This window comes from Nicotiana tabacum, chromosome 19, assembly GCF_000715075.1.
Source record: "Nicotiana tabacum cultivar K326 chromosome 19, ASM71507v2, whole genome shotgun sequence".
NCBI classification, from domain to species: Eukaryota; Viridiplantae; Streptophyta; class Magnoliopsida; order Solanales; family Solanaceae; genus Nicotiana; species Nicotiana tabacum.
The window spans coordinates 75392569-75464657 of record NC_134098.1 but is presented as its reverse complement, the minus strand read 5'-3'; the positions used below and the strand labels follow the sequence as shown (position 1 = coordinate 75464657).

Below are 72089 nucleotides of genomic sequence, written 5' to 3'. Positions count from 1 at the left end.
TATCGAAACCTGAAACTTGATTCTCCTACCCTGACCGGTATTAGTGCTTCGGTACCGTAGACTAACGAAAACGTGACGACTCCGATACTAGACTTTGAGGTCGTATGGTATGCCACAGGACTTCGGACAAAATTTTCTTCCATTTTCCTTTGGCATCGGTCAAACTTTTCTTAAGGTTTTGGAGTATTGTCGTGTTTATAGATTCTGCCTGCCCACTAGGGTGATAGGGTGTTGACAAGATCCTTTTGATCATATTGTCCAAGATCCTTTTGATTATATTGTCCTCGAAATATTTGCTTACCTTGCTGCCGATGAATTGTTTTCTGTTGTCATATACGATCTCGACCGATATGTGGTCCCAAATAAAATCAATAACTTATTTTTCTCTGACTTTCTTAAATGCCTGAGCTTCAACCCATTTAGAAAAATAGCCAGTCATGAATAATATAAATTGTGCCTTACCGGGTGTCCATGACAGGGGACCGATGATGTCCATTTCCCATTTCATAAATGGCCAAGGTGACAAGGTCGAATGTAGTAGCTCCCCGGACTGATGGATCATTGGTGTGTGTCTCTGACAACCGTCGCATTTTCACACAAACTCCTTCTCATATTTCTCCATGTCGATCTAGTAATAGCCGGCACTGATTATCTTCCGAACCAACGATTCAGCCCTCGAATGGTTCCCGCAGGTACCTTCACGAACTTCCCTCACAACATAATCGATGCCTCCCAATCCCAGACATATGGAGAATGGAACATTGAACATTCTACTGAACACAGTGTTATCTTCGTGCCGGCTGAACCTGGCCACTTTCGTACGCAAATCTCTCGGTTCTTTACCATCCGAGGGTAGCTTCCCGGTCTTCAGGTAATCTATATACTTGTTTCTATAGTACCATGTTAAGCTTGTCGAGTTTATTTGAGTGTGACCTTCTTCCACTACCGATTTCATGAGTTGTACGTCCGTTCCCGAGCTGAATTCATCGTCGTTGTAGACATGTAATTTTGACCCTCCCTGAAAGTTTACACCTTTTAATGCTTAGTATTGGTTTTAGGTGTAGTAACGCTATTTTGATTATTTTTGACCTTTTTTCTTTATTTTATATTAAAATTGAAAATTACAAAAATATTTTATTCTATTTGAGTTACTTTGTATTTTATCTATATATTTTTATCTATTTTTACTTTTGATAAAACTGAAAAAAAAAAGAACACAAAAGAAAAAGGTCACATTAGCTTTCTTGTCTTTTTCTACAACAAACTTGGGCCCACACGTATTTCTTGCAACTTCCTCTCCAAGCAAAAAGAATAGATAAAGACAAGAGAGTCAAAATAATTGGGAGTGGAGATAGAGGGAACGAACAGAAAAACGAAGATAGGAACAGACATAGCAACAGAACGGAGACGAGAAAAATCCCTAAGCGCCGAAGCCTCTCATCCTCTCTAGAGCTAGCCACCTTCTTCCGTTCTCAAGCCAAAATAGCCATGTGAAGCCACCAATTTCTTCCCTCAAACAACACCATGTAAATTCAGTTTTTCTAGCATTTTAATTGTTTCTCCTTCATCCAAGACCAGCCATAGCACCACCAACGTGCTACTGCTCTACCGGTGCCGGGTTACTTCCACCACATCACAGCTCCGTCAAACTTCGCCCAGAAACCACAAAATATCCTCTGTTTTCTTTATATGCTTCCATTTTAATTTATTTTCTCCTGCAAAACAAAAGCTAAAAAATAAATTAGAAGTTCAGAGGCGAGGTTCGTCGAGGTTTCATCAGCGGGGTCTCAGGTTCGGGGTGTCTATTTCTCGGTCCAATTTGAAGTTCATAGTTTGATTTTGCTGTAATCAAAGGAAATCGGTTCATTATTAATCAAATTTCAAAGAGCATTTTGGCTTCCACTTGAGGTCCACTCTCTTCTGTGTTCTTTACTTAACTGAAATTATCTTATGTGGGTGATCTATATGTTTGTTTGCCTAACATGCTTTAATCATTATTACGTGAATGACTTATGATTTTATTTAGAGATCTATTTGAGTTGATTAATTTTGATTGAATATATAATTGTACATGTTGAATCCCTGTTTTACAAATCTATATTGACCCATGAAAGAGAAAGATAAATTGATTTAGCAAGTGAATGAGTTTAGACAAAAGGCTTCAACAAATGGGTTGCTAGACGAGAATTTTAAGGAGGGGTTGGATTAATTCTGTTTGATTGATAGTTCTTGTTTGGACTGATAACAAGTTGAATGTGACAAAGCTCGATGACATAGGCCGTGAGGGGTTAATCTCTTAAAATCAGATGTGTGTCTTGCTTCTAAATTGAACGTTGGACTTAATGAACTTTGTATTTGGTTCTGCTTTATTAATTTAATCGTTAGGAGCATGTTTAGGCCGACCACACTTGGGTAGGCAAACCTTAGGTTTTTGTTTTATTTTTTATTCGAGGTGAGAGGTCGTTCCCTTTAGTTTATATTCAGGGGAATGCCCCGTGAATTTTGTATATATTTTATTCGGGGTATGCCCCGTAGTGAATGTAATTGGAGGCCATGACGGACATCATAAAGTGAGCATAGTATATACTTTTAGTATTTTCACTCTTATTTTATTTTTTTATTTTTTTTAGGTGGGGACAACCTCGAGCCTCTTGTGTGTTTATTTTTCTTTCATGTGTTTTTGCCTCAATTAGAATATTCTTAAAAGTCAATTTGATCAAGTATGCAACCGTACTAGTTACGGGACTCGAAAAATACCTAACACCTTCTCCCCGAGTCAAATGAACCCCCTTATCTAGAATCTCTGGTGCAAACTGGTTTAGAGTCAAATATGTTTTTAAGAGAAAATTGCTTTTAAATGGTGACTTGGCACACCGAGATTATATGCCAAGTGGCGACTCTGAGAAAATTCCTTTTAAACCAGTGTTTTGTCACTTTCTAATTGAAAACCCTTTCGAGCTTTACAAATCACTCTTATTTATTAAAGAGGGTTAGTGAGGTAAAAAAAGGGGTGTGACAGATTTGGCGACTCTGCTGGGGAGTTGCAGGTTCGAGCTGATACTGTAATCTTGTTGGTCTTTTAGAATACTCAATTGAGGCATTTTTGTGTTTTTGTTTCTTTTGTATTTTTACACTTTGTTGCTTAGTTGCTAATTGTTTATGTGTTTACCATTTTCCTTATTTGTTACTGTTTTATAACTGTCATCATTTGCATAATCATGAGTCTTCTTTCTGTAATAAGTCCCGTAGTACGCGTCGCATACACGAACTCTTTGTTGAGTCACCCTTATTTTAGGAGGGGGAGCCGTCCGACGTATGGAGTGGGTGGAAAGCTTGAGCAGCCGCCATCGACCATGCGCTTCCCCGAATTACCTTGTTAGTGAACTCCAACGTAGGTCAGCCTTTAGTGTCCCTTTGTAGGAAGCCTATCCAAATTATGTCTAATGGGCTCGCCAACCCAAAAGGACGTTCAATCATCCTATGTGCTAAATGTTGCATCTTTGAGGGTAAAAATATTATTTAGCAGACTGATATTTGGGAAAGAAGGGTGAAAAATGAAGTAAGAGAGAATGTTGATAGTTTCTTTTATCACTTTTGGTTTTCTTGTCCAATTTTCTAAAAGATTAAATCCAAAAAGATTTTACACTTTCTTATCATTTTTCAAAAAGACAAAAAAAAAATAGTTTTCTCTAAATTAGTTGATTTTTTCCAAAGTCCTCTCCCATTCCTAATCCGGCCGAACTACGCGGGTCTGATTCTCACCAGATGTGAGATACGTAGGAAACCTTTATCGGGTCCGGCCCCAATTTTTAAAAATCCAAAAATATTTTTCTTTAATTCTTTCTTTAGAAGTCTTTCATTCGAAAATTTCAAAAATTGAAAGTTTTCTTTCGGAATTAAAATAAAAACTAAAAATTCAAAAAAACAAATCCTTTCTTCTTTGGAAGTCTTTCTTGCAAATATTTCAAAACCAAAAAAAATATTTTCTTTCATTTTTAGATGACTTTCTTCGCAAATTTTCAAAAAAATAAAAAATAAAAATCCAAAAATATTTTCTTATTTTAGATATTCTGATAGTCTGATTTTGCATAAGAAGAAAAGAAAAAGAAAAAAAAAAGAAAAAGGAAGTTGGTTTATTTAGTCTATTTCCGATCTTCCAGAACTACGCTTTGTCTGATTATCACCGGATGCGAGATACGTAGGAAACCTACATCGGGTTCAATTGAGTTAAAAAAAAGAAGAGGTTTTTCAAAATAAAGGTTGACTTGTGACAAGTTTGGAGTTGAACAAACACCATTCCGATTTTATTCAACCAAAAGCAATATTGGCCAGAAATCACAATTCAAGTGCTTTCAAGACCTCACCCATCTTCTTTCAATCCATCTTCACATCAAAAGATAACATAGACCATGTACCACTTGATACAAACCGTCACTTCCCTTCATGCCCTAGCCCTTTTTGAACACTTCAAGGTCTTGATTAATTAAGAGGATTCATCGAGCTGATTCAAAGTGGAAGATACCAATGTCTCTTGATCTCAAATGCCAATAATAATACCCTATGACCTTGTCCAAGGGATTAAAGAGTAGTTCATATCTCAATCCTATATCGTGCTAAAGGAACTTGTTTGTGGTTTTAATTTGGTCATTCTTTCAGATAGACCGGCTCAACCAGGGGTTTTGGATCGTGTTTTACTTGTCTTGTTCAACCTCCATGTCCTTTTCACCTCTCTCTTAAATGCAATATTTTACCCTTCCCCATTGTTCTTGCATTCTCCTTCTCATTCACTATAGTTCATCATTTTCTAGCCTACTAAATGTCACATGCGTCATGACCAGTGGCAAGGTTTGGATATTAGCAAAAGCTTTCTGGCAATGAGTCATAAGATAATGAAGTTTCAAGGAAAAAGATTATAATGAACTTCACATTCAGAAAGAGGCAGGTTTTTGAGCTAATGATAAGCACCTCAAGGACTCAGTGGAAGAGAGAAAATTTGCAGTGAAATCTGAAGTAGTTTTAGTTCTATCCTTCGGATGTACGATAATACTTCAGGATATTCCAGGTTAAATCATTTTGAAATATGTCTTGAGTTGGCATTTTTAGAGTTGAAATGACGAAAGGCTATTTTTCTCCTATCCAAACACTAATACCACTTGTCAGTCCTTTGAGCCTTAATATATTTCTCTTTCAGTGGTAACCCTCTTTTGGAATCAAGTGCCTGTCAAGGTTTAGAATCATCCCCGTTTGAATGTTAATATCCAAGAAAAAAATAAGAAAAGGTAGAATGAAAAAGAAAAGAAAAACAAAGAAGGAAAAAGAAAAAGAGAGAGATCTCCATACCATGTAGTTCTTTGAACTATGTTCGACCTGATTCTTGTTACCACAAGATACGTAGGTAGCCTTACGGTTCGGTCGCTCCAAATAAAATATTTCATAATCCCACGAAGTCAAGAGTAGGGAAGGTTTTTAGAAATTCCATTTCAAAAAGAAAAGAAAAAAAAAGAAAAAAGAAAAAAACAACTCAAAACTCAAATTCTCTTGTTTCAGAAACTGGGGTGAAGTTTTTAGAGTGGATTCCAAAAGTTATAAATAAAGTAACCCCGTCATTACAATTTTGAGCCACAAAAACTTTCATTACGGTCCAAATAAAAGTCCTTATGAGATCGATTCCTGAAAATGCCAAGTCAAGCATGTTGGGAGCTTATCAATATTTTTGTGAAAATCAATAACGATTGAAGGGGTAGTCAATTAGCCAAGCTAAGAATTGGAAGCGGCAATGAATGGGAGCAAAAAGGAAAATGAAAGAGACTTGTCGGTGAAAACCTTTCGAGGCACTACAAGTCGAAATGTTGGGATATATGTGCAACAAAATGTCTTTGAAGAAAACATGAAACGTCCGCGGAACATTTGGAGGAGCAAAGTAGTCAAACTCTTCAATGTTAGGTAGGGATTTGAAGAGTCAACAAGTTTGAAAAGATGGACAAATCAAGTTATTGGTATAAATGCATGTCACATTCCTTTGCCTTATTCTTCATTTTAGATAAGCTCTCCTTCTTCTCAGTGGAATCTCATCACACACTACTCTCTTTGATTTTTACTTGTGCATTTGTTCTTCTTCTTTTGCTCAAGACAAGCAAGAAAGAATTTTTAAATTTACCACAAAGAGGTCCCAAATTAGGAAGGCAGATGATCAATTTTGAAAATCAATGTGAAAGAGACGATCAATTCGGCAATCCTAGTAAAGGGAAATGACTTGTTTGATAATTCAACTGAAAAAAATGAATTAATTTTGGAAATTTGAGTGAAGTGATAGGAATGAACTTGGTCGAATCCCATGGGCAAATCACTTTGGATCTTCTTTGAAACCAATGCAAATCAACCCTGGCAAGCCAAGTCAAATAACAATGCTTAAAAGTCAGCTTACAAGTTTGTCACGAGTCAACCAATTTTTTTAATTAAAAAAGAAAAAAAAGAGAAAAAAAATCATGTGTTTGTTTTAATTGACGCATAGGCTGTTTGAGAATCTCATTACCCCTGGGTATTTTCTTAGTTGAGAAGATCATTACCTCATAGGAATTTTTTCTAGTTGAAAAGAACCATACCTCCTAGGCATTCTCCCTAGTTAAGAAGAATCTTTAGCTTTCTTTAAGTTCAAGGGTCCCGTCTGGAGCTTTCTTTAAGTTTAGGGGTCTCGCCTAGAGAATAGGGTCAGTTTTTAGTTTTTCTTAAATTATTAATCTTTAGCTTTCTTTAAGTTCAGGGATATCGCCTGAAGAATAGGGTCAAATTTTAGTTTTCTTAAGTTGTTAATCTTTAGTTTTCCTTAAAGTTTAGGGGTCCCGCTCGGAGAATAAGGTCAATTTTTAGTTTTCTTAAGTTTTTAATCTTTAGTTTTCCTTAGTTTAGGGGTCCCGCCTCGAGAATAGGGTCACTTTTTAGTTTCCTTAAGTTGTTAATCTTTAGCATTCCTTTAGTTCAGGGATCCCGCCTGGAGAATAGGGTCATTTTTTAGTTTCCTTAAGTTGTTAGTCTTTAGTTTTACTTGAGTTCAGGGGTCCCGCCTGTAGAATAAGGTCAATTTTAGTTTTCTTAAGTTGTTAATCTTTAGTATTCCTTTAGTTCAGGGGTCCCGCCTGGAGAATGGGGCAAGTTTTAGTTTTCTTAAGTTGTTAATCTATAGCTCAGGGGTCCCTCCTGGAGAATAGGGTCAGTTTTAATTTCCTTAAGCTATTAATCTTTAGTTTTCCTGAGTTCAGGAGTCCCGCCTGGAGAATAAGGTTAGTTTTTAGTTTTCTTAAATTGTTAATCTTTAGTTTTTCTTGAGTTCAGGAGTCCCTCCTGGAGAATAGGGTCTGTTTTAGTTTGCTTAAGTTGTTAATCTTTAGTTTACCTTGAGTTTAGCAGTCCCGTCTGGAGAATAGGGTCAGTCTTTGGTTTCCTTAAGTTGTTAATCTTTAGTTTTTCTTGGGTTCAGGGGTTCCGCCTGGAGAATAGGGTCAGTTTTTATTTTAGTCAAGCTCAGTTTACAGTTTTCCTCAAGATCAAGCTCAATATCATATCTAGGAGACGCACTTCCTAGTTCTGGTTCATCCTAGCTTCACCCCTATATAACGACCCTCGTTTTACTTGATAGAACCCCGTTCCCCTAAATACAACTTTACGTATTTGCTTTTAATGATTTATGACTTGCGGGGATGGTTGGTTCGGGATTTAGAAAGGTTTGGGTTGAAATCGGAACACTTGGTTCCTTAAGGTTGGCTTGAAAGGCCAAGTTTGACTTTGGTCAATATTTTTAGTAAACGACCTCAGAATCAGGATCTAACGGTTCCAATAGGTTCGTATGATAATTTTGGACTTGGGCGTATGCTTGGATCGGGTTTTGGATGACCCAAGAGTATTTCGGCGTCTAATAGTGAAAGCTGGTTCTTGAAGGTTTTAGAAGTTCTTTAAAATTTGGTTTGGAGTGGGTTTTTGTGTTATCTAGGTCCGAATTGAATTCTAGTATCGGGAGTAGTTCCGTAGTGTCATTTAAGACTTGCATGCAAAATTTGGTGTCATTTAGAGTAGTCTAAGCATGATTCGGTGCATTCGGAGGATTTGAAAAACTTGAAGTTCAAAGTTTGATTCAATTTGGTTTTGGGGTATGATTCTTGGTTTCGTTGTTGTTTTTTGCATTTCGAGAGTTCAAGCAAGTTCGTATTATGATTACAGACCTGTTAGTGCCTTTGGACGGGGTCCCGAGTGGCTCGGGTGAGTTTCGGACTCCTCGGAGCAGAGTGTGAGAAACCAGAAATGTCGAGTTCTAGTTTCCTTCTTCGCGATCGTGAAGGGACCATTGCGTTTGCGTAGAAGAAGTTAGGGCTAGGGGGAAAAATTTGCTACGCGTTCATGATAGCTAGTCCGCATTCGCGAAGGTCTAGGCCAGTGACCTTCGCTTTCGCGTGAGGTGACTCGCGTTCGCGTAGAGTAACTGGGCTGGGCTGGGGCCGCTTTGTTCTTCGCGTTTGTGAAGCAACCCTCGCATTCGCGTAGGGTAGGCCAAGCTAGCCTCCGCGTTCGCGAAACATTGACCACGTTTACGATGAAGGGTCTTCAGGGACTTAGGCATTTTGGGGTCATTTATTACACTCTTGGGCGATTTGAGGGCTCTTAAGGAGGAGATTTCGACCTAGCTTTGTGAGCTTCGAGTCGTTTGGCATCAAATTTGGAGGTTTGAGCGCGTTCTTGAATTGGGAAGTAGGCTTTGAGGCGAGGTAAGTCTCCTTTCTAACCTTGTAAGAGGGAATTAATCCCATAGGTGAATTAAATAAATGTTTGTACCTGATTATGGGGGCTACGTACGTACGGGGTAACGAGAGTCAGTACGTAGCTACTATTATGCTATTGTCCGGGTAGTTTAGGACCCGTATCATGCTATACTTGGTATGTTTGTTGATAGCATCAAGGACAAGGATAGAGTTTTGGAAGCTCCAAGGCCATTTACAAGATCTCAAGCTAAAGAGTTGCACTCTAAGGTTGCTGGACTTCAATGGCAAATAAAGAAACTTTTAATTGTAGAGGAAGAGCTCAAGCCCAAAGTAGATGAATTATCCAAGTTTTACAATTATTTGGTGATCCAAATTGAAGTCCAAGAGGAAGAAGATTGGGCCACCAAATCAGCCCTTGAAGTCCACCAAATGGGCTCAAAATGAGCTTAAAAGAGGTCCAAAAGGGGGTGTTTCAAAGGGAGCCCAATTGGAGTCCAAATCAATGGCCCAAACTAGTAGTTTTAAGGTCCAAATCTGCCCCAAAGGGATTTGGCCGCCCCCCACCTAATTGTAATGACTTTTCTTACTCCTTAGCAATCACCCTACCTAATTGTAATGACTTTTTATGCCTTAGCAACCACCCTACCTAATTTTAAGGACTTTTTGTGCCTTAATACTCCTATAAATAAGGAGTTCTTCTCATTCATTGAGACACTTTATTGTTGATTAAGTATATCATACTTTGAGAGTTCTTTTGAACCTTTGTTACTTGTGCTTTGAGATTTATCTTTCAACCTTTACTAGTTCATAGTTCAAGGTAGTAAGATTACTTCTCTATTGTGATATCTTTGATTCCTTTGTGGTATTCTTAGAAGGCGATTAGTACTAATTATTAATTATTGTCTCAAGTTACTTGTAAAGCGGTCAAGATCCGAATCTATTATTTTGATTTGCTTTTAAGTAAAGGCGTTTGATTTCTTCAATAAATCAAGACGTTGTTGCTTTGATCTTGTCAAGGCTATAGAACTTGCGTTCTTGGAAGTTCTTGAAATTCTTTCCTTGAATTTTCCCATATCCTTTATTTTCTGCCCTTTAGTTCTAGTTGCTCAATTCCTTATTGTTATTGCTTCCGCATTCACTTTTCAAATTCTTACTCTAGTTTGGATTCCCGACCTTGTCGTTATCAAGTGGTATCAGAGCGGTTCTATCAAGATTTCATTCTTGATAATTCTGGGGATTTCTTGAATACTAAGAGCGGAAAAAAAAATAAGTTAAAAAAAAAACAAAAAAAAAAAACGAAAATCAATTCTCCAGGAATTTTCTTTTGTATCTAATTTGTTTCCAAAAACTATCAAAGGAAACAAGAAGAGGGGATCCCAGATTTCAAAGATAAGACAAAAATTTAATTTTTCTTACTCTTTCTAATCTAAATATATAATCATTTCCTTTTTGTTCGTGTCTTGTTTCAACCGAGCCTAATAGTTCTAGGATTTGGTTTTTCTTTCATTTGTTCCCCAAAAATCTATATTTTACTACTAAGAACTTTATATGAGTTGGGTTTAACTATAAATCTACAAAGTATTTCGTTCAAAGGTTATTTCAAGAGAGATAAAAAGGCAAAGTGTGTGTGAGAATAATTGAGGAAAAATTCAATTTTCTGATACAGTTTAATTATTTAAGATATCACATACAGGTAGTGATGATGAACGGAGAGTTCTTCAAGAAGCCGAAATCAAAGCAAAAAATAATTTTACCTTGCAAGCTATGCATCAACAATTCGAAAGGTGGAATTTGCAACTCCAAGAGATGAGGGACACCATTGCTGAGCAAAATGATATAATAGCTAAACTTAGAAGGAAAAATAATGTTAGGCCCTAAGATAGGAGAAATGTACCCCTTGCTCCCATTGTAAATCAAGAAAACCCAATAGATGATTTTAATGACATCGATTTTGATAGGATGGGAAGAGATAGGAGGGAACAAAGAGGTAGAGTAGAAGATGATAATATAAGCAGTATAAAGATGAAGATGCCATCTTTCAAGGGAACAAGGGAGCCAGACTTGTACCTTGATTGGGAGAGAAAGGTTGAAACCATATTTGATTGTCACAACTACTCTGAGGGTAAGAAGGTTAAACTTGCTATTGTTGAGTTTTCTGACTATGCTGCTATTTAGTGGAAAAAGCTTACTAGGGACAGATTGCAAGAAGGACAAGCACCAATTGCTACTTGGGCTGAGATGAAGAGGGTGATGAGAAAGAGATTCATACCATCACACTTTCAAAGAGAGCTACAACAACGCCTTCAAACATTGAAGCAAGGGTCTATGTCTGTGGATGAGTACTTTAAGGCTATGGATATGGCTATGATCCAAGCTAATTGTATGGAGGAAGAGGAGGCTACAATGGCTAGGTTTTTAAATGGTTTAAATAAGGAAATAGCTGATGTAGTAGAATTACAACAATATGTAACAATAGATGAGTTAGTTGATTTGTCTGTAAAGGTAGAAAATCAAAATAAAAGAAATCAAGCTAGCTCATGGAAAGGTCGGTCAAAAACCATCTCCAAGAAGCCATGGTCGAATCAAGAGATGAAGAGTTTTTCTAGACCTCAAGAAGACAAGGATAAAGGTAAATTTGAGAACAAAGAGGGAGGTAAAACCTTTAAACCTACACCTTTTACACCTTCTAGTTTATTCAGTGTCATAAATGTAAAGGAAGAGGACATATGATGCATGAATGTCCAAGTAGAAGAAACATCATTCTTAGAGAAGATGGAGGATATGAGAGTGAAAAAAGTGAGGGAGAAGAAGAGGGATATGTGAGTAATGATGATGATATAGAACTACCTAATGATGGCATGATTGGGGTAGTTAGGAGGATTATGACTATCAATTTGGGAAGCAATAGTGAAGAACAAAGGGAGAATATATTCCATACTAGGTGTGGGATAAAGGGCAAAACTTGTTCTATGATCATTGATAGTGGTAGTTGTGCTAATGTAGTGAGTTCATACTTTGTGGAAAAATTGGGATTTGCATGCATGAAACACCCTACTCCCTATAGACTCCAATGGTTAAATGATAGTGGTTAACTAAAGGTAAACAAACAATGCATGATTTCATTCAATGTTGATAGATATGAGGGTGATATTCTTTGTGACATAGTCTCTATGCAAGCTTGTCATATCTTACTGGTTCGTCCTTGTCAGTATGATAGGAATGTTTTTCATGATAGAAGGAAGAATAGATATTCTCTTGAGCTAAATGGCAGGAAATTTACTCTTGCACTTTTATCTCCTTCTCAAGTGTTTGAAGATCAAAAGAGATTAAGGGAAACAATGGGAAAACCAAGAGGAGGGATAAAAAGTGAGCTTGAGGAAAAAGAAAAGAAAGGAGGCCAAGAGTTGGAAAAAAAGAGAGATGGTCGAGAGAAAGAGAGAGAGGGCAACAATTTGAGAGAAGAGATCAAAAGGGGCTTGAATGAAAAAATAGAAAGTCTTGGTGAGAGGAAAGAGGCTAAGGAAATAAAAAAAAAGAGTTTTTATATAAAAGCCAAAGATTGTTTAAATGCAAGAAAAGAGGGGTTGCCCATAATATTACTTATTTACAAAGAAGTTTTGATTAATTCTAAGTTACTAACTTCTTCTTTGCCAAGTAGTATTTCTTCTTTTTTACAGGATTTTGAAGATGTCTTTCCTGAAGATATTCCTAATGGATTGCCACCTTTACGTGGCATTGAGCGTCAAATTGATTTCGTGTCTGGATCACAAATCCCAAATAGGCCTGCTTATAGGAGTAATCCAGAAGAGACAAAAGAGCTTCAAAGGCAAGTTGAGGAGCTGCTTGAGAAAGGCTTTGTGAGAGAGAGCATGAGCCCTTGCTCTGTTCCCGTCCTATTGGTACCCAAAAAGGATGAAACTTGGAGGATGTGCGTGGATTGTAGAGCAATCAACAAGATAACGGTAAAGTATCGCCATCCTATTCCTCGTCTTGATAACATGTTGGATCAATTACATGGATCCAAAATCTTTTCTAAAATTGATCTAAAAAGTGGTTACCATCAGATTCGAATGAATCCTGGAGATGAATGGAAAACTGCTTTTAAGACCAAATATGGGCTTTATGAGTGGTTAGTTATGCCTTTTGGCTTAACTAATGCACCTAGCACTTTCATGAGATTAATGAATCATATCTTTAAGGATTTTCATGAAAAATTTGTTGTGGTGCACTTCGATGATATCTTGATCTTTTCTAACACTTTAGAAGAGCATGTAGAACACCTAAAACAAGTTTTTGAAGTTCTTAGAAAGCAACTCTTATTTGCTAATCTTAAAAAGTGTACTTTTTGTGTGGATCATGTGATTTTCTTGGGTTTTGTGGTTAGTTCTAAAGGATTTGAGGTTAATGAAGAGAAAATTAAAGCAATAAAAGAATGGCCAAAACCTAAGAGTGTAACTGAAGTTAGGAGTTTTCATGGACTTGCTAGTTTTTATAGGAGGTTTGTGAGAGACTTTAGCATCATTGCTTCTTCTTTAACTGAAGTTATTAAAAATGATAAGATTTTTACATGGGGAAAAGAACAAGATGATGCTTTTAACTTGTTGAAAGAAAATTTATGTTCTGCTCCATTGTTACAATTGCCTGATTTTTCTAAATCTTTTGAAATTGAATGTGATGCTTCTGGCAAAGGAATAGGTGCTGTTTTGATGCAAGATTCTAAACCTATTACCTACTTTAGTGAGAAGTTGAGTGGAGCCACATTGAACTATTCCACTTATGACAAAGAGCTATATGCTTTGGTAAGGGCTTTAGCCACATGGCAACATTACTTGTGGCCAAGAGAGTTTGTCATTAAAGCTGACCATGAATCCTTGAAATACTTGAAGAGTCAAGGTAAGCTTAGTAGAGGGCATGCTAAGTGGGTTGAATTCATTGAAACTTTTCCTTATGTAATTTCTTACAAACAAGGGAAAGAGAATGTTGTTGCGGATGCACTTTCAAGAAGGTATGTCTTAGTTTATACCCTGACTTCTAAATTGATGGGTTTTGATCAAATCAAGGGACTTTATGCTAATGATGTTGATTTTGGCAAGATTTTTGCAGATTGTAAGTTGGGTCCTTTTGAGAGGTTTAACCTCCAAGATGGGTTTCTCTTTAAGGAAAATAAGTTGTGTATCCCTAATTGCTCTTTACATGAAGTATTTGTAAGGGAAGCACATTGTGGAGGGCTTATGGGTCACTTTGGAGTCCCAAAGACGCTAGACATACTTGCTGAAAATTTCTTTTGGCCTGGAATGAGAAAAGATGTTGAAAGAATGTGTGCACAATGTTTGGAATGTAAACAAGCTAAATCTATAGTGTTACCACATGGTCTTTACACGCCACTACCTGTTCCTACTTCACCTTGGATTGATATTTCTATGGATTTTGTGTTAGATTTGCCTAGAACAAGGTATGGTAAGGATAGTATATATGTTGTGGTAGATAGGCTCTCCAAAATAGCTCGTTTTATTCCTTGTTTAAAGACTAATGATGCTTCACATGTTGTTGATCTTTTTATAAAAAAAGTTGTCAAATTGCATGGTATACCTAGAACTATTGTTAGTGATAGGGATGCTAAGTTTTTGAGCCACTTTTGGCGTGTATTTTGGGGGAAGTTAGGCACTAAATTATTTTTTTCTACTTGTCACCCACAAACTGATGGACAAACTGAAGTAGTTAATAGAACCTTAGGAAACATGTTGAGGGTTGTTTTGAAAGGTAAATTAACTTCTTAGGAGGCTCACTTACCTATGATTGAATTTGCTTACAATAGAACAATCCATTCTTCTACAGGTATGTCTCCTTTTGAGGTTGTTTATGGTTTTAATCCTTTCATTCCCCTTGATTTATTACCATTACCTACTAATGATATTGTTAATCTTGATGGTAGGATAAAGGCTGAGATAATGAAAAAAATTCATGAACAAACAAGGCTTGCAATTGAGAAGAAAAATGAGCAAACTGCCTTGAGAAAGAATAAGGGTCGAAAACAAGTAATTTTTAAACCTGGAGATTTAGTTTGGGTTCACTTTAGAAAGGAGAGATTTCCCTTCAAAAGGAAGTCAAAGTTGCACCCTAGAGGAGATGGCCCATTTCAAGTCCTTGAAAGGATTGGAGACAATGCTTACAAGCTGGACCTACCTGGTGAGTTACAAGTAAGTGCTACATTCAATGTTGTTGACTTGTCTTTGTTTGATGTAGGATCGAATTCGGGGATGAATGCTTTTCAAGAAGAGGGGAATGATAGCATCAAGGACAAGGATAGAGTTTTGGAAGCTCCAAGGCCATTTACAAGATCTCAAGCTAAAGAGTTGCACTCTAAGGTTGCTGGACTTCAATGGAAAATAAAGAAGCTTTTAATTGTAGAGGAAGAACTCAATCCCAAAGTAGATGAATTATCCAAGTTTTACAATTATTTGGTGATCCAAATTGAAGTCCAAGAGGAGGAATATTGGGCCACCAAATCAGCCCTTGAAGTCCACCAAAGGGGCTCAAAATGAGCTTAAAAGAGGTCCAAAAGGGGGTGTTTCAAAGGGAGCCCAATTAGAGTCCAAATCAATGGCCCAAACTAGTAGTTTTAAGGTCCAAATCTGCCCCAAAGGGATTTGGCCGCCCCCCACCTAATTGTAATGACTTTTCTTACTCCTTATCAATCACCCTACCTAATTGTAATGACTTTTTATGCCTTAGTAATCACCCTACCTAATTTTAAGGACTTTTTGTGCCTTAGTACTCCTATAAATAAGGAATTCTTCTCATTCATTGAGACACTTCATTATTGATTAAGTATATCATACTTTGAGAGTTCTTTTGAACCTTTGTTACTTGTTCTTTGAAATTTATCTTTCAACCTTTACTAGTTCATAGTTCAGGGTAGTAAGATTACTTCTCTATTGTGATATCTTTGATTTCTTTGTGGTATTCTTAGATGGAGATTAATACTAGTTATTAATTATTGTCTCAAGTTACTCGTAAAGCGGTCAAGATCCGAATCTATTATTTTGATTTGCTTTTAAGTAAAGGCGTTTGATTTCTTCAATAAATTAAGACGTTGTTGCTTTGATCTTGTCAAGGCTATAGAACTTGCGTTCTTGGAAGATCTTGGAATTCTTTCCTTGAATTTTTCCATATCCTTTATTTTCTACCCTTTAATTCTAGTTTCTCAATTCCTTATTGTTATTGCTTCCGCATTTACTTTTCAAATTCTTACTCTAGTTTGGATTCTCGACCTTGTCGTTATCATTTGTTCCCTTACTTGTTAATATAATCACTTAAGTCATGATAGAAATTGATTAAAGAATTGTATAAGGTTAAATTCACTTACTTGAAAGTTTGTATGAGATACTAGACTGTAAATGAGAAACTTGTGTTTTCTTGAAAATAATTGTTATTTGTGGATCGGGCCGAGCGCCTCGGTAGTAAATAGATACATCTATGGTTCACGCCGTTCGACCCTCCGGAAGTACACAATTTAATATTATGTTGGATCGGGCTATATGACCTCGGCATAATTGTGCATGTTGATTATTTGGAACTCTCCGTGATTTATACTGCTTAAATGCCTTGAAATGTAAGTGGTTAAATGATATGACCGAAATTGAAATTTTAAATTTATGTAAGAAGTACTTATCTCTTCCCGTTATTAAACTGTCATAATTATTCATGATATCTATACTTAGCATAACACTTTAATTACATTATTATTGGCCTTAGTAAGTGTCAAGTCGACCCCTCGTCACTACTTCTTCGAGGTTAGGTGGGATACTTACTGGGTACATATTGTTTATGTACTCATTCTATGCTTTTGCACTTAATTGTACGGGAACTGAGGCTGGTGCATCTAGTTACCTGCCCGGCGCACATGCCTGATCTTGGACCGAGACTTTACGGTGAGCTGCCCCCTTCTGAGCCATTCAGTAGCATGCCAGAGTTTCTCTTTTATTTTTATCTGTCTATTCTGTTTCACACAGTAGGATAGTCATCTTTTGTATATTCTACTAGTTGCCTACAAACCTGTGACACTAGATCTTGGCACGTATTAGTAGACTTTGATTTTTGGGTTGTAATTCAATCGTTATAACTGCTTTTAGATGTTTCCGTTTGTTTGCCTTAAAAATCCGTTATTTATCAAATGCTTTAAATGTAAGTAAAGCTAAATGTTAGAATTGCTTAATAAACAAAAATGGGAAATCACTAAGTTGTTCATTATTGGCTTGTCCAGCAACGGTGCTGGACGCCATCACGGCCTGACATGGAGTTGGGTCGTGACACCCTAGGAGACGCACTTCCTAGTTTGAGTCATTCAAGTTTCACCTCTAGGAGACGCACTTCCTAGTTTGGATCATTCTAGTTTTACCCCTTGGAGACACACTTCCTAGTCTAAGTTTCTTAGTTTTACTCACAGGAGATGCACATCCTAGTCGAGTCTTTATTTGTTTTGATTGCAGGCACCCACCCGGAGAACAAGGGTATTCATTTCAAAGTTAATTTTAGTTTTAGTAGCAGGCGCCCACCTGGAGAATGAGGGAATTCATTTCAAGTTTCAAGTCAGTAACGGGCACCTACCTGGAGAACGAGGGTTAGTATTTCAGGATTTGTTTCAAGTCGGTATCAGGCGCCTACCTGGAGAATGGGAAAATTTATTTCAAGTTTCAAGTCAGTAGCAGGCGCCCACCTGGAGAATGAGGGAATTTATTTCAAGTTTCAAGTCAGTAGTAGGCGCCCACCTGGAGAATGAGGGTATTCATTTCAGAATTATTTCAATTATCAAGCCAGTAGCAAGCGCCCATCTGGAGAACGCGGGTATTCATTTCAGAGTTATTTCAAGTTTCAAGTCAGTAGCAGGCGCCCACCTGGAGAATGAAGGAATTTATTTCAAGTTTCAAGTTAGTAGTAGGCGCCCACCTTGAGAATGAGGCTATTCATTTCAGAGTTATTTCAAGTATCAAGTCAGTAGCAGGTACCCACCTGGAGAACGAAGGTATTTATTTCAGAGTTATTTCAAGTTTTAAGTCAGTAGTAGGCACCCACCTGGAGAATGAGGAAATTCATTTCAGAGTTAAATTCAAATTCAACTCAACAGTAGGAGCCCGCATGAAGAATAAGGTCAATTCAAGTTAGAAGTAGTAGAAGCTCGCCTCAAGAATGCGACTCAACAGTTCGAGATGCACAACAAGACTATAGAAGATTCAAGATAGAAGAATAGATAGGATTTTGTAGCATTCATTGTAATTTTTATTTTACTTTTATTTTGATGTAATGGCAAGGACCGCAGACCGGAACCTCGAACGGTACCTCACTTGACTCTCTCTCACCATCTCGTCATACTCCATCACTCCATTCACTTTTGAACTATACGTGACTTGATTTCCTTATTACCCGGGATATGTAGGCTGTCCAAGCCAGGACTCGGTCACATTATCCTTTCTTTTAGTTCTATTTTCTTTTAAATAAGGGTCGGGTTAAAAAATTTGTCTCGTCGGTCTTTGTCTGAAAACTCTTCGTGTTTTCAGTCAAAGAGGGGCAGCTGTAGACATGTAATTTTGACTCTCCCTAAAATTTTACACCTTTTAATGCTTAGTGTTGGTTTTAGGTGTAGTAATACTATTTTGATTATTTTTTGACCTTTTTCTTTATTTTATATTAAAATTTAAAATTACAAAAATATTTTATTCTATTTGAGTTACTTTGTATTTTATCTATCTATTTTTATCTATTTTTACTTTTGATAAGATTTTAAAAAAAAGAACACAAAAGAAAAAGGTCACAATAGCCTTCTTGTCTTTTTCAACAACAAACTTGGGCCCACACGTATTTCTTGCAACTTCCTCTCCAAGCAAAAAGAATAGATAAAGACAAGAGAGTTAAAATAATTGGGAGTGGAGATAGAGGGAACGAACAGAAAAACGAAGATAGGAACGAACATAGCAACAGAACAGAGACGAAAAAAATTCCTAAATGCCTCAACCTCTCATCCTCACTAGAGCTAGCCACCTTCTTCTGTTCTAAAACCAAAATAGCCATGTGAAGCCACCAATTTCTTCCATCAAACAACACCATGTAAATTCAGTTTTTCTGGCATTTTAATTGTTTCTCCTTCATCCAAGACCGGCCATAGCACCACCACCGTGCTACTGCTCTGCCGGTGCCGGGTTACTTCCACCACATCACAGCTCCGTCAACTTCCGCCCGGAGACCACAAAATATCCTCTGTTTTCTTTATATGCTTTCATTTTAATTTATTTTCTATTTCAAAACAAAAGTTAAAAAATAAATTAGAGGTTCAGAGGCGAGGTTCGTCGAGGTTTCATCAGCGGGGTCTCAGGTTCGAGGTGTCTATTTCGCGGTCAAGTTTGAAGTTCAGAGTTTGATTTTTCTGTAATCAAAGGAAATCGGTTCATTATTAATCAAATTTCAAAGAGCATTTTGGCTTCCACTTGAGGTCCACTCTCTTCTTTGTTCTTTACTTAACTGAAATTGTCTTATGTGGGTGATCTATATGTTTGTTTGCCTAACATGCTTTAATCATTATTATGTGAATGACTTGCAAGTTTATTTAGAGATCTATTTGAGTTGATTAATTTTGATTGAATATATAATTGTACATGTTGAATCCCTGTTTTACAAATCTATGTTGACATGTGAAAGAGAAAGATAAATTGATTTAGCAAGTGAATGAGTTTAGACAAAAGGCTTCAATAAATGGGTTGCTGGACGAGAATTTTAAGTAGGGGTTGGATTAATTTTGTTTGCTTGATAGTTCTTGTTTGGACTGATAACAAGTTGAATGTGACAAAGCTCGATGACATAGGCCGTGAGGGGGTAATCTCTTAAAATCAGATGTGTGTCTTGCTTCTAAATTGAACGTTAGACTTAATGAACTTTGCATTTGGTTCTGCTTTATTAATTTAATCGTTAGGAGTATTTTTAGGCCGACCACACTTGGGTAGGCAAACCTTAGGTTTTTATTTTATTTTTTATTCGAGGTGAGAGGTCGTTCCCTTTAGTTTATATTCAGGGGAATGCCCCGTGAATTTTATATATATATTTTATTCGGGGTATGCCCCGTAGTGAATGTAATTGGAGGCCGTGACAGACATCGTGAAGTGAGCATAGTATAGACTTTTAGTATTTTCAGTCTTATTTTATTTTATTTTTTTAGGTGGGGACAACCTCGAGCCTCTTGTGTGTTTATTTTTCTTTCGTGTGTTTTTGCCTCAATTAGAATATTCTTAAAAGCAATTTGATTAAGTATGAAACCGTACTAGTTACGGGACTCGGGGAATGCCTAACACTTTCTCCCCGAGTCAAATGAACCCCTTATCTAGAATCTCTGGTGCAAACTGGTTTAGAGTCAAATATGTTTTTAAGGAAAAATTACTTTTAAATGGTGACTTGGCACACCGAGATTATATGCCAAGTGGCGACTCTGAGAAAATTCCTTTTAAATCAGTGTTTTGTAAGTTTCTAATTGAAAACCCTTTCGAGCTTTACAAATTACTCTTCTTTTTTAAAGAGGTTTAGTGAGGTAAAAAAAGGGTGTGACAGTCATCAACCGACGAACCCAAGTTAGCCAGAGTATTGGCTTCGCTATTTTGATCCCGGGGCACGTGCTGTAGGGTCCATTCCTTGAATCGATGTAGCATTACCTGTAGTTTATCCAAGTATCTTCGCATTCGTTCCTCTTTTACTTTGAATGTCCCGTTGACTTGATTCACCACGAGGAGGGAATCGCATTTAGCTTCGATCACTTCGGCCCCCAGGCTTTTAGCCAATTCGAGACCTGCAATCATGGCCTCTTACTCGACCTCATTGTTAGTCAATTTCACAGTTCTAATAGATTGTCTAACTCCGTTACCCGTGGGCGTCTTCAATACGATGCCGAGTCCGGACCCCTTTGCGTTCGAGACACCGTCCGTAAAGAGGGTCCAGATTCCCGAAGAGGTCCTCGAGGTTAACAACAATTCCTTTTCAACTTCGGGTATTAAGGCCGGTGTGAAGTTGGCCACGAAGTCTGCCAAAATTTGAGATTAGATGGCGGTTCGGGGTCGATATTCAATATCGTACCCAATAATTTCCACGGCCCATTTGGCCAATCGTCCTGAGAGCTCGGGTTTTTGCATTATGTTCCTCAATGGGTAAGTAGTCACGACACATATGGGATGGCATTGAAAATAGGGCCTTAACTTCCTGGAGGCGCTTAGCAAAGCGAGCGCCAATTTCTCTAGGTGAGGATACCTCATTTCGGCCTCGCCTAGAGTCCTGCTGACATAATAAATAGGAAATTATATACCTTCTTCTTCCTGGACTAGGACTCCCAGGTACAACTACTCATCTTCCTTTGGAGTGTGAAGCAAAGGTGGATTCGAAAGGTACTATTTGAGTTCTTCCAAAGCTTGTTGGCACTCCGAGGTCCACGAGAAGTTATTCTTCCTCTTCAATAACGAGAAGAACCGATGGCTCTTATCGGAGGAACTTAAAATAAACTGACCCAAGGTGGCTATGCACCCAGTTAGCCTTTAGACGACCTTGATATTGTCCACCATGGTGATGTCTTCTATGGCCTGGATCTTATCGGGATTAATCTCGATCCCGTGGTTGGACACCATGAATCCGAGGAATTTCCCCGACCCGACTCTGAATTCGCATTTCTCCGGGTTCAACTTCATTTTTTTTCCTTCAATCTGTTGAAGGTTTCCTGCAAATATTCCAAATGGTCCTCTGCTCGCAGGGACTTAACGAACATGTCGTTAATGTAATCCTCCACTGATTTTCCTATTTGTTCTTTGAACATCCGATTTACTAGGCGTTGGTAAGTGGCACCGACATTTTTTAGCCTGAATGGCATTACGTTATAACAATAGGTTCCGTATTTAGTGATGAAGGAAGTCTTTTCTTGATCGCCCAGGTCCATCCGAATCTGGTTGTACCCGGAATAGGTGACGAGAAAGCAGAGTATCTCGTGGCCGGCCATCGCATCGATCATGCGATCGATTTTAGGTAAAGGAAAAGAGTCCTTAGGGCATGCCTTGTTTAAGTCTTTATAGTCTATGCACATCCTTAATTTATTTCCCTTTTTAGGTACTACCACTACGTTTGCTAACCAATCCGGGTACTTAACTTCCCGATGGAACCTATTTTAAGGAATTTGGATACCTCGTCTTTGATGAATGCTTGCTTGACTTTAGATTGAGGCCTCCTCTTTTGTTTAACCGAGTGGAACTTCAGATCCAAGCTTAGCTTGTGGGTATTTATTTTCGGCAGGATCCCCGTCATGTCAAACGAAATAATCTATGTTAGCGATAAGGAATTCAATGAGTTTTTTCCTGAGCCCGGGAGTTAGCCCCGTGTCCAGGTATACATTTCGATCGGACAGGTGCTCGATCAATCTGACTTGCTCCAGCTCCTCGACCGTTGACTTGGTGGCACCAGAATCATCAGGGGCTATGAAAGACCCAGGGACTCTATAATCGTTGCCCTCGCCTGTCTCGTGCCTTTCTGGTTCGGTCAGGGCTGGTGTCGGTGATTGCTATTTAGTTTCTTCTTTGGTGACCGAACTCAAGTTCTTTGATGTCGAGAGTGTGGATATCAAGACCACCTCCTCGACTGCAAACATTTATTTTGCTACTGGTTGCTCCCCGTAAACTGTTTTGATTCCTCCCGATTTGGGGAATTTCAATGCCTGATGTAGCGTCGAGGGTATTGCCTTATGTTGTGAATCCATGGCCTCCCGAATAGAGCATTGTATCTCATATCTCCTTCGATCACGTAGAACTTTGTTTCCTGAACGGTTTCGGCGGTGTTTACCGGCAGGGTTATCTCCCCTTTAGTGGTCTCGCATGCCATGTTAAATCCGTTTAAAACTCGAACTGCGGGCACTATTTGGTCTTGCAGACCTAGCTGTTCCACGACCCTCAATCTTATGATATTAGCCGAGTTACTTGGATCAATTAACACACGCTTAACTCGAGATTTATTTATGAGTATAGATATTACTAATGTATCATTGTGTGGCTATACGGTTCCTTCAGCGTCCTCATCTTTGAAAGATACGGTTCCCTCATGTACGTAATCTTGAGTCCATTTTTCCCTTGTAATGGACACTTTAGTGCGTTTTAACATCGGCCCTTGGGGGACTTTAACTCCTTAGATGATTATGATAATGATGTGCTGAGGTTCCTCTTGCTCGATCTGCTTATTGGAGTCCCTATTCCTAAAGTGATTTTTGGCTCGATCACTCAGAAACGCTCGGAGGTGTCCGTTATTGAATAACTGGGCTACTTCTTCTCTCAGTTGCCGGAAGTCTTCGGTTTTGTGGTCGTGAGTGCCATGATATTTACATATTAGGTTGGTTCCCTTTGGGCAGGATCAAATTACTATGATTGAGGCCACTTAGTATATTTGATTCGTCCGATGGCTGATATGATGCCGACAAAATCGACGTTGAAGTTGTACACTAATAACCTTGGTGCTTCCTTGGACCCGATGGGTCTGTCAAAACCGTTTTTCCTCATGAGTCCCCGATTATTATGACCTTGATCGCTTCTTCTTTCAATCTTTGCAGGGTTGCGTCCGGACCCATTACTCCTTCGATCTCCATTGTATGGTTGATATTGATCTCTGTTCGATCATGGTTCATGATCAATGGCTTTTTTGGATCTATCACTAGTCCTGACGGGATAAACGGATCCGGAAGGGGTCGTGAGCTGATCGTCTTCGACATTGATTTTTGATTGGTACCTATTATGGATGTTGGCCTTAGTTACCGCCAGGTATTCTATCAAATTTTTCTTCAACTATTGAGAAGCCAATGAGCTTTAGGAGTTGAGTTCTTGGGTGAATGCCTGAACGTCCCAATCGTCCACGACCGGGGGCAGATCTATCCATTCCATTTGAAACCTTGATACAAATTCCCTGAGCATTTTGTTAGCTCTTTTTCTCACCTTGAAAAGGTCTGACTTCCTGGTCTCGACCTTGATGTCCCCAGCGTGCGCTTTTACAAAGGCATCTGCAAGCATAGCAAACGAGTCAATAGATTTAGGGGGTAAGTTGTGATACCATATCATAGCTCCTTTTGACAAGGTCTCTCCGAACTTCTTCAACAGAACGGATTCGATTTCATCATCTTCCTAGACATTCCTAATGTTTTGTACTTCAATACCACACAAAAAGGGGGTGTTTTGTGTGATGTCCAATTTTTTGCGTGTACAGATTATAGGACCTGGTTCTTCTATGTGTTCCTTATATTACTGTTGTGGAATAGTAAATACGGAGTGTAAAGAACACAAGTATTTTACGTGGAAAACACCTGGCTCAAAATGTGAAAAAACCACGACCCACTACTCAGTAGGATTTTCCCCAACACTTCACTAAATCACTGAGCCAAAACAGCATTTACAAAATGCTTTATAAACCTAAGGATTACCTCTAATCCCCTTGTGGCAACCAACAACTAGCTGTTGCGACAACTTCAAGTTACCTCTAACTTGAATACAACACTCAGAGTACCTAGTACAATTGCTTTTAGATAAAGCTAAAAGGTACAATTTGAAACACCTACTACAATGAAACTAGAGTAAAAGATAGATACTTGGAACTCGTTCTTCTATCTAGTTTATGTAGCTTCAGGTTCGCACACTAGAATCACACAAGAATTGTTACAAAATGCCTTGCTATTTTGCTCTCAACTCACGTTTAACTTTAGCGTTTGTATGTATCTGGAAAATGAGAACATCCTGCAATTTATAAAGTTAGTACAATAGGAAATAACTAGAGTTCTAATGCTATACTCTTCCATAGTGGAAGAGTTCTAGTTATCTTAAACTTCTAACTCCTCCCTTATCTAGGATAGAGTTCTCTCGAGTAAGAAGTCCTTCTCCTTATCAATTATGCAACCTTTTTGTTCAGGAGATATCAGATATAATCACTTAAGCTTATCTCCTTCACGTGCATGCCTTGTGCCCGAATTCTGCCTGTGTTTGTGTACACTGTGTATGGACCTGGTTCATGCTTGAGTTTCTTTGTTAATCATCAAAACAAACTTCACTTGGGCCAACAAATTCCCTATTTTTTATGATGACAAACTCTCTGTTTTTCATAAGTATAAGCCTCGTTACAACTCAGCTCAACATCAACACAATGTTAGAACACTTTCTATTTTTAAGTCACTAATCATCAAGGACCAGGTTCATTAGGTTATAAATATCACAGTCCAAAGTAAAAAGTGTAACCTATCTTCCCCCTTTTGGCATCATTGAAAAGTTGCATAATTACGTTAGTTAACCAAATTTTACTAGATGTTACTCATGGCCACTGAGGCTACCTCAAATACAATCATAGAGTCAAGCATCATATATCAATCTAATGATATTAGCTATCTAATAAGCATCAACAAATAATTAGAGCACAAAAATAGTTGATTAACAATGATACTAGTCATCCACAAAGCATAAAGAAAAAAGAAAAATAAAGATATTGGATCATGAGCAAAAAGAACAAAAAGAAATTCCATCTGGGTCACTGGTTTGTCTAACTAGGCTAGGAAGGTTTCAAGACTGGGAAGGACCAGCTTCTTTGTTTCTGGCCTGAAGTAGCTTTAACATATCATGAAGAATGCCTTCATTCTTCTCATTCTCCTTTGCAAGCTCATCCCTGATAGCATCCCTCTCAGTTTCTACTTCAGCCAGCCTCTTCTTCATCCTCTCAATCTCAGCATCCTTAACTCCACTCTCTTGCACCAAAGCTCGCACTTTGCTATTTATAGGTACCTTCTTGGATGAACCAGGTTCTTTGGGAGTAGTGTGGACTTCATAGTCACATCCAGTCAAAGTGTTTTCCCCAAAGTGATCCTTGCTATTACCAACTTCCCATTTCTTAAGAGGTACCTTGAAGTGAGCAAGTACAACCGTGAGAATGAAACCACAGGATATGACATGTGTTTTGGTGCAGTTAGAACCCTATCAAGAAGTTGGATGATAAACCCATGCCAATTGATTTGCCTCCCACTATCCAGACATTCCATAAGGACCGGGTCCATGAATGTGGTAATGTGCCTTCTTTCTTGCCTGGACAGCACAACCTTGTTAACAAATTCAAACAACACTTTATGGGGTGGCTTCATCTCACTTTTATATACAGCCTTGGCCTCTAGCTCTAACTCATTGTTAGCAAACTTCCTTGTAATGGCAAGGGAGGTAGGGAGGTTCTCTAGGCTTGGCCATTTGAGCTTTTTGTAATCATTGTACCCTTCAGCAGGTACACCCAGAATCTCTCCCAATTCTTTGTCGTCGAAGCTCACAGTCACTCCCTTCACCACACTGGTGACTCTGCCATTTTTTATCTCACAATTTTCCATGAACTCCACAATCTCAGTTCTGACAAGCTTTCCATCCATCTAAAGGACAATGTCCTTCCAACCCTGCAATTGTAGTTTTTCCAGCAGCAGCATCATGTCTTCCTCCTCCAAGTCCCTGAGGAGTCTACCTTTCAAGATTGTTTTTTTCTCAAACATAACCATCTTGTCCTTTTTTGCATTAGATTCTTCTTCTTTTTCACTCTCTTCTTCCTCCACTACTTTCACTTTTCTAGACTTCAAGGCAGACCTCATTCTTTTTGCCAAGGTAGAAGGTTCTGCTGACTTTGTTTTCAAATGAGACTTCTTTTTGGAAGTCTTGATTTTCTTTGCTTTTGGAGTCACAACCTGCACCTCTTCTGCCTTCTATTCATCATGAAGGACCATGTCCATCTCCTCAATTTAAAGTGCTTCAATAGGCTCAAACACTTTCTTCGTTCCCTTTACAACAACTTTTCTTTTACTCTCTTTTAGGGCTTTTTCCAGTTATGCCTCACTCTGCTTCTTCTGACTCCTTGTAACTCTTCCTCTTGTAGGAGGAGTCTTTACATGGATAGAAGAGGCAACCTTTCTCTTCTTATTTGCCCTAGCAGTTCCAAGGATTTTAACTCCTGAACTCTTCTTCCTTTTTGGATTATAGCTGTGAGACACACGTTTCAGTAGATCTTCAAGGGGTTCATGTACTGATGGAACAAGTTCTTGAACATTCTTCCCAAATCTAACCAACCCCTCAGCAGCTTCTCCAGACCCACTTCCCCCTTTTCTCTCATTTTTTCTTCTTCTCCAGCAGATTCCTCATTCCATACTACCATAGCTCATGTTTCTTCAACCAAACCAATAGGAGTGGGTGAAGATTCAGCCACTCCTTTTTCCATTCTCCTCACATCGCCTTGAGCACCCTCACTCTCATTTTCTTTTTTCTTTTTATTTTTACAACCCAATTTCCTAGACTCAGTTGTTTCAACCCCAGCCATAGTTCCTACCAAAACAAATCTATTTTCCAGATTTTCAGCAACCTTAGAGATAGTCTCAGATATAATTTTTGGACCATATGTTACCTGCTCTTTTTTAGATGAAACAGTTTCTTCCCCCTCAGTTGCAGATTTGAAAGAATCTTCAGATTTTTGGAGTTTATCTGTCTGACTTGCCTTCAGTTGATCATTGATTTTTTTGATTTATTCTTATCCATCACTACTTTGCGAGCAAGCATCTTGAATATTCCTTTCTTAGAGATAGGTGTGGTTAAGGGTGTGGTTGAAGAAGTGGGTGTGGATTCTTTGGGTGGTGATGAGGGATTTTCAGAGATGTTAGCCATTGATGGTTAGAGGATGAGAAAAGATGATTGGTTGTGTTTAGAAGATGAGAGAAGATAGAGAGAATTATTTGGCGGTTGTAAATTAGAAGTGAAGAAGCGACTAAGGCCAAATCAATGTAAAGAGGGATAACTTGATTGGGCAATGACAACTTTTTCAGAAGCTAAGGAGTCTAATCAAACTGGGAGTCAATTTGAAAAGATGTTGAGGACTCTCCCTAGAATCTAGGCACTTATTGCATTTTGGGACTCTCTTTGGGTGAAACTGGTTCATTTCATAACGGAAAAGATCAAGGAAGTTAAGATTAAATGGGATTCTCCTTTTGATCATGATCCAAATATAATTATTCCAAAATATGCAGTGGAGAGTACGTACCATGTAATCTTAATGAACCAGGTTCTTCACTGAGAAATCTTTTGTGTAAGTCTGAATTTTCCATAAAAATAAAGATAATATCATTAGAGATTAATGAGATATTTTAGCACATGACACAAGAGTGTACTGATGAAAGTATGAGACTGAGCAAAATCTAATCTAATTATGTACAAAATTCACATATTTTCTAACCAATTTTGAGTTAGAACTGGTTCCTTTTAGGTGATCTTAATCATCCCTAATTCTAACATATTCCTTTCACATCTTTTGTGAAGATGTCAGCTATTTGCTTGTCAGTAGCATAAAATTCCATAGTGATCAAACCCTTTTCATAGTTGTCCCTTAAAAAGTGATGCCTAACATCTATGTGCTTAGTTCTTTTGTGATGAACCGGGTTCTTGGTCATACTAATTGCACTAGTGTTATTACAAAAGATAGGGACACAACCTACATCAATTCCAAAATCCATTAATTGCTGTTTAATCCACAATAATTGAGCACAACATGAAGCAACAACAACATACACAGCTTGGGCAGTAGATAAGGCCACATAATTTTGCTTTTTGGTGGCCCAAGATACAAGACATGAGCCAAGAAAGTGTGCCATACCTGAGGTGCTCTTTCTATCCACAAGAAAACCTGCATAATCAGCATCAGCATATCCCACTAGGTTAAAATTACTACCGTTTAGATACCATAGACAAAGGTCAGTGGTGCCTTTTAGGTATCTCAAGATCCTCTTGACAACAGTCAAGTGAGACTCCTTTGGATTTGCCTGAAATCTAGCACAAAGGCCTATACTGAAAATAATATTAGGTTTGATAGTAGTGAGATATAACAAAGAGCCAATCATTCCCCTATACAGCTTCTGATCAACAAATGAACCAGTTTCATCTACGTCCAATTTTGTGGATGTTGCTATAGGAGTGTCAATTTCTTTGGAATCTTCTATTTTAAACCTTTTAAACAACTATTTTACATACTTCTGCTGATGGATCATAGTTCCATTTGAATTTTGTTTAATTTGTAAGACTAAAAAAAATAAGCTCACCCATCATACTCATTTCAAATTCACTCCCCATTAGTTTAGCAAATTCTTTACTTAACTTATCAGTAGTTGCTCCAAAGGTTATATCATCAACATATATCTGAACTACCAAGAGATCTTTACCTTTTTCTTTCAAGAATAAAGTGTCATGACCCAATTTCACCTATAGGTCGTGATGGCATCGGACACCGCTGTCAGACAAGCCAACAATAAATACTAAATAAATTCTCATTTTAATATTTTTGAAGTCATAGTTGTTCCCCTCAATTAAATAGCAGAAGATGACATTTACCAAATACGTACTAACATCTTTAAAAATTTTCAATACAGTGCAACCCATAATCATCCCAAAACCCGGTGTCACAAGTGCATGAGCATTTACTAGGGAATTAAAATAAAATACAGCATCTGTCTAGAATACAAATTAGACAGAAAAATATAATAACTCTGAAGGAGACTCTATTAGTTGCGGATCGTAATATAGAATGCAGCTCACCTATGTCCCCACAATTATTAACCACACCTCTGCGCCCACAAGGCCGCTATACATATATGTACCTGCATAATATAATGTGCAGCAAGTGCAGTATGAGTACAAAAATAACGTGTACCCAGTAAGTATCAAGCCTAATCTCGAAGAGGTAGAGACGAGATGGCCGACTATGACACTCACTATGGGTCAATAATATTAAATAATCATGAAAATAGAAATATTTATATCAACGTGATTCACAGAGTTAACAATAATTTTATTGTACCAGCAGAGGTAATTAAATTCCTTCAATTCCAATAATTCTCAATATATTAATTAAATTCCTTCAATTCAAATAATTTCTAATCTATTAATTAAATCCTTCAATTTCAATAAAAATTCCAATTTATCAAATAGCTTACAAGCTGCAATTCAATTTCAATAAATTTCCAATTTATCAAATAGCTTTACAAGTTGCAATTCAATTTCAATAAATTTTCAATTTATCAAATAGCTTTACAAGCTATAATAAACTGTCCAAGTATCGTGTAATTATTATTATTATTAAGCACGATTTCTGTCGAGGTCGTACGACTCGATCCAGAGTTTCGTGTACACTACCGAGGGACGTGCGGCACGATCCATAGATGCATCTATCCTGCCGAGGCATTCGGCCTGCCCCACAAGAAAGGAGGACATTTTTTTATGTACCTCCGGAAGGAGAGTATATTCATTATAAGATAAATTCGGGAGGATGAACAATTTCTTTAAACAGTCAATTAATTTAAACAGAAAATTAAGCATATGAAATTTTCATCTTTATTATATTTCCTAACAATTCACAATTTATATATAAAATAATTCAATTAAATAAAGAATATAATTTACACAAGTAATTCATGCTTTGTGTCCTAAACTACCCGGACTTTAGCATTAATAGTAGCTATGCACGGACTCTCGTCACCTCGTGCGTACGTATCCCCCACAATTAACAACCATTACTAATTTAATCACCTATGGGATAATTTCCCCCTCACAAGATTAGACAAGAGACTTACCTCGCTCCGAAGTTCCATAGCCGGCTCCCAAGCTTTTCAAATAACTCGACCGATGCCCAACGCTCCAAAACTCGCTTTCGCTTTATTAACATTCACAAGCTTTTAATCCTCCTCCGACATCGTAACATTGAGTAAAATACTCATACGCCACCAAGAAATTGATATCTACAATTACAATCCCAATTACAATCAAAGTATGACTCAAAAATATTTATCAATATCTATTTATGGCTCTCAAGTTGGCTACAAGCCTCCAGCTCAAATCGTCTAATAGGCTCACTTACTATCACATTCAACTCCACTCTTATCATTCAATACCCATTTGAAGTCATCAATGATACTACATTAATTCTCCAACACCGCCAAATTACTATTCATCGTCTTTCTTAACCAACATTTTCAAAACATTCAATTTGGTGATTACTTAGTTGAATACTTTCAACTAAGCTAGAATATGATTCCATAAGTTCATTGCATCCTTTAATTTCATTTCTAAGAACACTATTTATCTTTCCCTCATTTTCTCAAGAACACTATTCATGCCATGAACTAGAGTTTATGACATCAATTATCCAACCATAACAACTTGAAACAACTATTAGAATTACTCTTACTGACTCATAAGAAATGAGCTTGAAATTTCAACCATCCCCGCAAGTCATAAATCATTAAAAACATATTCGGGGAGTTTTATTTAGGGAAACAGGGTTCTAAAAGTCGAAACGACCGGTTGGGTCGTTACATAAAGTATTGTCAATTTTACCTCTCTTGTAGCCATGCTCAAGCAAGAATTTTGATAATCTTTCATACCATGCTCTTGGAATTTGCTTGAGCCCATAAAGTTCCTTGTCAAGCTTGTACACATGATCAGGACATTCCTTACTTTCAAATCCCAGAGTTTGCTTGACAAACACTTCCTCCTTTAGATAGCCATTGAGGAAGGCACTCTTGATATCCATCTGATGGAGAGTGAATTCCATATAAGCAGCAAAGGCTATAAGGAGTCTAATTGCTTCCAATCTTGCAACTGGAGGAAAGGTCTCATCATAGTCTATGCCCCCCTCTTGACTATATCCCCGAACCACCAATCTTGCTTTGTTTCTTGTAACTGCTCCATCTTCATCAAGTTTGTTTCTGAAGATCCATTTTGTGCCAATTACTGATCTGTCCTTGGGTCTTGGTACCAGATGCCAAACTTGACTTCTTTCAAATTGGTTGAGTTCATCTTTATTGCATTCACCCAGTATGCATCCTACAAAGCCTCAACAATATTTTTAGGTTCAATAAGAGATAAAAAAGCATCAAAGGCACAAAGATTCTTCAAGGAAGATCTGGTTTTGATTCCAGAGGTTGGATCAGAAATTATGTTCTCAATGGGATGAGAACTTTTATACTTGTAAGGTTACACAACCAGCTGGTTTCCCCTAAATGTTCCTTCAATATTTTGTTGTTGAGGAACCGGTTCATGGACAGGTTCCCTCGAGGTTTGAGGATCAGTTCCTCTTTGTTCAATTCCCCCTGTCAAGTTGCCCTGGGTGAAAGGACTTACTCCATTACTTGTTCCTTCCTCTGGTGCAACTTCAGTTTGGGTTGTGGTTTCATTTGAGTTTCTTACCAGCCCAATTGCTTCATCATCATGTTCCTACCTCTCAAAAAGAATGTTAGTTTAGTCAAAAACCACATGTACACTTTCTTCTACACACATAGTTCTTTTGTTATAAATCTTATAAGCTTTACTATGTGAAAAATATCCCAAGAATACTCCCTCATCACTTATGCGATCAAACTTACCTAGGGAGTCTTTACCATTATTGTGCGCAAAGCACTTGCATCCAAATGCCCTAAGATGGGATATATTTGGCTTTCTACCTTTAAGTAACTCATAGGGAGTCTTCTCAATAAGAGGTCTAGTCATGCACCTATTTATGATGTAGCATGTAGTGTTCACAGCTTCTGCCCAGAAACTATGGGCAGTTTACTAGAAAGAAGCATAGTCCTAGCCATTTCTTCCAATGTCCTATTCTTTCTTTCAACTACTCCATTTTGTTGGGGAGTCCTAGGAGCAGAAAATTTATGATTTATGCATGCTCATCATAAAATTCAGCAAATTTAGCATTCTCAAATTTAGTACCATGCTCAGGCCTAATTGATGCAAGTTGATTACCTAGTTGTTTCTATGTTTTTCTAACAAAAAAAGTGAACATGTCAAATGCTTCATCTTTAGATGTTAAAAACAATGTCCAAGTAAACATAGAGTAATCATCAACATGCACCATAACATATCTCTTACCACCTTTGCTCAATGTTCTCATTGGTCCACAAAGATCCATATGGACCAGTTCCATCGTCCTGGTGGTGCTTACCACTTTCTTGCTTTTGAAAGAGTATCTTACCTGGTCCCCCTTGCATAATCCTTACAAACTTTATCTTCCTTGAATTTAATGTTAGGCAGCCTTATCACCAAGTCTTTGGAGACTAGTTTATTGAGTTGACTTAGACTGGCATGTCCAAGTCTCTTGTGCCAAAGGAGGGGATCATTATCCAACACACTTAAGCAAGTAAGTTCATTATATGAAAGTGTGGACAGATCCACAACATATATGTTGTTCACTCTTTTTTCCTGCAAAACTATCTAGTTAGTGGTAAGATTAATCACAAAGCATTTTGTAGAGGTGAATGCTATCATGTTACCTCTATCACACAATTGTGATACACTTATTAGACTGTACTTCATGTCCTTCTATCAAGTAGACATTCTCAATAGAGTAAGAATCAGTCTAACCTACCTTTCCAACCCCAATGATCTCACCTTTCTTTCTATTTCCAAAGGAGACATTACCTCCTTTAAGGTCCTCAAGTGAAAGGAACTGGTTCTTGCTTCCTGTCATGTGCTTTGAGTAGCCACTATCCATGTACCATATTTGGCTGCTCCCCTTCACTTGGACCTGCAAAAGGAAATCAGGGGTTAGTCTTAGGATCCCAAACTAGTTTGGGTCCCTTTCTATAGGCTTAAGGATGAATCAAATTCTTTTTAGCCCAACTTGGTAGCCTATTCTTCCCTTGAACAAATTCTTTGTTCTTTTGACTTGCCTTTTATTTTCTAGTGCATTCACTTTTATAGTGACTTGTTTTACCACAGTGTGTGCAAATCTTGTTCTCAGGAAGTGTGAGGTACTTGCTTTTGGGATCCCACTTAGGTACCGAGTTCCTAAAGCCATGTCATATTCTGTTGCTACTATGGTGTTCCTGTAGCCATGAAAGTGCATCAGAGGACCTGTTCCATTTACAGGTTCTGTCTAGCTCATGCTTGACCTTGCTTAGATCCTCCTTTAGAATTCTTACCTGTTCATCTCTCTTATACAACACATCCTTCATTTTCCCTATATTTTCTTCTAAAGTGAGTTGTATGTGATCGGCTGTATTTTTGCTTCTTCCTAGTTTCAATTTTAGTTTATCAGATCTAAGCTATAGGATAGTTGACTCAAGTGCATGAACCTGTTTCTTTAACACAGTATTTTCACTTACAGTTTCACAAACCCTAAGTTCCAGATTTTTGAACTTAGCCTTCAAAATCACACATTCTTTAGACAACTGTTCCTTTTCATTATTTACATCCTCAGATTCATCAATTAGCTCCAGTAGTAACTCAGATAACCTTTATTTAGACAAAAATTTAATCTTGTTTCTGAGATGAATGACACTTACCTCAGTTTCTTCATCAGATTCTCCAATGGCCATAAGTACTCGTTCATCCTCATCATCATCATCTAAGCTATCATTAGAGCTTTCTCTCCAAGCAGTGACCATGGCCTTGGTTGATCCTTTGTTGTTGCTTTTCTTTGGTTAAACTTGTTCCTTCTTCATGTTCCTTCATTTAGCTCTTTCCTTCTTCCATTCAATTTCCCATAGAGGACAGTTGATCATGTGGTGATCAGTCTTTCCACACTTGTAGCAGCCATTATTGGTTTGCTTCTCATGAGTTTTTGACTTGTTATAGCTTTCACTTTTTGAAGAACCCTTTCCTCTCCTCATGTACTTCTTAAAGTCCTTGGTGATCATAGCCATTTTATCATCTTCCAGATCAGAACCTTCAATGATTCTGAGTGCCAAGCTTCTATCCTTCTTAGGTACATCCATCTTCATGGTTTGTATCCTAAGTTCATAGGTAGTGACATTTCCAATTAATTCATCTAGTGAGAGAGTGGCAATATTCTTTGATTCTTGGATGACATTGATTTTGCTCACCCAAGTGATAGGCAAAACCCTAGTCAGTATCTTCTCGACTCTATCTTCTTCAGGAATAATCCTTCCAAGAGATTTTAGCTCATTTGTCAGTGTAGTAAACCTTGTGTACATCTCTTGAATGGTTTCTCCTTTCTTCATGGCAAAGTTCTCATACTGAGAGTACAGTAGAGTTCCTCTGGATCTCTTTACCTGAGGTGTTCCTTCGTGAGCCACTTGCAGTATGTCCCAAATTTCTTTAGCACTGGTACAACTTTGGATTCTGCTGTACTCATCTGGTCCAAGTCCACAAACAAGCCATTTCTTGGCTTTAACATTCTTCTCCCACTTCTTCAAGTCCTCAGCAGTGCAATCCGCTCTTGTCTTTGGCACATCTACTCCTTTAGCATTTTTCTTCAAGGTATCCGGTGGACTATCGGTGACAATGTCCCATAGCTCATAGTCCTCTCCTATAATGTGATCTCTCATCTTGTTTTTCCACCAAGAGTAGTACTGGCCATTAAAGAGTGGTGGCCTCGCAGTGGATTTCCCTTTTCAGTTTCCAGGTAGTGCACTCATGTTAATCTTCTCCTAAGGTGTAAGCCACTTCAAGGATAACCTACTCTGATACCAATTAATATTTTATACTTCAATACCACACAAGAGGGGGAGTGATTTGTGTGGTGTCCAATTTTTTGCATGCACAGATTATAGAAGGACTTGGTTCGTCTATTTGTTCCTTATACTACTATTGCGGAATAGTAAATACGGAAAGTAAAGAACACAAGTATTTTACGTAGAAAATACCTGGCTCAAAAGGTGAAAAAACCACGACCTACTACTCAGTAGGATTTTCTCCAACACTTCACTAAATCACTAAGCCAAAATAACATTTACAAAACTCTTTGTAAACCTAAGGATTACCTCTAATCCCTTTGTGGCAACCAGTCTCTAGCTATTGCGACAACTTCAAGTTACTTCTAACTTGACTATAACACTCAAAATACCTAGTACAATTACTTCTAGATAAAGCTGAAAGGTACAATTTGAAACACCTACTACAATGAAACTAGAGTAAAAGACAGACACTTGGAACTGGTTCTTCTATCTGGTCCATGTAGCTTCAGGTTCGCACACTTGAATCACACAAGAATTGTTTTCAAAATGCCATGCTATTTTTCACTCAACTCACGTTTAACTTTAGCGTTTGTGCGTACCTGTAAAATGAGAACATCATGAAATTTATAGAGTTAGTAGAATAGAAAATAACTAGAGTTCTAATGCTATACTCGGTGGAAAAGTTCTAGTTATCTTCAACTTCTAACTTCTCCCTTATATAGGATAGAGTTCTCTCGAGTAAGGAGTCCTTCTCCTTATCAATTATGCAACCTTTTCGTTCAGAAAATATCTGATATAACCACTTAAGTTTATCTCATTCACGTGTATGCCTTATTCCCGAATTCTGCCCGTGTCCGTATACACTGTGTATGGACCTGGTTCATGCTTGAGTTTCTTTGTCAATCATCAAACCAAACCTTACTTGGGCCAACAATTCCCCTTGATAGCACACATATAGGAGGTCACATGTTCGTTTGGATCAGTCGTTCCATTATACATCAGAATTTCGGGCATACGGAACTTCTTCGGGATCGGCTTCGGAGCTACGCTCAGAGGGAAAGGCTTTTGGACAAACTTTTTGGTGTCCAGGCCTTTCAGTATCGGTGGTGCTCCTGGGATTTGATCGACCCTGGAGTCATAAGTCTTCACTTTTTTGTCGTTGGCTTCGATTTTCTTCTCTCCCGATTCCACCCGTTTCGTCAGTTTCACGAGCATCTTTATTATCTCGGGGTTGGTCCCGGGTTCAGCCTCACTCGATTTTTGTGTGACTGGTTCATTTTTGTGAGTGTTTTCCCAGGACGATTCGGGCTCAACTCTGTTGGGGGCGCGGCTCTGGTTCTGCAACTGGATTATCGCTGCCTGTTGAGCTTGTAACATTTCTAAGATCACCCGCAAGTTGATCCCATCGCCTTCGGCGTCGTATGTACTCCGGGCTATCGATCGGGTTCCCCCGTGAATTTTATTTTTGGGGTCGGTTGGCAAATTTGCTTTGATAATCACATATGAGTTAGCATCGATCGGGTCCGCGGCTGGAACTCCGTTGGGGTCAACATGGGGGTACCTCGTTGCTGGGCACCACATTGTTGTTCTTTCCATGGTGGCTGGATTCAATATCAACATTCAAATGGGCAAATTGGGAATTTGACACCTGAAATTAGTAGCTCAAAGAATAAGTGTAAAATAAAGTGTGTTATGAAAATTTGTATCAAATTACCACTATTATCCTTAGCCCCACGGTGGGCGCCAAACTGTTTACCCTAAAAAACGGATAACAATTAAATTTATATGTGGTTTTAAGGATACGTGGATTAATTCAATACAAATAATAAATTGTATTAGATTAAACAGATAAAGGACATAATAAATTATCAAACCAATTAAGGGGAGTGATCCCAGACTCAGTACCAACTTTCACTACAAAAAAAGGGTAAATTGCGGAGGTTTCTTTACGGAGGGTATAAGTAACCTCCGCAATTTGCATAATTTTGCGGCAAAATATTAGCCCCCACAAAATTATATACAATTTACGGATCCGCAACCCTAAAATAATAGCGGGTAATTTATTTCACACTCCCTCCATTTTTTCCCCAATCTTTTTCGCCCTAGAAACTTTCGCCACACAACAACAAAATACACTGTCTCCTTCTTCTTCTTCTTCTAACTTCTCTTTTCCTCTTCAATCGCCATCGCTTTTACACCTCCCAGGTTTGATTTTTCTCTTTCTTTCCTTATTCCCCTCATGGGTTTTCTGTTAATTTTGAATTTTTATGTGTATTTTGGTCGATCTGTATGATTAAATGGTGTTTGATATTGAATTTTTGTGTATATTAAATGGTCGATTTGTATGAATTTTTGTGTACTTTTTCCTTGCTTTCTTTGTACTTTTGGGTTTAATGGTCGATCTCTCTGCAGGAATTTTTGTGTACTTTTGTTTTTTTGCAGGCCTTAATGGTCGATATGTATGAATTTTTCTTTGCCTCTCTTCCTCTGCCTTGTATATTTGCTGCTGTGACTCTGACCTTGGACAAACTTAGAATTTTAATTCCACTGCCTCTCTCATTTTTCTTTTCTTATTAGTATATTTTGATACAAAACTCAACTAGCCCGTCTTCTTTGACTCAATCTCCAGTACTGCTACTTGCTTATGCTTACTAGTCAAAATGGGAGAAAATCATATGTAATAAATCATTTCTCCTTTGATCTTTTTCTTCTCAAGGTGGGGCCACTTGTTTCTTATGTCAAGTATTTAATAAAATCTGTTGTATAATTTATTCCTGAAGAGTCTTTTTCTACATACATTTCCTTGCACATTCTTGAAAGTTAGTTCAGGATAAGCTAAAGATTTCAAAAAGAAAAGAAAAAAAAAACACATAACATTTAGTTGCTTCTTGAACAATGGGCAAAAGGGAATATCCAAGTTCAGCTCATTTCCTTGTTACTTTGTCTTTACTGCTCCTACAAGCAGCTTTTGGATTGACTCTGTGTATAGAAAAGGAGAGAGATGCTCTTCTTGAGTTCAAAAGAGGCCTTAATGATAATTTTGGTCAATTATCAACATGGGGTGATGAAGAAGATAAAAAAGAATGCTGCAAATGGAAAGGTATTGAATGTAACTTCATTTGTCCAGTTTATATATAAAGAGGCAGATGAAGACTATGTTGACCTATAGATCACTCATACTTCAAGTGGCTTCGAAATAATTGCAAACATATATATTTATACTGTCGAATGATGATAAAAGAAGAAACAAAATACACCATTATTGACCAATCACTTGAAAATGCATATCAGCAGAAATAATATACTTTGTCTTACGGTGAATATATTTTCTATCATGATACTTATAGTTTATTGACTTACTTGTCTTTGAATCTACTTATTATTGTTGGGAGATATGACTATGACTATGCAAATGCATTCTTTCTTATGGGATTTTCAAGTTTGGTAGATGATTATATATGGCTTTTGTTGTATGTATTTATTGCTTCATAGTTAATATTCTGTATTCTAATAATAGAGAACTGATATTTTCTCTTTATATTCTGAAAGGTTCATTAGCTGCACTTGAAAGTTAATACTTTTCTATGGATAAATCTTGGATTAGAAAGTCAAGGAATACCACGGAATATTTATTTGGTTTAAATCAGTTTTTAGATTTTGCATTTGTATTACTTAATAGAAAAGAATAGTGAGAATTCTCGGAACCATGTGAAATTTTTATATAAGCAATTTAGAAGTTTAGTCATGTTGAACTGCTTGTTCATATGACAATTATCAGTAAAAGTCTGCTTTTTATATTCTATGATGCAATTTTTATATTCTTAAATCGCTTGTTTCATATGGTCAAGTTGTTCTTAGTTTCACAGTAATAGTATCTTTCAATATAATGAATTATTCAGACCTCTCTATACCATATCTGGTACCTTCACTTTTTTACTTTTATTTTTATTTATTAAAGATTCACATGGAGAAACTATTCTAGAAGAAACAAACAGTTCCACACACCGGTGGCTCCAAACCTAATTCTAGAAGAAGGGCTGAAATGGTAAAAGATGTCACATTATTTACCTTACTTTACTATTTAAATTTTAGATATTGTATCTATTTTTATTTTTTTTAATTAAACTATTCTGACTTATTTTTATTTTCATACATAGATGGCTGAGACAGGGAGAAAGCCTGGACGAGCACAACTTTATCTTGCTACACATACGAAAAATGATGGATCATATGTAAATGAGGAGGCAAAAGAAATATGTGTAAGTTACATTCATGATTGTTATAAATACAAATGATTTTCATGGAGTGATTTATATTCTGAAGATCTCTATATGTTTTGGCACATGATTTCATTTCTATTCATAGTAGCATCAATCTTTTTTGACCGAAGAAAATTATCCGTAAGCAACAAAATTCAGCATATACAGCTTTATATCATTTCCAGCCTTTAATTAAATTAAATGGGCCAAATGGTTTTGCTACTACCTTATTTTACAAAAGACATTATTTTACTTAAGTCACAACCATTTAGTATAAATAAACGCAGTAGTGCTCATTTGTTTCTGTAGCAGCTAGAAAAGACAACATTTAGTATCATTTGTCACTCCCTACCACAACAATATTATCCTTAGTACTCAAACTGCAGTGTATACTAATACTAAGATGATTAGATTTAGGTATATAAACTAAAAAGTGGTATTTTTTTTTTTACCACCCAATATAAATCAAGGAATTCTGTTTTCCTATCAGCAGTGCCCCTCTTCCATCCTTGAGAGAGTTTCTGTTAATGGGCATCCTCTTTGTGCCAAATTATTTGTTAAGAAAAGGAATTATTTGTTTGGTTGGAAACCTTTCTTCTGCATGTTTACTGAAGAAGGGGAAAAGTGAAAGAAGTTTTGACATAAAAAATTTTACTGCATTAAAAGTTGCATATCTGGAATATTAGCATGGCACGTCGGCTCCATTGTTTTCAACAATCTTTACAAGACTTGTGATTTTAGTTTCTATTGCATTGGATCAATGTATATTAGCCTTTGATTCAGTTCCTGTTTATAGCATTAAGAGGGGGCATTATAGAGAGAAGAAGGCTGCTGAACTTGCAAGAGTAATAGTAGAAGGATGCTTTTAACTTTTTATCTTCGTCTTTTTTGTTGGTTTAAGTAGACAATATATATTTCAACTCAATGACTTATTTCCTGATACTCTTCTTAATAGTTGTATTTTTTTTTTTACTTTTTGCTGCATCCAAGTGATAGAGCTAGTAGACCCGTTTCACAGACGGATGCAAGATCTTATGCGATAATAATCCCAGTGACAACCATTGAGATTCATTTTAATTGAAGTGGATGTATTAGGACAATGTAATAGCTGACTAATATAGACGGTTAACTATGTTCTAATTTAGCTTGATGACATATGATACTACTCTGTCCCAGTATTTTTCACGGTTAATGAAATGTTGATATTTCTTAATTTTAATATTTTGGTTTAAGCATAGATATTTCAATTGATATTAGGGTAAAAGTATGGCATATTAATGATAAAAAATTAATTCTATAATATATTTAAAAATAGATGAGGTTAAAACCCCCCAAAAGAAATTGAACAGATTATGATGGTGTACACATAAGAAATTGCGGGGGTTTACAACCCCTACAGTAAAAAAAAAGGTTAAATTTTAAAAAAAAATCTATTTTCGCGCATGAAATTATGGAGGCTAAAATTGTAATTTGCGGAGGTTAGAAACCTCCGCTATTTGCTGTCATGGCGGTTCGGGAAATGCCCGCATTTATCTGCCGCAAATTAATAGTGGCGACGCTTACTACGGGGGTCTGCTCAACCGCTGTGACAGCAAATAGCGGAGGTTTCTAACCTCCGCAAACTGCAGTTTTAACCTCCGCAATTTACCCATTTTTTGTAGTGTTTAATGAAATGCCTGCCTTCGATCCCAGGCTCACGATAATGAAGAATTAATGAACAAAAGTAAGAACTTTGAATAATTGAGAAAATAAAAGTATATTGCCTTGATATGCGTGTTACAATGATGCCTAATGAATAGTTAGACTCCCATTTATATAGTGGGGGAGTTTTACCCTAAGTACAATTCCAAAAGAAGTAAAAATCTTTCGTTTTACTAATCACTGATTTTCTGCCGATACGTGCTGAGATTCACCCTGTATCCAATTGGGCACGGATATCACGACCATTTGTTTATTGTGCTCGATTATCTGGTAATGCTCTCCGAAGTTTTGGGATTCGAATTGGACTTGGGGGACGTGGCCCCGATTCTTCCGAGGGCAGGTATATTGCCCGGACCCCGACTCGAGGGGCTCCTTGCCCCGACTCCAGTTCCTTACAGTCACATCTCTGCTCCGTTTACTTCATCGGGAACCGAGGCGTCTAAAGGGCTCGGTTTCACCCGTATACAAGTATCAAAGTAACCTTTCAAACACTTTGATCGAAACCCCCTTATGCATCCAAACATTTTTGACCCCTGCAAAAGGAAACCATATTACACGCTTAAGGTGAGCCCAACTAGTCTCTATCCGTTATGTTTTCTTTGGTACATGTTCTCAACTTCTAGATTGGGTCCAATTTTAGTAATTGGTTTAGGGATTAAGCTAAATATGTCTGGATAGCTGGTCTTCGCTAGTGATTACTTGATCTTGGATAGAGATGCAAATCATTCATATATGTGATTTATTTAATTCAATCAACGGTTGAAGCATTCTATTTCGACCAGTCAAAACAAAACAATTCCCCTATGCAAAATAATTTTGTTTTTTAAAAAAAGAAAGAAATAGCCACCAAACAGTATCATTAGCACCCAATTTTCTCAATCGGCGGCTTGATTCATAAATGAGCAACGCCCGCTAACATATAGCAGTTGATAACATGACTTGACAAATCTCGAATTCACGAATATCATTCAACATAATACATGGTCAATATTAGCTACCCGAAAGAATAAAAAGAAAAAGATCCCGAATTACTAGTAATATCATTCTACGATAATAGAGGGCCAACAATAATTATAGATACAATATCCGACTCAACCAATTTTTAAAAAGTTCATTATGCAAATTATCTAGACAGATCAAGAAAAGCAAGAACTCCCAAGTATGACAGCAATTTTTTATTTTTTTTTTGCAACAAAAAGAAAGAACCTTTGAACGAAGGAATTTTTTTTGTAGGACACAAATTGGCCATACCAGACGCTTTGTGGAAACTAAAGGACGAAATTGTTCCCCCACCAAAAGTAAACTAGTGAACGTTAGTACACCAAATATTATGGCCAATAAGCGCCACTTTTTTTTAAAAAAAATAAAAAATATAAGCGCCACTGTAATATACATATAGCCTGAAAAAAATACATAGCTCCTAGTAATATTTAAATAGTATTCTACCCTTTGTGATTTTTAGATCGTTTCTCTTAAATTGAGTGACCGTTTGAATTACTAAAAAATTTGGTTCTTTACTGTGTTTCTTAAACGTGAAGTAAAATAAGCAGTAAACATAACGATTTTTAAGTGAAAAATCACCCGACTTAAAAGATGCAAAAGCCACGACCTACTGTGTAAGATTTTCAACTTCAACTCCAATAGAATAATGAGCCAAAATGTATCAATTACAAGACTGTAATTTAATACTCTCCAGTACTCCTACTATGACTATTTGATTTATAAGTTACTCTAAGCAAACACTCGCTCCAACTCACTAATTGTTTGTGATACTTGATTACAACTCAATTTCCTAAAACATATTTACTAGACTGACTCAAGAAGAATACAACACTGATACTCGACTAGAGTGAACAAAATGAAGTTCTACAGTTGATGTGTAAAAGGAGATATTGAGAAGTCCAAAATAGATAGTATTTAAACGCCTGGACTTCAAGATCTTCTAGGAGTCCTATGCATAAGCAGCTTCTCGTTTGATAGGACTTCTACTGTTCCAAGGACTCTACAAGTTTTGGGACTCTTATGTCTTACTGATTTATTTGTATCTTCTTGGGCAACAACCCTTATCACATGCAGCAGCCTTCTTCCACCAAACTCGAACCTGGGTAACTTTGAGATAAAGTTACTGCCTAGCACAGACGTACAATCATCAACCAGAGGAGCTGGTCCTTTACCCTGAGGAGTTGATTCTTAGAACAGTTAAGCAGCTACGTTGAGGACCTGGTTCTTCAAACATTGCATCTAAATTAACAAACTTTGTTAATCATCAAAATCTCAATATTCAACAGTTTCATTTGAATTGAGTACCATTAAATTGGCTTAAAAGATAAAATTACTTTCTTAAAAAACTTGAACATTATCTGGATATACTTTAGAATAATAAGTACATAGTAACGACTCTAGAAACAGCTTCTCAATTTGTGAAGGTGTTATAACTAAGTCAAGTTCTAATCTATCTATATAGAATAGGAGAAGCAAATCTATCTATATAGAATAGGAGAAGCAAATCAATGTGATAATGCCAAGTGTCACAACAAAAAATAAACAAGTGTCAAATTTTAGGACAAAATTAGTTAGGTTAGTTAATAATTAGTTACTCTTTTTGAATTTGAATTTAAAATAGTTAATATCTATATATTTTTAAGTAAACTGTTGCGACCAAATACACTCACGCAAGTATACATGGTCGTCAAGTAATATAGTAATGAGTAAAGTATCGTTCCCACGAAGACTTATGATTAACTTTTGACTAACTCAAACTCAAATAACTTATCGATTCAAACGATTTCTCACAAAATAGATAATTTTCTAATTTACCACCTAAAAACTATCAAGTAATGAAATACTAGAGATCAACCACAACACTTAAATGATTTCGAATAACAATCAATAGGAGATAATATTCCAGGGTCACGGGTTATCTAATAATCATGTTGCATTCTTAGCTTCAAATAACTAATTGATTTATCTGGATTGTTGATTGACAAGGTTGATATTACTTATAAGAATCTGTCAAGTTCTTACTCGCCTATTCAAGCTAACTTAATGTCTATATGTCTATGGAATTAAGATTAACAAGAATGCATTTACACTTCCTGTATTTCAACCGAGCAAGACAATTAGTTATATTTCTATCCTAATTGCAAATCTGTTCCCCGATATCCGGGTTCAAGAACTTGCTCTATTTAATTCTATATGCAATCTAGAATTCCCACTTTCGAGTTTAATTCTAGATTCGTAGATAGTAATTCACTGTTAGCTACTCAGCAAATTAATTAAAAACTGAATTAAATAAATAACCCAATATGATAAAATCAACTTTGCCAAATTAAACTTCAAACATCAATATTCATGTATCGCCCATGACCCTAGAATAATAGGGTTCTTAGCCACTCATGTTCATGCAATCATCAAATAATTCACAAGAGTGCATAAGAATCAATAAAAGAAGGAAACATAAGAACTCAAGATGAATTCCGTGGTTCCCCAACTTTGTCGTAGCTTTTTCCCCCTTCCCAATATGTTCGATGACCTAAAAGAGGCGTTTTTGGCTTATATATTGCGTACAAAAGTCGTAGGCCAAAGTTCTCCTATTTCTAATCCAAATCAGCTTCAGGGATTGATGCTAGGGTGGATGCGTCGCATCCACCTCGTCCTCCACTTCTCAGCTTCGCATCCACCCTTTGTTCCTCCATCTCAGCTTTACCCAGGTGCGGATGCTAAGGCGGATGCTATAGGCCGACTTCACTGTTAAGGGTGCACGAAAACTGATTTTTTTCTAGATTGGATGCGACGCATCCAACCTCTCTTCCTCTAGCTAGAGCACCTTTTCTTCATAGTTTTGGACTCCAAACATCTTAAATCATCACACACAACTCAATTAGTCATAAAACCAAAAATTAAATCATGTTGGGTATTTTAAAGATCAAATAGTATCAAAAAGTGGTTAAAATATGGGTAAAGTAATATCAACACATATCGAAATATGCCCAACATCACCACCTCACACTTAAACCTTTGTTCGTCCTCGAACAAACCATCACTATAGTAGACGAAACAAAATTAAGCTCTTATCATTCAAAACACACTATACCTATGACCATGGTTATTTGCTACAATTAGGCTCTAGAATATGCATCACATACACTTCCCTTTACTTATGTCATTCTTTTAAAAATATTCAAACAAAAACAACATGCTCACAACAATCCTAACCTCAAAAACCGACTCAATGTCATGATGCACTCATGGCTTGAACACCCAACATCATAGAGAAGTCTAATAACGTTACCTATCCCTCGTGAAACCATGTGCTCTCACAACAAGAACAAGAGAGCGAGTTCAATCCACACATTCAAATCTTATGATCAAATATATTTTAATGACTCACATATATCAAAGAAAACCGCTCACTCTCACAAAGAAGTCACATGCATGCAATTGGTACCATAGGCTTGCCCTTATTGTAAATCTCTACTAATGTAAGCTCGCTCGATCTAAAATCAATTAGGACTTTTTCATGGTTGTACTGTGGGCTAAGAGACAGGTAGAATATATTTAAGGAATAGTGACTCACCCTCCTAAGCACTTTAATACATCACAAAATTACTTTAAGCGTATTTTTTTCAACACCACTTCAATTTTACAAACAATATCACCCCCAAAACAGTCCCTTTTTCTTTAAGCACTACTTTAGTTCATACCCACTAGCAAGAACAAGACAACAATTTATTCATTTCTATATTTCCTTCTCTATTTTTTCTTCTTTTTTTTTTTATTTCCGCTAGTGGTGATGTATTTTACAAAACAAGTGCACCTTTCTTCCTTTCATTGGTTCCACTCAAAAGTCACCTCACACTTAGTCCCTTCTTACTTCTTTTAGCGCTCATCTAACAATTAAAGTATTTTAAGAGGTAAAAGGATCAAAACAATATCAATTAAGAATAAAAAGGGTATAGGCTTGTAATGTGGGTACCAAATAAAAGTCAATAGGCTCAAAATAGTTAACTAGGGATAAATTTTATTTGTGATAAGCAATAAGCTCAAAAAGATCAAAGAAAGCCTAAAATCATTTTTCAAAACGAGCATCACCTCAAATTTCGCTTCAACTCACATACCGGGCAAGTTCTAGACACAAGTACAATACATGGACTACACAAAAATCTCATCACACATGGCACATGACTCACTAAGGACGGTCACATTCCGACTCTCAAACAATGTAAGTATTCACGGAGCAACGAGATATTAAGCATTAAACACAAGGTGAATATAAGTCATGTAAACGAGACATAGGCGCCACAAAATATGCTATCCAATTTAACAAGGCATCATCAATAATTTCAAATCATACAGAAGATACTACACATGCCAAAGCATAAATATGCTACTATGAAACAAGTCAAGGGCGCTTAGGTTCATCATTCTTCCTCCTTTTATTTTCTAAATTCCTAATCTACTCAGAAAGAAAAAAGCTACCCGGTTCAAACTACATCCCATGGAAAAGAACCGAGGCACAAAGAAAAACCACAGGGGATTATTAGTACCTAAAAAAAGCTAAAAGACATATTTTTGGATTTTTGTTTAGACTTTAATCCCTCAAGAAAACTGTCTAGGTGATCAATCATCGGAAAAAGTCCAATTTTTCTACTTTTTTCGTTTTTTTTCACAAAAACTACTACACTTAAGAATGAGTACTACAACTAAATAGCACAGAAACTCATCCAAACGATCTCCTCACCCCACACTTAAAATTTTGCAATGTCCTTAATGCACACTATAAATAATAAGAGGGTAAACGAGACTCCCTGGTAGGCCAAAGGCCGAAGCAATAGCGGCTCACGAGGTACTCAAACTTTCCCCAGGCATTGTTCTTTGTGTGGGCATCCCACACTTAGTCCTCACCATCTAGCTCGCTTCTGCACTCTTCTAATGGCTTTGCTTCCTATGCTCATAATCCTACAAAATAAAAATAAATACTACAAAATAATAAAAATAAAATAAAATAAAAAGTAAACAAAAATAAAAGAAAGCAGTAAAGCTGGGTTGCCTCCCAACAAGCGCCTGATTTAACGTAGCGGCACGACGTGAACCGCTTTTTGCCTCCACCTCGAACTTATGAATTGAGCCCCTAACATGGCATCCAGTCTGCGGCTATACTCCAGTGGTGGGGATACAAAAATAAATAGGCCAAGTAACAAATTTTTCACTCTATATTTCTCGGCCTTTATATGAGAAATATAAATTTTTCTCTCTGGCACGACAAATCAAAGAATGTAAGCATCCTGTTCCTCTTCCATTGACTCCTCCAAAGGCTCAGATGACTCGATTTCCATGTCATCATCCAAATACAATGTCGAAAAATATTTAGAATAAGGACCAACATGCCTTAACTTTGGAATTGTATTACTATTTATATCCTCATATGTGCACACACTAGAGTCTTCAAATATTACATTATCTACTACCTCGCATGGCTCTAGTGTACTTGTCTCAACATGGGCATCATCAACAGAGTCCTCAATTTGGCGTATAAGCTCCTTTTCAGCTTCTAACAACTCATTACTATTTTGTTGGGCGTTAGACGCAATAACCTTTGCATTTAATTGATCTTGCAAGTCGTGAATAGTAGTGCCAAATTTATCGATCCCTTGTCCTAGTTTAGATCTTCCCTCTATAAAGTGTCTCATCCCATCAATAAGTTCCTCACGTTGAGCCTCATATATTTCTAACTTTTCAGCCTGTTCTACCAGCCAAGTTTGGCTCAAAATCTCATCTTTTTCAAAAATTTTCTCTTGCTCATACTCGCTTTCTTCATTCAATTCTTCCATATTGGCTTTCATTCTTGTGATTGCTACCCTCATTCTTTTCATATCTTTTTTGAGTTCATCTTGTTGCTCTGCTACTTGCCTCAAAATATCCCTAATATATGCATCAGGTTCCATATCCTGCACTTCATTGCCCCTATCAAACTCAGAAACATCATTAGAAAGATCATAATAAGGGCTCAGAGAAGGATGAACAGGATTAGGACAACTATCCCAATGACCATCTTGACCACCACACATATTACAAATATTCCACTCAAAGAATTGAGATTGTGCACACAAATCGGTCCCGGGAATATTCTGACATTTTTTTTACCAGTGGGGTCCTCCACAATATGGACAAGGATCATCAAAATAAGAATAACCATCATTCGAATAATTTTTATTCCAAGATGCCATGTTAAAATAAATAACAAATACTAACTAAACAAAAAAAAATGAATAGATAAAAAAAAAGTCTAATCTAGAAAAATAGCTAATTTCTAACTCCCCGGCAACGGCGCCAAAAACTTGTTGCGACCAAACACACTCACGCAAGTATACGTGGTCGTCAAGTAATATAGTAGTGAGTAAAGTATCGTTCCCACGAAGACTTATGATTAACTTTTGACTAACTCAAACTCAAATAACTTATCGATTTAAGCGATTTCTCACAAAATAGATAATTTTCTAATTTACCACCTAAAAACTATCAAGTAATGAAATACTAGAGATCAACCACAACACTTAAATGATTTCGAATAACAATCAATAGGAGATAATATTCCAGGGTCATGGGTTATCTAACAATCATGTTGCATTCTTAGCTTAAAATAACTAATTGATTTATCTGGATTGTTGATTGAAAGGGTTGATATTACTCATAAGAATCTGTCGAGTTCTTACTGCCTATTCAAGCTAACTTAATGTCTATATGTCTATGGAATTAAGATTAACAAGAATGCATTTACACTTTCTGTATTTCAACCGAGCAAGACAATTAGGTATATTTCTATCCTAATTGCGAATCTGTTCCCCGATGTCCGGGTTCAAGAACTTGCTCTATTTAATTCTATATGCAATCTAGAATTCCCACTTTCGAGTTCAACTCTAGATTCGTAGATAGTAATTTACTGTTAGCTACTCATCAAATTAATTAAAAACTGAATTAAATAAATAACCCAATATGATAAAATCAATTTTGTCAAATTAAACTTCAAACATCAACATTCATGTATCGCCCATGACCCTAGAATAATAGAGTTCTTAGCCACTCATGTTCATGTAATCATCAAATAATTCACAAGAGTGCATAAAAATCAATAAAAGAAGGAAAAATAAGAACTCAAGATGAATTCTGTGGTTCCCCAACTTTGTCGTGGCTTTTTCCCCCTTCCCAATATGTTCGATGACCTAAAAGAGGCGTTTTTGGCTTATATATTGCGTACAAAAGTCGTGGGCCAAAGTTCTCCTATTTCTAATCCAAATCAGCTTCAGGGATTGATGCTAGGGTGGATGCATCGCATCCACCTCATCCTCCACTTCTCAGCTTCGCATCCACCCTTTTTTCCTCCATCTCAGCTTTGCCCAGGTGTGGATGCTAAGGCGGATGCTATAGGACGACTTCACTGCTAAGGGTGCACGAAATCTAATTTTTTTCTAGATTGGATGCGACGTATCCAACCCCTCTTCCTCTAGTTAGAGCACCTTTTCTTCATATTTTTGGACTCCAAACACCTTAAATCATCACACACAACTCAATTAGTCATAAAACCAATAATTAAACCATGTTGGGCATTTTAAAGATCAAATAGCATCAAAAAATGATTAAAATATGGGTAAATTAACATCAACACATATCGAAATATGCTCAACATCATAAAGTATTATTAAAAAAAGTGATAAGAGTCCCCAATATTTGTGCTAAAACAAATAACTACAGGACATGTGTGTTTAGCATATAGATTTTTATTATTTAGTTATAATTTATGTTTACTTAATACTGATGCAAGTGACATAGTTAAATTATTTCTGCTAGTGCGCCCTAATAAGGAGTGTGATGGATTGATAAAGTTTCTTTCACATTTAATCAGAAATTCATTTTTAGCCCCGAGAATGAAATCCTATTTGATAGGAACGCTAAAATTTCCAATAAAAACTTTTGTGCCACGAAAATTTGAATTAGTTGGGTTTACAGCAAAAGAATTTTTGAGTTGGTGTCAGTGCCTTTGCATAATTAAAACTCTCATAATAACTGAAGGAGGGATGGGTATTCCTATTTAAAGAAACTTCCTCCTGAACTTTGGCAGTTGTCTCTACTTCCCTATGACCATGACGATCGAGAGAGACGAGCCATTGACACCGGCCGGCCGGCTATTCGTCCAGCCGGAAATGGACCAAGTTATCAACTGTGCCATTGCCGTCGACGATCCATTCGACGTTGACGCTGTCAAGTTGGAAATAAGCAACTCCATATTGGTAAAACATACAAGATTCTCCAGCATCATGGTCAAAGACTCATGTGGTCGTGAACGCTGGCGTAAAACTGAAGTCAACGTTGATGACCACTTCATTATTCGCCGTGAACCTCTTACCGATGATCCTTCAGTTTCCGATGAAGATGCCATTAACGAATACTTAGCAGATCTCTCTGTTTCGACGCCGCTAAGTGTAACCAAGCCCTTGTGGGAATTTCACCTTCTCCTAGCCCATAAATGTGCTGTTTTGAGACTTCATCATGCTCTTGGTGATGGTATTTCACTTATGTCTATGTTTTTGTCTTGTTGCCGCAGAGCCGATGATCCTAATCAACACCCGACTAGTCAAGGTATCGTGTGTTGAGCTTGTTACTATCTCAAGTAAAAGCTTAAACAGTAGAATATACACTTACTTTACTTAATTATATTCTCAACACTACACTGCCCATATTATTTAGATTCAAAGAAATAGATGAATCGAAAGAAAAAAATTTCTAATTAGTAATCAGATAATTAATGAATTATTTAGTCAAATTGTATCCGGAAGTTGGCCAAATTATTAACTCTTAGAATGAGTGTGGTTCTTTTCTTTTGAGTCATGTATATGAATTTTCTTTTTTTATAATGGATGAGAGTAAGATTCGAACTTAAGACTTCCGTAGTTCTGACACCAATTTTGAATTGTATGATCTTATCTAAAAACTTAAATCATTTGACAGCGTTAAGTTTTTTTAATTTAATCATCCCATCTTTAACAGGTATAGGGACTTCTACTTCGTTAAGCAATCATTGGAGATTGAGCTTAAAGAAATTGATGAAGGTGATATGGTATACGTTGGTGTATGTCATTAAATTTGGTCTGAGAAGTTTATGGTTGAAGGATAAGAAGACAGCCATAAGCGGCGGAGCTGGTGTTGAGCTATGGCCGCGGAAACTGGCCACGGCCAAGTTCAAGATTGATGACATGAAAACAGTCAAAAAAGCCATATCTAATGCTGTGAGTTTCTTCTAGCCTCCATTCTTATGACATTAGATTGGAATACTGTTGACTTTTTTTTACACTTTAATTTGATTGCATCGATTCGAATTATTTCAGAGTTCACGACCAGATATATGTGGGCAAGACACCATGTGACCAATCTCATATAACGACCTTTAAACAACTTGACAAGCCATTTAATATACTTAACGAAAATAGAGGGAATACATGAGTGATCCACCATAACGATAAAGTTGGCAAAGTAATCTTGTGGACAAAATAAAAGTGCGCTCAATTGATTTTCTTTTGAGTGTAATACATTTTGGAAAATTTTATGTTAAAGAAACAGATATTAGGACATTAAATTTTAACATATGGGGGTATGATTGATCAGTTGAAAAAGGTTAATATAGCCAACGACAATATATTCTTATCTATTCTGACTTGCCCAATATTTGTCCATTTATTAATTTTCCTTTTAATGTAAAAGGAAATATGGACATTAATATTTATAGTGAAGGTGCATAATTGAATTGAAAAAAGAAAGAACTAATATTGCCAACATTAATAAATACCCAAATGAACTATTCTCCATCTATTTTGAAAAAAAAATGTTTTGTCCACTTTCGTCAATGGGAATTTATGTTCAATACTATCAAAATGGAAGAATGCAAGTGGCCTTGCATTGACAGTACCTTTTGTAGGATTCGTAATCGTGCACACTTAAAATTAAACTCTCATTTAAAATACTAACTACCCTATTTATACACTTAGCGCCTTAATCATATGCATTAATTATGCATGTCTACAAATCATGTCCTATCAGCCTTTATAGGGACAAGCTTGGAGCCTTAATTATTCATATGCATTAGTCGTACTAATGTTTAATGAGCTAGGGGTCGAATTAGGTACACGTTTCGTCGGTCAGTTAATCGATTGGCTAGTCGTTGTTCTTTTCTATAGTTGGAAAACACGTTAGGGAAATTAATGACTCAATCAATAATTGATGCGTCTGAATTTAGACCGTTTCATTCCTAGCTAGAATTAGTGGTGATATAAAAAGGCAAAATTTTGTGGCCGTGGAATGTACGTGGAGGATGTGACAAAGATCTATACTCGCTTTGCCTTAGGGGTATTTTGTCATTAATTCATTCCTTGTCTCTCTATTTATCACTGGTTGTTTGGGTATTGAAATGCAGAGTGTGTTAGCTTATGTGTCCCTAACTTCATTGAAAAATTCTTATTCGCATTTGTTTTTAAAAAAAATGGCGATTTTTCAATTTTTGGAAAAACTAATGATTTACTTTTTCTGATTTTTGAATTATTTTATACGTGGTCCATTATAATTGTTTTTGTGAAGAAACTATGTTCAATGCACGGTCAAGGAGAGTAAATTGATTAAGAATGTGACATCGAGGGTACATATTGAAACTCAGAATTTCTTTGACTTGTTGTTGTTGTTGTTGTTGTTTTTTTTTTTTTTTTGGTGTGTGTAGATAAACTGCAATTTTCCTTTTAAAAAAATGTTCCCCATTTTGCACTCGATCTCTTCTTTTATTTTCTTTCCAAATAAGAGAACTGATCAAGACAAACTTCTCTCTAAAAGTATTGATAACCGAGTGTGTTGTTCTTACAAGTTGATATAAATATTTTGGACTATAAGTTACAGTATTTGATTTGTATTTTTAAGTTTGACAAGATTGTAGTCAATATATTCCTCATACTAAATTCGATCTTATCACAAAAAACGGATTCAATTCTTCTTCCTCCTTTTTCCTTTTCGTTCAATTTCATGTCAAATCATTCTTACATCAACGAAGAAAGTTGTCATTTCTTCTTCCTCTTTATTTCTTTCCATTCATTTTCATGTCAAAGCTCAACCGTCCCTTTTTTCGTGTTTGGCGTGTCAAGTTATCGAAGTAGCCAAGTTTAAGGTGAAAAGTCATTTGTCAAATATGCTTGACAACTAGAATAATTAAAGTCCCACAAGAAATAGCCATAAGAAAATATCTTCGAACAAATGAACCTATCCTTTATTTTTCTTTAATTTTATGGATATTGTTGCACTCCCTAAGGTTTTTCTATGATTGTATTTAGGTATAGTTATGGTCGGTTGACAGTCGTGTCGTATTCTGTAATAGCTAGCTGGATAGACTAGCTACTGATTTTGAATGCTCCAATTGGTGATTAATAGAAAAAATTACGTAGTTATTAAAAATAATGCTCCAAACTTAATTTCAATGAACACATGAGTATGTGACACAGAATAAAATTTCCCGTATATGAGTTAGGCCTTGAAACTAATGGGTTCGCAAGTACTAATAGGATTTTTTATGAAATTATAAAGTTAAGTTTTAAAAAAATGAAATACAGTAATATTGATGCCTAGTTTAAAAAGAAAAGAAATTTTATTTTTAACATTTGAAGAGTTTCGTGTGAGAATTTGAAGCGCATGCATTTGAACTTACTTTAAGCAGAGGTGTAAATCCCAACATTTTTGTCATTTTTTGTTTCGTTGCCAAAATTTTCAATTATCGCAGACTGAAGAAATCCACAACCTTTGCCGACTCTCTCTTCTGTTTACAAGACAAATATGACCTTCAATATAAATCCACGAAAACAACTAGTAGTCTAGTACCCATGATGAAGCCAGGAGTAGAGATGTCAATATATAGATGCTTTTTGTTTACAAGAAAAATATAACCTTCGTGAGCATATACAAAATCCAGGAAAACACCTTTTGACTAGTACTGATATATGCAAATGCTTTTCTTGATACTGTAGACTATCAACGATGTCCTCTTTGGAATCATATCTTGTGGGCTCTCTAGGTACCTGGATCTTCGATCTCCCAAAGGTAAAATAAATCCCATATATAATTATTACACCACTTGAACCTCCTAATATCCTTCTATAAATTTAACACTAGAATATATTAATTAACTTGGTTCCGTTGGTTTAATTTGCAGCTCTGCAAGAAGGGCTTCAGATCACTGGAGTTGCCATGGTGAATTTAAGAAAACAATCTGGATTACAGGTGTAACTTCTTAACTACAAAACGTAACAATAAGAAATTTATATCATTTGTACAATGTCACGTCTTAGACCAGACATTGTTAACCTCAAACATTTTTTTCAGGACTTTTCCCAGTTGATGAATAGCAAATCGGGAGCAAGGTGGGGTAACAAATTTGGCATGCTTCTCTTACCAGTTTATTATCACAAAGGTGGAAGTGATCCATTGCAGTATGTAAGAAGAGCTAAAGAAATGATTGACAAGAAAAAGTTATCACTAGAGGGCCCTTGCTCCTACAAAATTGGAGATACTGTTATGTCCTATTTCGGAGTTAAGGTACACTTCTTAGACTCTACACTTCGAGGTGTCAAATGGAAAAGTTGAGTCAAATTTGGACGAATCAAAACATGTTAAATTAATAAAACGGTCATCACTGAACCCCTCCAAATTTTGCTTTGGTCAAATAACGAGTCATAACTCAACCCGTCCAACATGACCTTACCTCTTCTTTTTAAATTTTGCTTTAGAAAATATTAAATACAAAAACTATTGTCGTTCTATTAAATTTTTTTTATGTTTGGATTGCATTTTGACTTGTGGAGTTGCACGTTTTGGAATTTTGACTCAATAGTTTTACGGGTTATTTCGAGTTTAACCCATTGAGTCAAAATTAACAATTTAACAAATGGAACATAGTTCAACCCGTTTAAACTTAGAGCGGATTGTTAAAAGGGGTTTTAACGCTGTATACCCCCTCTATAAATCTCTTTACTCACTATGCCTTAATTATGAAAGTTACATTGTATACCTATAAAGAAATTACATCAAATATCTTGGTAGAGAATCTTATGTGTGTAACAACCACTATTAATAAGGGGATAATATCCCTTAAATATAGCCTTAATTATTGAAACCTGTACTCAATGAATTTTGAGATTCACATCTCCCTTAATTAAACCATATTCATATTTTCCATCAGAACTTCATTTTTGATATTATATACTCTATACTTTCAAATCTTCTCATATATTTTGAATATACCATAATATTCTAATTTGAAATACAATTCAAATCGAATATATCACAATATTCTAATGACAAGTATACTATCTAAACCAAGCATATCACAATATTCTAATTTAGAATATATTATTCAAACTAAATATGCCATAATATTATAATTTGTAATACATTATTCAAATACTATAATATTCTAATTTGGAATACAATATTCAAACAAAACATACAATAATATTCTAATTTGGAATACAATACTCAAAAAATATTCTACAATTTTTTAATTTGAAAAATCTGGTTTGAATACTTTATTCCAAATTAGAATATTGTGATATGTTTGATTTGAATATTGTATTCCAAATTAGAATATTGTGTTATATTTTATTTGCATATTGTATTCTAAATTGGAATATCATCGTTGTTTGATTTGAATAATGTATTTTTCATTAGGATATTGTGGTGTATTGGTTTGAATAGCATATTCTAATATTTTATTTTAGTTTATATATTATATCCCTAATTAGAACATTGTCACGTTATTTTATTTTTCTTTTGATTACATAGATAAAAAAGAAGAAAAAGATTATGGAGTACTTCATAGAGAAATTACTGGGGGGTGGACTTTTTGGTGAACATGTATAATTCTAATTCCTTAAAACGTGGGATGATGGAGTATTTTAAGGGATTTATTAAGTTGGAGTGAGATAATTTAGTTCCTTAAAAGGTGAGATTTATTTAATGGCATATAATGAGATTAAAAGTTTAAAAAGTAATAAACTTTTATAAAATAGGTATACAAGGTAAAATAAATATTTCAAAGGTATATGGAGTTAACTAGCATTTTCAATGGGCATACCCTGTAGATACCACTTCTAATGTGGCTGCAATTTTCCAGTTTTTTTTTTAATGTTTTTAATAACTCATATTTTATTGTTCTACGTTTGTGGTATGCAGCCGGCTAGCTTGCTGAACTACAGAATTTTTAGTAATACCACATTTACAATCTCAAACGTGATCGGCCCTCAAGAGGATATCACATTCGTAGGGAACCGCATATCCTCCGTTAGAGTCACTTCTAGCGCCCTGCCTCATGTAAGTTTCTTATGTATTATTGCCTCTTGTCTATCTTTTTTTCTAATATAATCGTGGTATTTGGGCTAGGCTTGCGCGTATTTCGACTAATTTTACGGGGTACCCGCTGTCTCTCATCAGTACAAATATCGGATAATTCTATCCACAGATGAGAAGAAATTTATCAACTCTTTCATGAGAGCATAAATCATCATGCCTTTTGCTAATGTTAAATGCTATGATATTAATTCAGGCAATCACAATGCACATGGTGAGCTATGCAGGAAGGGCTGACATGCAAATATTGGTGGCTAAAGACATCATCCCTGACCCCAAAATCCTAGCCAAGTGTTTTCAAGATGCCTTACTGGAAATGAAGGAAGCTGCACAAACTGTTTGCAAAAATTAAAAGGATTTACTCACACACACTTTGATAGTGTAATTTATCCTGTTGTAGCAGGTTGATTGCCTTATTTCAGGTCACTAATTCCACTTATTATGCGTTATTATATATAGTTATCTTTTAGGTGACCTGATGGTATAAAAATTCTTTCACCTGTCGACCTGGGTTATTTAGACTGTAGAGGTACAGTTACATGTAAAGAAGTTGAGTACACAAGTTCCTTGCATATCTTTTCTGTTATTGAACAATAAAGTAATGAGCCTCTTTCTGAGGTTTTTTTTCTTCCCCAATTCTTGTTCTGCCCTTGATTCAAGAAAGTCATTGATTTTCTTTCATCTCTTGCAACATTGAGCAAATAAACAAAATTTTCAACCAATTTTATTTGATTTTTTGACCTGATCTAACCATTATTATAGAAAAGAAGCACCAAGATGGATCTGTAGCAAGTGCAATAAGATGCAAACAGAGGCTTTTTTACATAACAAGTACGTAAAGAATACACTCAAATAGGCCATGAAGGTAAGTTATTGAAGTTAATATCCAGGCTGCAGATACATGCATTACAATAAGATATATCTATGTGCATTATGTATGATCAAACTAAAAACTGCTTAGAAGTAAAACCCGATTTTCTTGCAGCATTAATAAGTTTCAATGCCTAACGGAAAGGCTCTCTTCTTGCTTCTTTCTCGCTTCTTCCTTAGTAAAAGCTTCCTTAGAAAATTCACCCCCCCGCGCTTCTTGGCTGGTAAAATAACCATAGTTCCCACATTCGGAGTTTTAGCTTCAGACTCATGTGGGCTTTGAGCTGCGTGAACTGTATCCATGGTTCTTAGGGGCTCTTCTAAGTTGGGAGAGTTGAGTTCCTCCTTTTGCACATCATCCTCGGATAACATCCGATCGAGTAGAGACATGTGCTTCCTCATGTTCTTAATGCTACCATTGGTGGCACCAACTGTATTTTCCTTTGGCAAAGATAAGGCCTTAATTTGCTTTCCTAGGTTCAGTATAGTCTCTTGACACTCCGCCAATTTTGCAGAAGCAGATGTTATTTCCCAGCCCTGCCAATTTGAACAATCATTTCTCTACATGATTCAGTAGATAAAGTACATATAGACAGTGATGCAAATAGGTGGTCCATTATAAAAGAAATATATATTCACGACTCTTGTTGTTGGAAGTATCGCCGATAAGGTATTGGAAGTACTATTTATGCAGCATATTTGTAATTCATATAAAGAAACAATATAACGCGGATTAATTAAGTTCAACAAATCATCAATTTGATCACTCTGAAGTGGCAGCGACTTTTTTATGCTTAAAGATTACGTACTAGTTTTTCAGAATTACAGTAAGCTTTACTTGATCTTGCATACATTTTCATTGTGATTGTGATGCTTCTACTTACAACATACAACAGTTCACTGAAATCTATATTGAGTGGATGCCTGAGATCATAAAAATGCCAATACTCGATCAATCAATGCTTCAACCATCAATTTTATAAGAATATTGAAGTTCCTTAAGGCTTGATGTCACAACAAAATTGTAAAAGAAGATCCTAAACTAGACAAGAATAACACCAAAAGGAAAATCGCGAATTGGCAGAAGCAGAACTCACAGTTTGGTGCAGTCCTTTTTCTTGATCCACGTTGTCCACAGAAGTTCTCTTGTCAGTAATACTGCTTATCAGAAATTAGAGGAGTTAGACCCTTCATTATCTGCACTCTATTAACTAAGAGAACAAAATAACAATTGAACGATACCTTTCAAGTTGGAGTTGAAGCTCAAGGCAAGTTCCTTCCAGCTCTTCACAACAGTGACTTCTATCTTCCAATTCTACTTCAAGAGAAGATAGTTTTTGAAGTGTTTCATTTAGTTTAACTTTGGTCACAGTAAGCTGTGTATCAAGATCTTCATTGATTGATTTCTGATTTTCCATAAGATCTTCCATCATCCTTTTAGATTCTTTAGCTTCTTCCAGTTCAACTCGTAGACTTACAATACTTTGTTGTGATTGCTTAAGTTCATTTGCCAAGTTTTCGCTCTTGTTCTTCATGACCTGCAGCTTGACTTGTACATCTTTGTTTGAGGACTTCATACTGTTTATCTCAGCTTTCAATCTTTCATTTTCTGCTTGGAGGATAGAATGAATTTTCTCCAATTCAGATATAACACTTTGCGTTGATCCCGGTTCAATTGTTAGACTATGCATCTTTGGAGAAGTTACCGGAGATTTCCAAGTAATATAACCACTGATGGGAAGCAGTTCAGACGGCCCAGTACATGGAGGGTTTACATTGTACAAAGCTACTCTAATATCCTCTATTAATTCATCAGTGCCCTTTTTCGAGACATGGCTTTGCTCCATTATTATTTTCAAGATTTCATGAAGCCAATTGGAGGATCTCTTGGACAGTGAATCTTGTCCTTGAACTTCCATTCCCAAGTCATATAAATCATGTTGTCCCACTTTAACTAGTTCCTTACCAGTCGAGTCGATCTGGTGTCCATGTATCTCTATTCTCGAGGAATCTGATAAAGCGGGACTTGCATCTGAGGGAGGATAAGAACTCCCTATTGTAGAATCAACAGCAACTATTGCAAGTTTCTCCATTTCAGCAAAATCATCCATCAGACACTTCTCTGAAACCCCAATCATTTTTGAACAAATACTTTCATCTCTCTTGCACGTGTCGTAACTTGATATTGAGGAAGTTTCATTTGATAGTGGACTAGCCAAGGCCAGCTCTTTGGAACCCTTAACAGAAGAATGGCAAATCTCAACTTCTTTCCTTCCTAATAAATCTTTCAAAGCCTTGTTCTCTCCCTCCAGATTACACATGCGTTCAACTAGAAAAGTTATCTCCTTATGGCGAAAGTCATCCTTCGCCGTGTCTTTAAGAATTAAACTTCCAGTTGGGGGATCTGACTTCCTCCTCCTTACGACAGTTTGACTTTTTTCTTGCATTTCAATTTCATTCTTAACCTTTGTCAATGCAACCTGACCAGGCAGCCGCTTGCGAGATAGAAGGCGTAATCTTTGACATTCTGCTTCCAATTTTCTAATTTTCTTCACATTCTCTAGTTGCTGCTTATGTGAGGCATCCAAAGAGCGACGGCTGAACTCCATCTCTTCATTCCGAATATGGAACTCCCTTTCAAGCATCTGAAATTCATACCTCAAAAAAGAATTTTCTTTCTCTACAGAATCTAACCTAGACATTAGTGCATTAAACTCTGCTTCTGCCTGTGCACTGCTCTTAGTTAGATCTTCAACTATCTTACCTTTCACGAGAAGGACCTTATTTAGATGAGAATTCTCACGTGTCAAATTTGTTATCCTTTTACTTGTTTCTGCTAATCTGTCCTCTAACTTTTTGTTCGCCTTCTCAAATTCTTTTGACGTCCTCATTACAGCGTCACGTACTTTTTGCTCTTGTTCCTCTCTGAGAGAAGTTAATTGCTGTATATGATCCCTCAGCGCGGTGTTCAAGTGCATTATACTTTCATTAGCAGCTTCTCTCCGAACGACTGCTTCATCTAGTTCTTTTTTTAAGCAAAGCACTTCAGCTTCTGCTTTCTTCTGACCTAAAATTGCATCTAATATGTGAGAAGGATACTAACACTTTACGGGAAATGGAAATAAAGGTAACCGAGGAGGAAATGCGCCTTAGCAATATTGAACAGGAAAAATAAGAACAGTTAGTTACCTGCTATAGCTTCTTGTTCCATTTCTGCAGACCGTATCAATTGTTCATCTTTAGAATTAGACTCACTGAGGGCGGTAACTAACCTCTCGTCTAAAATTTTCAATGATTGCTCCAGAAATATTTCCTTTTCATTTGGAACTGTCTGTCCCTAGACATAATTAATTAGTATCCTTTAGCACAAAGGGAACGTGTCCGAAAGAATGTTACAACAGTGAGCTAAAACCTCTGTCACATTAAAGTTAAATTTTTAAGTACCTCTACTCCATTTACTTGAGCAGGATGATCAGATTTGCTGATTGAAACAATTGTCTTCTCTGAAGATCGTTTCCTCGGCCATAACCATGACTTCTGGTCCATGATTTACTGTAACCACGAAATTCAGTCACGAATTTCAAGAATTGCAAGAAAAGAGCAAATGACAAAGAGTCAAAGAGCAAATAAAGAATCTTATTTTAGCCATTTGGTTTCTTCTCTTTTTCCTTTTGAGCACTATAATAGAGCTACTGACAAACAATTCACAGATTTTACTAGTTAAACCGGTCGATTAGAACCAGGAGAAGGAAATTCAATTCACCACTGACACCCAACAAAACTTTGCAACTCAGAATCAACCTCTTCAATAAACTAATAAAACGCTTTTCTATCTCTAAAGAAACTTAAAAAGCTTTAAAAACATGAACATTGCTTCATTTTTATCAACAGGGCCGAATACAGCCTATATTTAACAGATTCATACCAGTATTTTCATCACGGAACATAGATATATACCCAAAAAAATTACTGTCCTAGAATTTCAACAAGGTGCCCCCCTCTCCCCCCAAAACCCCCCCTGTGAAGGTTATAGGGTAGCAGAGTAGGGAAAATAAGGGGTAAAATTTTGACACAACATAACTCCCTAAAATCGTACAGTGGTTTTTTTAAAACTAAAAATGAAGAAAAGACCAATAAAAAGACACAAAAAAATTGAAGAAAACAGAGAATAAAATGCACGCATACTGTAAAATTCTACTGTTTCAGTATGTTGATATAACTACGGACATAACGAGAAAAAAAAGAAGCTCAATACTCCATTTTTAAGCAAAATGCAAACGAATAACTATCATAAAAAAAACAAATTAAATTCACTAAAACTACATGAAGAAAACCCATAATGAGTTTTTAACAGTGAGATTAAACTTGAGCAGTCAACACTCACCAACCTCAATCTAGCATGCACCAGCAGCTACTGATCATTACAAAAATAACCAAAACTTGTTGAATTCTTGGACGTAACCTTACTGCAAGCTTCAAGAAAAGTGGCTAGTAAAAAAATCGACCATTCAAGACACCACCTGAAACTAAGAGAGTGAAGAAATAGCTGAGAAAATGCATCACTATAGCCACCGACAAGTTAAAGTAATTAAGTTACACACCTGGGGAGTGAAGTGAAACAAATTTAACAACAAATAGTGGGTGGGTCTCACCTTCACTTTGGCATAGGGGTAAAAATCCAAAGTCAAGAAAAGATTAAAAGTAGCTATGACTAGCCAGTAGCCAGTAGCAGAGAGTAAGATAAAGTTTTTGGAGGGTCCATTTTTCACAATCAACCGTTGTAGCTCTAATAATGTCTGAAAACGTTACACTTTCAAGACATGCAAGGTTATATTTCACCATCTGTGAATATCACGCCCCATCGAATATTAAGTACGTGTAACCTTGTGGGTTGGTTTTGTTAATAATTTTTACACTCTCAAGTTATGTAGACCAATCCCACCAGTAACATTTGATATCAAACTTAAATAGTAACGTGAAAACTAAACTAATAATATATTAAATTATATTGATAGTATAAAAAAATTATATATATAAAAAAATTGAATTCATTACATATTCAGGAGAATGTGACATAAATGTACGTGAAATAGGGTCAAGAGAATTGATTGTTGCATAATGATTTTGTCCCTTTATGGTAGTCTATATTTTCCTTTGTATTCAAAGACTAAAAGAAGCATCTTGTCTTACCTTTGTTTTGAAAATAATATTTTGTGGTACCCTTTTCTTAGTAAAGGTATCAAATTGGGGATCGTGACTTCTCCTTTTCCTCGCCCATTGTGTTACTCTAATCTTTATTAATTAACTTTTATTCCCTTTTCATCATTTTTATTCCATATGGTGGAAGTGTAATATATTATTGTTTATCTAAAATGAAAGCAACAAATAAGAAAAGTGACACTTACCTTAGTGGGTTATGAGGAGAGCTAACCAAGTAGTTCACCAACTACGCTAATAACATTGTAGAAATTTTGTTACACTATCAGCGAATTTTAACTAGGGATAAAAGATAAATTAATAAGAATTAACTATCAATTACTAATATTTATAGCAGGTATTTATAATTATCAATTAAATAATTTAAATATATAAAGATTATTTATAAGGTAACTTAACTTTTTGTTTTATTGTGAGGAAAAGTGTAGATTCTTTTTTATCGTCAGTTCTTTTTTAGATTTTTTCTGAAGGGGGTATATTAGACCCTAAGAACAGGGGCAGATTTAAGTGGAAGGGTGTGGGGTACATGCACCCATGCTCTCCTCCCTAGGCTATGTATAAACAGTACTAATTTTATAATTATGTATATAAATATGTTTGTGACCACTCATGCTCAATTGACTACCTTGCTACACTGGTAAATTGGTGTTCCTACGTTTTTTTTAATTAAGTTTTTTTTAATATTTAAAAGTCCCTTTTGGCTAAAAATATATCCCACGTTTTTAGGGGGAATGTGTGCATAATCGGTCAAATCCCTAAAAACAAAATACAATGTCTCCCTCTCAACTCTCTCTCTCTCTCTCTCTCTCCATTGGCTCTATGTGACTGTGGAATGTGGATTCTTCAAGAAAGCATCAATTTCTTCTCCACGTTCCTTCTCAGGTATGTAACTGCTATCTCTTTCTCCTTGCAGCTTTCTTCTCCTCTTGCTATTCCTCGCTCTCTCTTTTCCCGTTCTGCTAAATGTTTGAATCTCTTGCCCAAAATTTATCTTATTGATAGTGATTATGATTATTTATTTTTGAAATGAGAAGTCGTTGAATGCTATTTCTAGTGGAAATTTGGGAGAGCTAGGGCTTTGAAGTCTTGAATTTTGATAGTTTATTGAATTTGTGCACATATTATGTTTGAAAAAATATTTGGCCAAGTCAAAGATTGAAATTCATGGGAAAAAGAATTTATGCGAAGGAATTTAGTGGGACAATAATTTAAGTTTAAAATATCTCCAAATTAAACAAGTATGAATGTTTCATATTAATTTGAACAAAATATGAGAGCTTTTCAAGCTAAACACTGAAGTCATGAAGTGCTCATAAGATTGATAGTGCAAGAAGTGGCATATAGAGGAAGTTTGAGGCCAAAGATAGTTAGAAGATTGAATGATTTGAATTTTTATCCTTAGAAGAGTGAGTTACTGAGAAAGTGAGGCATAGGTAGGCTTTTGGCTTCTGTTACTTGGAACCTCTGTCCAAGTTTCAGTTTTGTTTTAAAACCAAACAATATAGTTATTAGTTATTGAAAAAGCTGCTCCAATTCATACACAATTAAAGTGTATAAGTTCAAACATACATGTACAGATGCCTAGTTTTTGTTGCTATCGCAAGCGTGGAAAGAGCATTCTCATCAATGAAGTACATTAAAAATGATCTACGTAATAGAATGAATGGTGATTTTTTAAATGATTGTTTAGTTTGCTATATAGAGCGTAAGATATTCAAAACTATAAGTAATGATGCTATCATCGACCGTTTTCAAAGTATGAAAACTCGTCGAGGACAATTGTAAAGATAATGATACATCCATATTCTTAAAATCATGGATACGCCTCTGCCGAGAAAGGGGTATCTTCCTTGGAATTAGATCTTTCGTCTAATTTATTGAGGGAGGATTACAACAATTAGGTCGTAACTTCAATTGTAGATAGAAATAGGTAGTTGCATTTATTGAGGGAGGATTACAACAATTAGGTTGTAACTTCAATTGTAGATGAAAAAGGTAGTTGCTTACATCTATTTCTCTAAACTTAAATTATTATTATGCTGGCAGCATCACAAAATCTCTTGGTAAGGGGACCTCCGCATCTGTGGTGGAGGAGCGCCTCCAGCAATAAAAAAGCTCCTAGAGGCTTGGCTAACTGACACACTAACCAGCGTCCTCCATAAGCCCGTTCGGGACGCGGCTACAGAAAACGCAAGGACTTGAGTTATACCATCAATAGACGAGCAACATGATCAACTTCCCTCCTCCTCCCCCAACGATAGGTATTTCTCACAATGTCATTAATGGTGCAGGTAACGACACACTCGCAGCCATTTTGAAAAGGATGGATAAAATAAAAAATGAGAACAAAGCGCTTCGGGCCCAAATGAGAGAACACCAAGAAATGGTCGACAAGATATTGGACGTCCTTAAGCTCTTGCCGAAGAGAGATGCCAGTCGGTTTGTCAAGCAGCCATACAGTGACGAAGCCACCCCACATTCCATACCGAAGACCTTTAAAATACTGCCTTACCTGTAAATATATGATGGCACGATCGACCCTGAAGACCGTGTGACTCACTATGTCACCGCCGTGAAAGGCAATGACCTCGCCAAGGAACAAGTATCCTCCATTTTGTTAAAAAAATTCAGCGAGACCCTCACGGGAGGAGCATTAACTTAGTATTCACAATTGCATGCGCGTTCTATTAAGACATTCGAAGAAATGGCTGATAAGTTCGTAACGGCTCATGTTGGGGCCAAAAAAGTAGATGAGAGAGTAAATGACATATTTGCTATTAAGCAGTCAACGGATTGAGGAATTTCCTCGCCCGGTTCAACAGAGTAAGAATGACCTTACCAAATGTATCGGAAAGGATGGCGGTCGCAGCTTTTCAAAATACGCTGAGCAGAAACGGTTCAAAGCCAGCAAGAAAGCTACTGACTAGACTTATAAAGTACCCCCCAACTACTTGGGATGAGATATACAATGCATATTGCGCCGAAGTCCGAGCAGACAAGGACGACCTCAATGGGCTGACCAATCGGCTGACCTCGATGCAAGCAGAAACCAAGAAAGATCGAAGAAATGATATCAGAAGAGATCTCACGACTCAACGGGAAATGACATCTATCATATGTCAGAACCGCCACTGCATCCTCATCCCTCCATGAAGAGGGCCCACCCCGATCAAGAACAAGGACTCACCGGAACGAGAGAGGTATGCCCTCTTTATTATCCGCTCTCAATTTTTGTGTGTCACCTATAGAAATAGTCTACGCCTTGGAGTAGCTCGGACCGAAGGTAAAGTGGCCACAAAAAATGAGGCCAGACCCGAATACCAGAAAAGCGAGGACATAAAATCGAAGATTGCATCGCCCTAAGACAGGAGGTCGTAAACATGCTACGACAGGGACACCTCAAAGAGTGGATGAGCGACCGAGAAAGGACCAACTTTGCAAGAGGACGCGAACAACATCAAGGACCGCCGAAACCACTCTCGCCGACCCGTACTATCCACATGATCATTGGTGGCAGCGACAATGCTTCCATCAACAATGTGAAGTTCACCACAACCCACAAGCTCAAACGGTCGATCAGCCACGAACGGTGTGATGAACTCGAAGAAAGTATCATCTTTGATAAGTCAGATACCAACGGTTTGGTTTTCCCTCACTATGATGCTCTTGTTATCACTTTACGAATTTTAGATACCGATGTGAGGCGCATTATGGTGGACGATGGGAGCTGCACATGCATTATCCACCCTTGATTACTTGCACAAATGAAACTCGATGATAAGATAGTGTCGTGCTACATCACACTAACGGGTTTTAACAATGCAGTTGAGAGAACATCCGACAAGATCACACTCCCCATCCTAGCCGGTGGCGTCACTCTGGAAACCACATTCCATATCATGGACCAAGACACATCATACAACGCCATAATAGGGCGACCATGGATACACACCATGAGAGCCATCCCCTCCAGCTTATACCAAGTCATCAAATTCCCAACTCCATAGGGTATATTTAGTATATGAGGCGAACAACGCACATCCCAGGAATGCTACCGCATCTCCCTAGACTGTACAACCACCCAACAAACAAAGGACAAAGAAAAAGAGGCATAGCAATCAACAGGGTTGAGGTCGATATGTAATGACAGTGAGGACGTCATCAGAGACCTCGATACGGTCGAAGCTGCAGGATCGACTGTAGAGGACCTCGACCCTGTTCAGTTAGACAATAATTACCACAACAAGAAAGCATACATCGGCTACAAACTTCAAGAACCAAGTAAGTTTCGTCAATTCTTAACTACTAACGCTGACTTGTTTGCTTTTAACTGTTCAGATATGCCAGGTATCCCAATGGAGATCGCCACACACAAATTGAATGTCGATCTATTACACCCCCCGGTGAGGCAGGTTAGGCATAAGTTCAACTCCGTAATTAATGACGTACTACGCGAAGAGGTGGAAAAATTATTGTAAAATGGCTCCGTCGGGGAGTCGAAATACCCCCAATGGGTCGCCAACGTGGTCATGGTGAAAAAGAAGAATGGCAATGGAGAATGTGCGTAGATTTCACTTACCTGAAGAAAGCATATCCCAAGGATTCATTTCCACTACCCTATATCGACCAACTCATCGATGCAACGACCGAGCATGAACTACTAAGCTTCTTGGATGTCTACTCAGACTATAATCAGATCCTCATGGACGAAGAGGATCAAGAAAAAAATACCTTAATCACCCATTAGGGGACATATTGCTACAGGGTTATGCCCTTCGGGCTGAAAAACACAGGGACAACTTATCAAAGGTTGGTAACGAGGATGTTCAAAGACCAACTCGGTAAAATGATGGAAGTCTATAAAGACGACACGCTGGTCAAATCCAAAAGGAAAGAAGATCACATCGGCCACTTGAGAGAAACCTTCGGCATACTCAAGCAATACGGAATGAAACTAAACCCCAAAAAATATGTATTCGGTGTGGCCTCAGGAAAATTCTTAGGTTTCCTAGTGTCACAGCGAGGTATCGAGGTCAATCCTGACCAAATCAATGCCATATAAGGGAAACCAGAGCACTTGACCACCAAAAATTTGGTTCAGAGGTTGACTGGCCGTATCGTCGCCCTATCAAGGTTCATTTCACGATCATCTAATAGGTGCCATAAATTCTTAGGCGTACTCAAAATGGATAATGGCCTCCAATGGACCTCTAAGTGCGCCCAAGCCCTAAAGGAGTTAAAGGTGTACTTGTCTTCGCCACCGTTTCTTTGAAAACCAGAACCGGTGCAGCACCTCCTCGTCTATCTCGCCGTGTCCGATGTAGCTGTGAGCACAGTCCTGGTTAGAAAATAAAGGTACGCAGTCTCTCATCTATTACATTAGCAAAACACTAGTCGAAGCCAAGACAAGATACCCCCACCTCAAAAAACTGGCTCTAGCCTTAGTCGTAGCTTCACGAAAGCTTAGACCATATTTTCAATGCCACCCCATCTCGGTCATCACAACTTTCCCCCTAAGAAGCATTTTGCATAAACCTGAACTATTGGACAGGTTGGCCAAATGGGCCATTGAATTGAGCGAGCACGATATCACATATCGGCCGCAAATAATGATAAAGTCGCAAGTCCTTGCAGACTTCGTCACCGATTTCAGCGCAAAAATAATGCCCGAAGTTGAAAAAGAAGTCGTCCACGCTTCTCCCCAAATGCAAGACCTCTAGGTCCTGTACACTAACGGTGCATCTAACGCGTTAGGGTCCGGGCTGAGACTCGTACTCGAAGTCCCAATAGGCGAAGTGATTCACCAGTCCATAAAATTCCCGGACATGACTAACAACGAGGCCGAGTATGAGGTCATAATTGCAGGATTAAGACTAGCACTCAAATACGGAGCGAAGCGATTAAGATTGCGCTGCGATTCTCAACTCATGGTCAACCAAGTTACATGGACTTTCCAAACCAAGGAACAAAGGTTACAAAAGTACCATATCAAAATCTGCAAGCTGCTACCCGAATTTGACGAATGTTAACTCGACCAGATCCCCCGAGCACAGAATACCGAGGCGGACGGCCTCGCCAAATTATCCACAGCCACCAAAATCATTGCAACTGGAGACAAAAGCGTAGTCTACCTTTTCAATTCATCAATAGACCTAATCGAGGTAAGAACCATAAACTTGACTTGGGACTAGCGCAACCGTATTGTTACATACTTGCAGGACGGAATACTCCCAGTTGATAAAAAAGAAGCCAAGAAAAGGTACAATATCATTCACAATGACCTGTACAAGAGAATGTATAACGACCCTCTGGTGAAATGCTTGAAACTGAATCAGATGCGGAGCGTCGTTTAGGAAGTACACGAAGGCCACTGTGGAGCTCATTCCGGCAATCGGTCTTTGGTCAGATGCCTCATACGGGCAGGGTATTACTGGCCCACCATGAAAAAGGAGGTCGCGGATTTCGTGAAAAAGCATGAGCAATGCCAGAAGTATGCCCCAATGATTCACCAAGTAGGCAAACACATACACTCAGTGACTTCCCCTTGGCCGTTCATCAAATGGGGAATGGACATCGTAGCCCCCCTCCCGCCAGGACGAGGTAACGTACGATTTCTTTTGGTTTTAACTGATTATTTCTCTAAATGGGTAGATGCAAGAGCATTCGCCCAAATACGTGAACAGGAAGTGATCACCTTCATATGAAAAAACATCATATGCCGATTTGGCCTCCCCAAAGAGATTAGCTGCGATAACGGACCCCAATTTACAGGAAAGAAAGTCGCTGATTTTTTGAGAAATGGCATATCAAAAGAATACTCTCAACGCCATATCACCCCGCGGGCAACGGACAAGTGGAGTCCTCCAACAATTCGATACTGAACATCATGAAGATGAAACTAGAAGACGCCAAATGGTTATGGCCGGAAATATTACCAGAAGTACTATGGGCCTACCAAACAATGCCGAAGAATAGCACAGGAGAGACGCCTTACTCATTGGTCTATGAGACTGATGCAGTAATACCGGTCGAAGTCGGGGAGCCCAGCCTAAGATACTCCCACTAAAGCGGACCCAACAATGATGAAAGCAGAAGGTAATAGCTCGACGAAGTCGAAGAACGAAGAGATATGGCCTACATAAGGATGATCGTCCAAAAGCAACAAGTAGAACGCTATTATAACAAAAAGGCAAAGATCAGGCTACTTAAAGTCGGGGACTACGTGCTTAAAGCTAAAACACAAGCGAGCAAAGACCCGCAGGAAGGTAAACTAGTAATAAATTGGGACGGCATGTCCAAAATCACGGCGACAACGAGCAATGGGTCATTCCAACTAGAAACAATAGAAGAAAAGCTATTACCAAACAATTGGAATATCGCACACCTCAAGTACTTCAACTTTTAAGACATGAAGTGTCCCCAAAGTCGTACTCTTTTTCCCTCACTTGAGTTTTGTCCCAATTGGGTTTTCTCAAGGAGTTTTTTAACGAGGCGATGGAGGGGACACTTCAGGTTGAAGTGTGCACGGACGGAGGCACAAGATGACTAGTTTATTGCTAGACCTCTCAAGACTCTTCTACGTCAATCAATGAAGGGACTAGATAGGCTAAGACTGGGACTTGAATGGAAATGCCAGCCAACGTCTGAAAAAAATAAGTAAATTTCTCCAAGTGTATGAACAAAGCACAAATGCATGAAGTTTATTTCTATTTCTCCAAATGTACAACCAAGGCAACGTTGCCTTAAGTATCACAATGCCGACAAATTCTGCACCTAGAGGCATATCCAGTTGGCCCTCGGCCAAAACTAAGTATAGGTTGTAATCGACCTCGTTTGAATCAACACTTAACCGGCTCTCAGCCATAACTAAGTATAAGTTGTATTCGACCTCGTTCGAATCAATACCTAACCGTCCCTCGGCCATAATTAAGTATAGATTGTATTCGACCTCATTCAAATCAACACCTAACCGGGCCTCAGCCATAATTGAGTATAGGTTGTATTCGACCTCATTCGAATTAACACCTAACCGGCTTTCAGCCATAAATAAATATACGATATGTTCGACCTCGTTCGAACTAACATCTACTGGCCCTCGGCCATGATCAAACTTAGGTTTTGTTTCGACATCGATCGAACCAACACCCGTCGACCCCCGCCCGTAATCAAACTACGGATATGTTCAACCCTACTTGAGCTAAATGATTACGACTAAGAAAACTAAGGCAACCAAGCAACAAGATCAAAAGCATACAAGTTTGAACCGAAGAAAAAGAATCAGGTACAAAGAACAAACTAGTATTTCATACTTAGAATATTTTTTACAAAGGCTCGAAAAGACGCCCACAAAAACGCACAAGTTTGCGGCAAAACAAAAAGAAGGAAAAGAAAAACTACTAATCGCCGCCAGGCCGGGCAGCACTATCGGCTTGATCACCTAGGCCATCCCCATCTGCCCCTTTAGCATCACCATCGCCCTCAGGATACTCGTCCTCATACCAGGCGTCCTCTTCAATTCGATCCACACCCTCATACCCCTTATCATCACCAGCCTCCGGTGTAGCAGGATCGTAGCCACAAGCGACCTGAGCTCCACGAGCATCCTCTAAGACGGCTTCTGAAATAGTTCCCGCCCTCATCAGATCTCTAAATATATCCAGTTGGGCCTCGACGTGATTCCACTTCTCGTACAAATCTTAAAGAACATCAGGAAATTAGAAGTGCAGGAAGAGGATGGTCGAGCTAGTAATTGTGCTTTCTCGGCCTCAAGAGCGGCGACTCGATCACAAAGGCCAGAAGCCTCTTTCTTTAATTCTCCTATCTGTTCATCAAGCCGCTCTTCTTTGAGTCTGGCCGTCTCCAAGGCACTCTCTCGCTCGGAACAAAGAACACAGATCATAATCTCTAATGCCTCCATCTTCCTCATAGCCCCCGACCGAGCTAACTCCACCTTCTCGAGATCCGATGCCTTCTCGGCAACCTCACCACTTAAAGTATCCGCTTTGAATTCACACTCCTCGAAGATCGGCGCGCAGTGAGACCACCTGGGCTTGGAGATCGCCGCACTGGGCTTCGACCCCCCTGCTAACCTCAAGTTCCTCTTCTTTATCTCTTAACGCCTCCTCAAGAATGCTTCATTTTGTGATGACCCTCACCAGCTAGTCATCCTTTTTCTTTAGTTCGTCTCGAAGAGCCTGAAAATTGTTGCTCTTACCAAACCGCCTACAAATCTCGCGGTGCTTGCCACAGTACTCGTGGTATTTTTGCTCCATCTACTCTCTTCGGGCGCTTTCAATTTCCAAATCACAGTCTGAAAGAAAAAGAAAAAGAAAGCAGAGAGTAAAAATGAAGCAAACGTTGAACTTGACAAACAAA

General features: G+C 37.3%; 2 protein-coding genes and 1 long non-coding RNA gene across 12 annotated transcripts; 2 read left to right on the top strand and 1 right to left on the bottom strand.

The window, feature by feature from the left end:
• The first annotated feature begins 37213 nt into the window (after nt 1–37213).
• LOC107811182 (uncharacterized) lies at nt 37214–40683 on the top strand. Of its 3 annotated transcripts, none has more exons than XR_001653844.2 (4): nt 37214–37449; nt 39203–39289; nt 39402–39503; nt 40300–40683. It is a non-coding gene; the product is annotated as an uncharacterized LOC107811182 (long non-coding RNA). The 3 variants fall into 3 exon arrangements; XR_001653845.2 differs by having other exon boundaries at nt 37228–37449; nt 40494–40683; XR_001653846.2 differs by having other exon boundaries at nt 37234–37449; nt 39402–40683.
• A 9391-nt stretch (nt 40684–50074) lies between these two features.
• On the top strand, nt 50075–57263 carry LOC107767001 (wax ester synthase/diacylglycerol acyltransferase 11). The gene is made up of 7 exons (XM_016585921.2): nt 50075–50837; nt 51246–51484; nt 54251–54323; nt 54436–54503; nt 54606–54818; nt 56454–56591; nt 56824–57263. Exons 1-7 carry the CDS (start codon nt 50336–50338, stop codon nt 56977–56979), a joined length of 1389 nt encoding a protein of 462 aa, XP_016441407.1. The 5' UTR covers nt 50075–50335; the 3' UTR covers nt 56980–57263.
• A 162-nt stretch (nt 57264–57425) lies between these two features.
• Nucleotides 57426–62279, bottom strand: LOC107767002 (filament-like plant protein 7). Of its 8 annotated transcripts, none has more exons than XM_016585922.2 (7): nt 62099–62279; nt 61882–62023; nt 60942–61049; nt 60687–60834; nt 58740–60564; nt 58595–58655; nt 57426–58034 (listed from the first exon to the last, which is right to left on the bottom strand). In XM_016585922.2, the coding sequence occupies exons 3-7, from the start codon at nt 61041–61043 to the stop codon at nt 57615–57617; spliced, it is 2556 nt and encodes an 851-aa protein (XP_016441408.2). In that variant the 5' UTR covers nt 61044–61049; nt 61882–62023; nt 62099–62279; the 3' UTR covers nt 57426–57614. The 8 variants fall into 8 exon arrangements, with proteins under 8 accessions (XP_016441408.2, XP_075094118.1, XP_075094117.1 ...); XM_075238017.1 differs by having other exon boundaries at nt 61886–62023; nt 62099–62276; XM_075238016.1 differs by having other exon boundaries at nt 61882–62099.
• Between the last annotated feature and the right edge of the window lie 9810 nt (nt 62280–72089).

Coding starts and splice junctions, on each gene's coding strand:
- LOC107767001 (XM_016585921.2), top strand. CDS start 50,336: ATGACCATGACGATCGAGAGAGACGAGCCATTGACACCGGCCGGCCGG. Junction 51,485..54,250: donor AAAAAGCCATATCTAATGCT/GTGAGTTTCTTC, acceptor TTGATACTGTAG/ACTATCAACGATGTCCTCTT. Junction 54,324..54,435: donor GGATCTTCGATCTCCCAAAG/GTAAAATAAATC, acceptor TTTAATTTGCAG/CTCTGCAAGAAGGGCTTCAG.
- LOC107767002 (XM_016585922.2), bottom strand. CDS start 61,043: ATGGACCAGAAGTCATGGTTATGGCCGAGGAAACGATCTTCAGAGAAG. Junction 58,656..58,739: donor CTTCAACTCCAACTTGAAAG/GTATCGTTCAAT, acceptor TCTGATAAGCAG/TATTACTGACAAGAGAACTT. Junction 58,035..58,594: donor AAAAAGGACTGCACCAAACT/GTGAGTTCTGCT, acceptor TCAAATTGGCAG/GGCTGGGAAATAACATCTGC.